Source organism: Melozone crissalis, unplaced genomic scaffold (assembly GCF_028551555.1).
Source record: "Melozone crissalis strain CALT ecotype California unplaced genomic scaffold, PUWL_Pcris_2 ptg000092l_1, whole genome shotgun sequence".
In the NCBI taxonomy this organism is placed as follows: Eukaryota; Metazoa; Chordata; class Aves; order Passeriformes; family Passerellidae; genus Melozone; species Melozone crissalis.
In genome coordinates, this window is record NW_026535869.1 from 373,453 (window position 1) to 443,776 (window position 70,324).

Consider the following 70,324-nt stretch of genomic DNA (forward strand, 5'->3'; position numbering starts at 1 on the left):
TTCATTGAGGCAAACTTGCTCTGCTCCCTGGCGAGCCGCATGGGCAGGCAGCAGCACAGGCAGCGCGCTGGGGATGCTCCCTGCCCACGGGGACACTGACGTTCCAGGGAGACCCCCGGCCCACTGGGGTTGGTTTAGGGATAGGACCTCCTCAATTTCCCCCTCAGAGCAGGCACCCCCAAACTCACCACTGTGGGCACCCCCATGGCTCACCCCAAGCTGGTGGGATGCATCTTTCCTCCACCTCCTCCTATTCCTCCTCCTCCTCCTCCTCCTCTTGATGGGCACAGGAATGGGAGACAGCAGGCTGAGACAACAGAATTAACTTTATTGGTTGTTCTTTTGTTTTCTAACTGCAGATTCAAGGTATACAACTGAACATTGCTATTTTCCTTATGAGACTTATAAATAAAAATACAAAAAATGTTCACTACAAAAAAATCTACCGTTAGTAGGATGTAAAAAATATTCTCTTTGCTATAGAAGGCACGAACTTCACTTAGTGACACATGGAGAGAAAAAAACCTGCAGCAGTATATTCTTCTTTTTTTTTTTGTCTTTTTTTTTTCCTCTGTCAGAAACACTGAAGTCTTACAAAGAAATGCATCTGAATCTACACAGGACGAAGGCAGATGCGGAGAGCTGCAACTAGGAGACACCACAACTGTTTTTTTTTTTTTTTTTTCTTTTTCTTTATTTTTCAGGAAACTTTTAGCTAACGGCATCTGTGGCTAGAGGACAGAAAGAGGACTTGCAAGCAGAACCGCAGGGGAGCAAACGGTGAGACAGGAAAAGTCGTACAAAAAATAGGAGCCAATAGATACTCTGAGAAAACCAAAGGGGAACTTGGGCACCTTCTGCGCCCGGGCTCAGAGAGGTGCTGAGGTAGACGGAACGAGGACAGCGACGGACCCGAACCACGAGCGAAAACACAGAGCAACGGGACGGGCAGGCGGGCGCTCACGACACTGACACCAAGCCAGGGGAGAGGGAGCCCGGGACCACGGGGCCCCGTGCGGCGCTTGGTCCTCACTGCTATGATACACATATATATACTTACATATATATATATGGAGGGGTGGCAGGGGCTGCGCCACAGCCAACGGTGCGGGGACGTGCGCCCGGGATACAGCAGCATCACTCCAATGCTGACCCCAACACTGTTGCAGTGGGGGCTGTGTCTCTGAGGGAGAGGGATGGTGGGATGGAAGGGGAGTTAAAGCAAAAAAAAAGCCACATGAGCTTGGCCACGTGCTCCATGGCACCATGGCACCCGTGTCTGGCAGCGCCAGGACACCACGGGGACCTGCCATGCACACGCCAGAAATTGCAGCAACTTTCTGTGTGAAAGAACTGTTTTCTTTTTTTTTTTAAATATTTTTCCTGTTTTTTTCTTAGGCACAACAATGAAACGAGCCGTTCTCCACAGTCACATCCCGGATTGTACAGCAGCGGTGCCCTCCCTGCGCAGAGCAGCGGCTGTCCCACGCGCAGGGGCACGCGCACGTGCAAAGCCGGACTGGGGCGCCAGGCAGGACGCTGCTCCCACAGCCCTGTCCCTGCTTGGCACCAGGAGAGGTGGGAAGGGCACCCCAAACACAGAGGGGCCATCAGTGTCCCTCCAAACTATCCAGACACTGTCCCACCACCCCCACCCACAGCTCCTTTTCCCCCCTTTTCACCCAAACGCAGCAAAATGACAAAAAAAGAACCGTGGGATGGAACCACCAAGCCCGCGGCTGCGCAGGAGAAACACAACAAAAACAAACACAAGAGGTAGCTTCAGAACCAACACCCCCAGCCCCATGGGGCCAGGCAAAAAATACCAGTTTTGGTAAGGATAATGCACAACAGGAGGCTGGCAGGGACACCAGTGCCCCACCACCTCTCCACCACCAATGCTGGGCACGTGGCTGGTGCACCCCAGCCATGCCAACCCCTGTCCCTCCCAAATCAATAAAAGCTCATGAGGTCACAAAAAAATGAGGTAATTTCAAGTAAAATGTGCTAAATGCGGAAATATTCCAAAAGAAAGTTCAAAAAAACCCAAACAAAAAGCAAAAAAAGCGGCGAGCAAAGCCGCCTGCCACGGGGCACCCCTTACTTGTGGGCTCCTGTGGCTGAGGGCTGGGCAAAAAAACCCACACTTGGCACCTTCCAGGTGCCCCAAATCAGCAGAAGAAAAGAGGATCCCTGCATTCGGAGTGACGCCACACACTAACAGCTCCAACACTGGCACTGACTGCATATCACCAAACCAACTGCATCTCCCCATGAGGGGCTTCACCCTTGCCCCGGGAAGGCAGGGAAGGAGGGAGAAATGCATAGAGACGTCTTTGGTCATGGGGAAAGCAGCAGCATCCTGTGCCCCTGAGCCCACCTGGACACCAGGCAACACCTCAAGGCAGCCTGGCTCCAGCTGGCTCCGTGTCCCAAACACCCTCCTCTGGCCAGGATGCCCCCAGGACACTCCTGCCAAAGCACTTGTGGCTCACAGGGCACTGTGCTCTCCTGCCTGCGATGCTGCAGCCTGGGAGCACGAGAACCTGCCAGAATGGGGCCCAAGCCCACATGGGAGCTCAGGGCCTCTGCAGGGCATCCACGGCAGGGCCTATGCAGTGACAGGACACCAGGAATGAAAGCCTTCCCAGAGCACTAGCTGTGCACACGCTTTCAGGGAAGCGCCTCTTTCCTACATGGTCTTCCCAGCAGCACCAGTGGCCAATGCCAAGGGTGACGGCGGGCCTGGCTGGGGGTTCAGAGGGTGAAATCTGCCCTGCAGCAAGGGTGAAAGGGCAGCAGGCGCGTGAGCAGCTGGGACAGCAGTGTGGATGGGGCTGGAGAAGGGGCCGGTGTGTCCCTCGGTCCGGCATGAGCTGCAGGATCCTTCCGGCGAGAAGAAACGAATGAGAACTGAAAACAAACAAGGCCATGGATGCTGCGGGTTTGGTGGGATTTTTTTTTGCCCAGTCATCTGCCACTTGGCCCTGCTGCCCCTCTGCCTCCTCTCTTAGACATAGCAGAGGTAGAGATAGGTCTTCTCTATCCGCCAGTCAGTGGGGATCTCCTCTGGTTTGTGGCCCTTCATGTGCTTCTGCATGGCGGAGAGGCTGGGGCAGTACTCCAGGCAGATGGTGCACTGGTAAGGGGAAGCGCCATTGTGGGTCCGAAGGTGTTTGATCATGGCCGAGTAGTCCCGGGAGCGCTGGTGGCACAGCTTGCACTCGAAGGGCTTCTCACCTGTGGGATACAGGGTGTCAGCGCTAACCAACTGCCCAGCTCAATGCTGCCGCAGCGGGCACAGCCGATAGCCACGGAATGAGCGGCAGAACCGATGTGACTATTGATCCCTGTTTACAATAGTGACGTGCCGGCACATCGCGGGTTTGTTATCCCTGGCTGCCACCCTGGTCCACGTGCCAGCCCTTCCACCAGTCTGTCCCTGCCAGCCTCGCCACAGACACCCCAGCACGTACCTGTGTGGACTCGGTAGTGGGTCTCCAGCTGGTGCTTGAGGCTGAACTTCTTGCCGCAGCCGTTGCACTCGTAGGGCTTCTCCCCGGTGTGGATGCGCTTGTGGCCCTTCAGCGTGCTCTCGTCCCGGAAGCAGCTGCCGCAGAACTCGCACTCGTAGGGGTGGTCACCTGCAAGCACATGCCGGGGTCAGGGCTGCCGTGACTGCTGCGCCACACCAAAACCAGCTCCCCAGCCTTTTTACTCCGGGCAGCCATCCTGGGGACAGAGCGTCCCAGTCTCCCCAGTGCGGTGCGCTGGTCCCTCCGTGCACAGACCCTCCTGTACAGAGGATGCTCGGGTCTGAGGCATGGTAGAGACTGGAGCGTGCTGCAACCCTCCCACCACCAATTTCCAGGTTTTTCACCCAGCAGCACCAGCACAGACCCAGCCCTGGGCATCTCCCACACTCTAGACCAGGCGGCTGATAAATGAACTCTGGTTTGGCACCAAAGGCAGAATGATTTGAAGGAAAGGTGAGGGCTCCAGCTACTTATTTATTACAGCCGCGAAGGCAAGGACAATAAAGATAGATTGATCGTCCGAGACTTTGTTCATGAATATTTAAATATTACTGATTTGTCTTGTCACTGTAATTACAATTTCTCTGTGCCGCATATCCTACAAGCACAGTTTATGGTAAAGAATGGCGAACTGTATTTCACTTGTCCTGCTGCAGATGTGCGGAGCTGCCAAGCGTGTAATGTTCCCCGCATTTCATACATTTTCTTCAGCTGTGAAGGCTTAAGTCATCCACAATGACCTACGTTTTTTCATTATCCCCGTGTCAAACTGCACTCGTGCCTGGGCATAAATTGTCCTTCTCGTTATATACTCACATGCCTGTGCTTTCGCTTCCTCTTTAAAATGATATTTTACTCTCTCCCCATTTGCCGCAGCCCAGCTCTGCGGCCCCTCGCCCCTCCGGCAGCTGCTGCCTGGGCACCTGGGGGGAGGAGGATGCTCGGGATGCAGCTCAGAGCCCCCCTCCAAAGGCAAGGCAGGCGGTGCCTGTGGCCGTTGTTGCCTTTCCCCTCCCGTGCCCAGCTCCAAACTGCCACTTTGGCTTTTGATCCTACAGTCAAAGACAGATTTTTCAGTCAGAGGCAGCCAGCATTTCTATCCGCCCATTTTTCAGGGGAGCCTGAGCCCCTGGAGCACCCTGGCCCTGGGACAAGAGGGAGCATCCTGCAGCTGCGCAGGACGGCACCACACGGCACGATTGAACGCTCCTAAAGCGCCGGTGATCCCAGTGTTTTTTCACAGCCGGGAGCTACTAAAGCGACAGAGGTTGGGGTGGGACACGCGCAGCCCGACCCGCAGCCCAGGTCACCGGATTACTGGCTATAAATAGCTCCAGCACTCAGCATTAACATGCTTATCATCGACACAGGATTCCCATTTCCACATCGGGACCCCTAGCCCACGTGTGGGTCTGGCAGCTGCCAGCCACAGGCTGCACAGAGCGACCCTCCGTGACACCACCCGCACAACCCCCAGCAGCCACCTTTACGTCCCTCTTGGAGATTGTGTGCATGGCCCCTGCCTGACAAGAGAAAGAAAAGGAGCATCCCTCCTCAGGATACATTTTGTTCCCTGTCAGCACCAACAGTGGTGTCAAGGAGGGCACATGAGCCTCGCACTTGTGTGGGCAAAGGATGGGTGAGTAGTGCTTCACCCAGGCAGCTGTGAAGATCCGTGGCACTGGCTGCGATCCTGCACGGTCCTGCTCGTCCCCCAGGAGCCAGCTCTTTCAGGGGTGTTTTGTGACTGGCGCCGAGTGACGGCGCTGACGATGTGGCCAGGACCACGGAGCTGCCCGGGGATGCTGTCGGAGGAGCTGAGGACACGGCGCGGGCGCTTTGAGGACACGGCGTAAGGCGGCCAAGCCGGACTCTCCCGCTCGGCAATCCTGCAGCCCGGCCCTGCCCCAGCGGGGCCACGGCAGCACCAGCTACACGTAGCGCAGGTCGCCCTAATCCCATTAGGACTGAGCACCAGCTGATTATGTGCATCTACCGCCGTAAGCTGATGAGGCGGATATGATCGCACACCCCCTAAGAAGGTCACGTGCCACCTCAGACCAGATCAACTTATTACACACAGCTTTTTTTTTTTTCTGTTTTGTTTTTCAAATCCAAGCCACTTCAGGCACCTCCACGCTTTTTAAACACAAACCACCTCTCTTCCCCCTATTTCCTTTCCAGGCGTGGGGAAGGAGCGCGTCCCGGCTGCCCCAGCCCGCGTCCCCTGCCGTACCTGTGTGGGAGCGCAGGTGCCTCTTGAGCGCGGTGTGGCTGGGGAAGGTGCGGTTGCACTCGCTGCAGATGTAGCTGCGCACCCCGGCGTGCACCTCCATGTGCTGCTGCAGGGCGCTCTGCGTCTGGAACCGCTTGCCGCACAGCAGGCAGAAAACGGCCATGTCTGTACCTGTGCGAGAGGAGAGACCCTGCTTAGGCACTGCCTGGCGCCCCCGGCCCACCGCCCCGCTGTGGGGGGGTCCCACTCCCCCACAGGGGCAGCAGGAATGCTCGGGCAGCAGAAGGGACCCCAAGAGCTGCAGGGCTTTGGCTGCCGTTGGGAGTCCCTGGCCACCCCGACCCTGCTGACACTGGCACAATGAGGGAAAGAGCTGAAGAGGAGAAGTTCTCGCATTGCACTGGGGGCAGCTGGGAGCCCTGGCGATGCCGAGGGACGCCCAAACACAAGGCAGCTGTTGGGTGATCGCTGCATCCCCACACACCTCTGAGAGCTGCTGAGCTCAGACCTTGTGGTGCCCAAGGGAAAGGGGACCCCAAGAAGCGCCCCACGAAGCTGCCCTGGGGAGCAGGCAGGATGTGAGAGGGGGACGTGCCCACCCCTTGTGCTGCATGCGGCCCCGAGCCCCAAGGCAGATCCAAGCTCCATACCATCACTCTTGGGTACAAACCTGGCTGCAGCAACACAACAGGGACAAAACCCCAACCCAGGTGCTTGTACCCCGTCCATAAACACCTCAGACCTCTAGCCTTAAACAGTTTGTTTTTGCTTATGCATAGCTGATTGTTCAGAACTGTGAGTCACTGCAAATTGTATTACACAGGGAGATTAAGCAAATAAATGCTCGCTTTTTGGAGACATTAAAATGTGAGGACTATGGAAATAAAATTAACTAGAAAATTGTATTAGCAATTCATTAGCAGCACAAGATGTTCAAGGTAACCAACAAATCCGTGCAGCCTTCAGGAACAGCAGGGGCAGAGGGCTGCTTGCCACGCTACCAAAACCAACCCCAGGGACACCACCAGGACCACAGCACCACGGGGCAGGGACACGATGGGCAGCGGCACTGTCAGTGGCACGCAGGCAGGGGACAGGGAAGGATGCTCCTGGGCAGACCCACACCTCCAGCTTGGGAGCCACGGGCAACGGGCATCCCGGAGGGCATCCTGGTTCACACATCACCTGCTCTGGCATCGTGCCATCACCCACCCAGGTGTGGTGGTACCTCGTGGTCAGCTCTGTCCTGCTGGGGACACAGAGGCCGCCTGGGGAGATGCTCAATCTCAGCCTTGCACTGGGCTACCCTAAAATGCTCTGAAATCTGAAAAAATCCCCAGTGAAATGGGAATAAAAGCAGCAAGAGAGGTGGCCCCGCATGGGAGCTGCCTTTCTCCCTCAGCAGGGATTTATCCCGGGGGGTTGTGGGCTCATGTGCCCCCCACGCAGCTGCGGACAAAACGCTCCCAAGACAAAAAAAAAAAAAATTAAAAAAAAAAAAAAAAAAAAAAAAAAAAAGCAGGCAGCCCCGAACGGGCAGCGCGCAGCAAATCCCAAGAGGTATGCGGCCCCGCGGCCCTCGGCGGCCCCGGCGGTGACAGCAGGACGGGTCAAAGGTCCCCGGGGCTGAGCCCCCAGCGCCGCGGCCAGCTGCGGAGCGGAGGCCCCGGCCCGCGGGACGCCGGCCCCGATAAATCTGCCGCCAGCAGCCCCCGCTGGGGCCGCGGACAATGGGCTCCCGTGGGGGCGGAGGGCAGCACAATGCCGCCGGGCCGGCGCGCGGGGCCGTAACAAATCCTCCCTGGCACCGTAGGGCCCTCATTTGTGAAACTAATTGGCCCCCGCTTGAAAAAAAATAAAAATGGGCTGACTCCGGCAGCCACAGCGATGGGGACGAGCTGCCTCGTGCGCGCATGGGGCCGGGGCTGGAGCTGGGGCCGGGCATCCCCAGGTGCTGCTTCCTGAGACCTGCAAAAGGCCAGGGTGATTTCTCCTCTTCTTTTTCTTCTTCAAGTAACGTATCAGTAAATAAACACCCCGGACTGGGAGGTCAGCGTGTACTGGCATGGCCTGCGAAGGCGCTAGTTCCCAGCTGAGCTCTGCGAGCAGAGCATCTGCGTGGCACAAAGGCCGACACCGGCCGGGCGCAGAGGTGGAGCACTGGGAGGTGGCCCCGCATCCCAGCACCGGGCCCCGCGGCGGGACACGGGGCCCAGGCAGCGCTCGTTCCCTGCCCTGAGGCTCCGCAGGTGCCTTTCTCCAGCGGCCAAGGGGCGCGGCAGGCACCGCTGCCGGGTACCGTCCCGCTGCCGGCCTCCAAGGCGCTTGGTTTTCTTTAGGCTACATGCCAACTATGTCACACCTCCGGAGGAAGGATGGGAAGCGGGGAAAAACGGCAAAACTCTTGAGAGGGTGCCACACTGGGTGCCACAGGACTCAGCCCTGTGTCCTGTCGTGAGTGCGTGCCTGGGCTCCAGCCACAGAAGCCCCGAGCCAGCTCTCAGCCATTGGAAGAAAAATCACCCCTGATAAAGAAATGCTGCCACCCCAAATCAGTGAGAGACGGATTTATTCATTTCCCTGACATTTTAATGGTTTCTCCCCTTTTTGCAGGAAGATGATTACAAATTAAGCAGCATTTAAACGCTTTTTACTGTCAACAATTAAAAGGGGTGAAGGCGGGCGAGCAATTCATTCCCCGGGAAACGCGCTGGCTCTCGGCGGGCGCCGAGGGCCCGTCCCTCTACTGTACACAGCACAATGGCCCCGAGCGCGCCATTAATTTTGCAGGACGTTCAAAAGCAAATTAAAATATAAAAAGCCCCTGGGCACAAAGATAGATACCGAGGGAGGGGGCGGCGTAGGTCAAGCTCGCAGAATTGAAGTCTTAGCAACTGGGAAGGTTCAGGCACAGCCCCGCACGCTGCGTTCAGCTGCCACCTTTGCCCACCATCCCCAGTTTCTGCGTCCCTGCCAGAGCCAGTGCTGTGCCAGCAGCTGAAAGCCACCGGTGGGGCAGCTGTTAGCACTGCCACAGGGTTCCGAGGTGGAGGCTGGAGTGATTTGGGCGTTAGACACTCTCTTGGTTAGTGTGCTGGCCACATCTCGCAGGGTCTTTTTCAATACAAGGTAGTCCCGAAACTGATTTTTAGTGGGGGATGCTCGATGGAGGGAGGGAAAACCCTACGGCTGCAAGGCCGGAGATGCGCATCCCTGCTCTCCAGCAGCTCGGTCCCAAAGCAGCGCAGCCGGCAGGGACGCGGTGACGAGCAGGACGCGCCCCGTCCGTCCGAGCGCAGCGAGGGAGGGATGCTGCAGCGCCGCCCCCACCGCCGCCTCTGCGGAGCAGGGATCCGGCTGAAAACCGGCGTGGCACGGCTCAGGGAGGCACGGCGGGGCGGGTCTGCCTCGCACTGGGCCCTGGCGGAGTTTATGGATGCGGGAGGTGCACTGCAGGAGAAAGGCGACACGTCCCCTTTAAAAGGAAATATAATTTACAGTGTGCAGCCAGGCGGGCCATAGTTTCAATCTCGTTTACTATAGAGAAAACTCTGCTAGCTGTTCTCTATCCCACAAATCCGATTTAATCAGACAAGCCAGCCAGCGTGGCTTGAAGTAAAAACGGATAATTAGTAAACAGAGAGCTACTTCAGTGCTTCATTGGCATTCGAGCCGGGCTAGTGTGTCGCATTTAAAATGCAGTCTGATGAAGTTTACAAAATCAAACCATTTGTTACTCCTATTGAAGAGGCTTCAGGCCACTTGCAATTAAATTGGAATTAGTGCTTAGAATGAGATACAGCAAATTCATACTAAAAAGGGATCTGACTTTCAGACATTTGACTTCAAGTTTTTCCCCCCATGCTGGAGCACGCGTGCGTGTGCTGGCCCCCCAGAGCCCCTGGCAGCCCTGCCAAGCCCAGACCTGCTGTGTGCCTGGGAATGGGGTGACTCGGGGATGCTGTGGCAGCAGGGCAGGGGGGACAAAGGGAGTGGTGCCACCATGCTGGTGAAGCCATCATCCCCACCGAGCCCCAGCAGGGTGGCAGCACGGGCTGGCAGTCCCCAGGCTCGTGGCACCAACATTGAGATGTGCAAACCGAACTGCCCCTCCCCGAGTCCTCTTCATAACGCTGCCATCTTTCCCTGCCTGCCCTCAGACCCATGTTATCAGACTTGAAAAATGAGCAGATCCATCCACTGCTGAAATAATCAGGAGCACGGAACGAAAGGCTGTGGAGGGGCACACTGGGAAGGCTCCAGCATTATCACGGGCACGAGCATGCTCATGTCTAAGGATGCTGACAGAGCATGTTGCTGCCTCATGCACCCTGAAACCTCCAAACCCTCACCTCAGGTCCTGATAATTCAGGGTCTTCCACAAGGCTCCCTCCTTCACAGCTCACGTTTAACATCATGCCTCACACGGTTCATGTGCCAGAGGTGACCCGATACTGCTGCTGTCCTGACAACAAAGGCGAGCAGCTCCGAAACATCCTGGCCATGCAAAGCAGGAGCCCAAAGGCTGCTGGCACTGCTGAGATGAGATTTCAGGGACATCTGAGGGTTTTTGTCAGCATGTCAAAGGCTCTCTACCAGCCTCCACCTCCCAGCCAACACTGCTGGCTGCTGCTGCAGGGGAGCTGCAGGAACAGCAGCACTGGGGAGGAGGGTGCCACTGGCAGTGTCGGCCAGAGAGTGGCACAGAACCCTCCCTTGAGGGGGCCAGAGAGTGGCACAGAACCCTCCCTTTCAGCCCTGCCCACAGGAAGGCTGGCAGAGGCAGCAGGGCTGGCAAGGGACCCACTGCCTGGAGCATCCTCTCACAGCTCCAGCACTCAAGCTCAGGCAGAGCTGGCCTGAAGGACAGCCTGAAGGTGCCCAGCTCAGCTTTCCACAAGGGACCCTGGGAACACGGTGCACATCCTGCTGTCACTGAGTTGAAAACCAGGTGCCAGCACAGGCCTGGGTAGCACCAGCACTGAGGCTGCAGGACTCAAAGGACTTTGCCCCAGGATGATGGTGGATGCATGTGCAGGGTAAGAAAATCAGCCCAGTTTCGGATTCTGTTTTCAGGATGATTATGAGACCCAAAGTGGTGTTTTTGGTGGCAGCACTGAAGTGCACCCACAGGCAGGTGCAAAGGAGCCCTCCCTGAATGCTGCTGTTGGGACACAGCACCTGCAGATGCCAGCCTGGATGTAGGGGTGTTGTGCAGAGCCGTGTTGTGTGGTGCCACCCACTCCAGTGCTACTGAGAGGTGATGGCATTCATTACTGTGCTGAGTCAAACAGCCCCTACAACCTTCATGGTTCACTGGAGAAAGGGGGGAAAACCCCCATAAGATAAACACAGGAAATGTGTGCATTTTGTACCAGAGTCACCAAATCATCCCAGTTTCAAAGCCTGCCTCTGGACTCCACAGCTCAGCTTCTGTGCTAATTAACATCTTTATGGAAGGCAACTTCTCCCAAGGGGGCATTTATTTGATTATTATTATTTACTTAGAGATAGCACAGCTTTCTTCCCAACTTTAACCGACTACGGAAAATTAATTCTTAAAAAGCAGTTGACGCTGCCTGCTCTCCTGCCCCTGCTGGTTTTCCTCCTGGGCTGGATGTGGACACTCCACTGCAACAGGAGGCCAGGCCAAGCTTCTGGCACTGCCTGCTGCCTCCATGCCAGCTCACCCTTTTACAAACACTGAGGAAAACTGGCGTTTCAGAGCAGTCGTACAACATTGACCTTGCAAGCACAGGGGATTAACAAACCCCCCAAAAGAAATGCCTCACTTTTTGCTCCTGCAGCGATGCACAGGGCCGCTTCCCACCCAGCCACACTCCTGCTCTCCCCACAGCCCAGGCAGATGCACATGGAGGATGTATGGGGTGCTGGTACCCGCAGCAGCCTGGGCAATGCGTGCCAGGCCCTGAGCTGCAGCTCTGGCACGGGCAGCCCGTGCCTGCTGGGGGTGCTTTATTACAGGGGCCATCTGGACCTGGGGGACAATGTGGTCCCGTATCCTCGTGAACTGGCTCATTAGTCACACCCTCGTAGCTTGACCTCTCTCTTCCTTTGAGTATGGTGGGACAAGAGCATCCCCCTCTCACCTCCCTTTTGGTGGCCCGTTGCTCCCCCATGCCCAGTTGTGCCCTCCCCAGCACCCTTCATCTCCATCACTGTCCCCATTGCCATCATCACCACCTTCCCTCACCGTGTTTGCTGCCATTGCTCAGGCACAGTGGTTATGGGGGCACGTGCGGGGAGGGAAGGAGCCCGGCGACGATTAGCGGCGGTGGCTTTATGGCAACAGGCACACAACTCATTCGTTTCATGTTTCGCAGAATATAAAAGCGCCGAAACATCTTAATTTTAAATTCTTATCATTGAATTTACTGCTTTTCTCTCGCAATGATTTGTGTTGCTTTTTAATTTTTACAGTCTCTACAGAAGCCAGATGCTACTGCCTAGGGCCAAAATAATAAAAACCCGCTGCAGTCGCGAGTTACAGAACAAAAAGGAAACGCGCGGCTGACAGAAGTTAATATCTCAATTTAACAGTGCTGCTCCGCTAATGATCCTTTGATATGTGTTTATTTAGAAAGGTCTGATCTTGACCTTGAAAGCAAACTAAACCGCAAAGTCTTTATGAGAGGAGAGAAAGACTTTATTTATAGACTGGCTTTGCGTCAATCACGGCGGCAGCCGGACCCGCGCGGGCGCAGCTCCGCGCTGCCTGCGGGCCCAAACGGGGCCTTCAGCGGGAAAGGTGCTTCTGGGAGGGTGCGGGATCAGCTGCCCTGGGGGACAGCAGCGCGTCCCCATCGCCAGGGCAGGGTGCTGGGCGCACCATGGAGGGGCAGCCCAAGGGATTCGGACAGCCCCAGGCCTGTGCGGGATGCTCCTGGGGGACAGCACTGGCCCTGACACACCCCTGTCCCCAGAACAAGCCACCCGGGAGTGCTGCATGCCTAACCCCTTCTTCCAGAACTGGAAAGTGCTGCCTCTGCTCCCTGGTCTGCTCCCTGAATGGGGTCCCCAGGCTTGGAAGGAAGGGATGTGCTCAGCACCACCCAGCCCACACTGACAGAGCCTTAGCAATGTTTCCTCTTCTTCCTGAAGAAACTGAGCGCTATGCAAGCCTGGCAGAGGGAGCTTTTAAGGCCAATCCTTTTTATTGCATTTCCACCTCCTGGCTGGGGGAGGTGGGAAGTTCCTGAGCTTTTAATGCTTCTAGCCTGGGATTGCACTGTGGACACTTCACACCTATGGTGCGCTGTGCTCTCCAGCCCAATTTCCATTTTCTCAGGCCAAACAGTTGTTTGAAGCCATTTGCAGTCCCTAAAGCCTTCTGGCCGAAGCTGGAGGCACATCCTCCCAGCAAAGGGGTAACCCCAAAGCCTTTTTATTGTACTGAATATCTATCAAAATATATCAATACATATTAAACCCATTCAGGTAGACTCATGATCATCCTTGGCAAAAACCATCACTCAGTTGTTCCAGCCCTAAAGGTACTGCCATAAAACTGCCCCCTTTCCTGGCCAAGCACATCCCCTGGCCAAATGCAGTAACCTGGTATCTGAACACCTATGTGCAACACCTCCCTTTTGTGCTGCTTTCCCCTAAGCTCACACCATTCTGGAGAATGCCAGATTCAACCTTGCTATTCCCAAGGAAGCTGTGCATTGGGACACCTCTGCCCTTCCTGAGAACCAGTTTCTCTGGGGCAAATCCCGGTGGCATTTCTGGCCACTGCGTCAGATGGGAAGCTGTCACACATACTCGTCATCACTGCACCAGCTTCACAGATTTCCTCTTCCCAGTTGGAAATTGGACTGAAATCAGCTGACAAAACAATCGGACTTTCTGCTGAAAACCCTGAGTATCTCCCCCACTACTTCAGAACTGTTGTTTAACTGATGTGCTAGAAACTGCTCCATCTCCCAAAAAAGAGTTTTGGTGAGGAGACTGAGGGGTCTTTCCTTGGGGACCACTATCACCATCACCACTGCCATCGTCCCACCTGGCAGAGGGCACCACCTGCCCATTGCCAATCCGTTCCACTCGTGCATCTCTCCTGCTCAAGGTGGCACCATGCTGGCACCCTGCAGCCCCACGGAGCCCTGCCTCACACCCCAACAACAAAATGACCTTTCTGGTGCTGAGGCGGCTGCCTGGCAGAGCCTGGCCACCGGAGCGACCGGCTGCCGCGAGGCACAAAGCCGGGACTCGCAGCATCTGCTTATTATTCCTGCACCCCCATCATTAAAAAAAGAGAAAAGATGAAAAGGCCCCCTCGGCAAAGCCGGGGAGATGTGGAGCGGCACCGAGCGCGGCCTGGCCCCCAGTTGTTGGGGGTTTTTGTACAGCGGGGAGACGCGAATCCTGGGGGACAAAAGTAACTGCTAAGGTAAGTTAAACCTTGTCGAGATGAACTTTCCTGCTACTTTTAATTAAAAGTTCTTTGGAATTAAAAAGGACACTATTCAGGAAAGCCTGAAAAAAAAAATTCATTGACACCAGCCCGCCCCCCTCCCCTTTTTCCCAAGGAAAAGAAAAAGCTGTTTTTGTGTGTCTGCTCACCCAGCCCGCACTGTACAAAAGGAAGCGGATTTGCAGCAAGACACATGAGATGACCCCCTGACCCCGAGCCGCTGAAAAGTCCTCAATGGCATAAATACCAGATAATCAATCACATACCAGGAGGGCCGGTCCCCCTGCCCTCGCCCCCGCCGCCGGGTTTATGAGAGATGCACTGTAAACGGACACCGGCTCCTGACGGGAGGCCCCTCTCGGCATTCCTCTGCTGGACCAGGAGACCCCGGCCGCCTCTCAGACCGTGCTTCATCCCTCTTTTATAAAGCCCAGCATGGAAATGCCGAGCATCCTCAAGCTCACCATAGCTGATCCCTTGTGCTCCAGAGCAAAGGGGGACAGAGACCCCTCTCTGTGCTCTGGAGAGATGGCCAAGCATCCTCTGTGCCGCCACAGGCCAGCACATGGCCAGCACTGAGTTGGGCATGCAGAAACCAGCCCCATTTACAGAAGGCTTTTCTTTTTGGGAGGCTGGCTTTGTGAAGCCTTCGTGGGTTCTAGCAGTGAGTGCCATGTCATGCTGTGCTCCCCTATGGGGCTCTGACCAGCACCCTGAATGCCAGCAAAGGAAGGCAGCCAAGGCCCTCCGGTGCTCCAGGGCAACAATAGATGTTAAAGCTTTCAAGGGAGGGAGGGAAAAATCTTGCAGTGATACCGCATTGGTTTGGTTAAATGGGGAGCCACTTGGCAACTAAATTTGATAATGCTTTTGTCCATGGGTCAGAGGTTAAATATGTTCACACTAATCCCCTTCATCTAGAATTAAAGGACAAGAAAGATTTCTCCGTAGCTTAGTGAGAGGGCTTTTCTCATCGCGCTTTAAATAGTATTTGCACAGGAAAATTAAAGGCAGACCATTGGCCCCGATGCCATCGTGGCTGCACGGCTCCGCCACGCTCCCACCTCCTCGCTGCTTTTGGTGACTCCACCAGCTTGCACGATGCCTGGCCTCATCACATTTCCCCATGTGTGCACCAAGGAGCACAGGGAACTCTTGCTGCCATTTGCTGTCAAAGTGGCAAGGGCAGCCGTGGTTTGGGAGGCAGGGAGATTCCCGGCCGCAGGAATGCGCGCCAGGACTCAGATTTCAAGTGCTGTCACAGGACATTACTGTCAGACAAAGGGGGTCTGTGCTGCGCCCCTAGGACCCACTGCCCGCAGACTCTCTGCGAGCTGGGGCCGGCACCTCAGCGTCCAGAATCCGCTCTTGCACCAAGAGAAAATGCGCGAAGCATCGACTGTCCACCGCACACGGCATCGCCAGCACATCCTCCCCCGCCGGGGCTGCGCAGCCCAGGCGAGCATGGGAGGGATAATTACCTCTAAGCATACTTAATGCTACAGTGCATTATCTCTAGCTATGGAGAAAAGCACGATCCAGAGGTATTTCCCCCCAAAGCCTCATTGGGTTGCTCTCAGAAAACCCTCCTGAGTCCTGTGAAGCAGTAACAGAAAGTCACGGGCAGCCCAGGAAGATGTCAGGCTGGTTTTGGTAAGGAAGCGTGCCAGTTGCTTGTGCTGGCTGCTTGTGCCATTGCTTTGATCAAACTGTGGAAGAGGATGCAGCAGGACAAGCCACAAACAGTATCTCCCAAATCTGCTGGGGAGCAGGGACATTGTCGATGGCTGTTGGTGGCCAGTGGCACCACTGGGACAAGCCCCAGCCACTGGCAGAGTCATGCCAGCATCCCAGTGAAGCGCTGGCCTGGCTATTAATCATGGTGCCACACCGAGTGTGAGGCAAACAGAATTTGTTTTTCAGTGTGATTTATAGCTGACATCACCAAACTCACGTGTTATGTTCCACTTGCTCAAAATCTGTCATTTCCACACTGGAAGTAGCAGTGTGCCATACATCTGCAGCATCACTGCAAGGTTTTGGGCTGGAACCATTTTGAGACAGAGAAAGCAAAGCAAATGTGAGGAGATAAGACAAATATGTAATAAATTTGACTCGATGTACATTTGCCAAGAACAGGGGTGGTGCGTGCCCGTGTGACAGAGCAGCTCCGGCGCAATGCCCCCTCCACCTCCTCCGGGCTCCCACGCATTCCTTGGCAAACCCAAGACAGTTATGGGGTTGCTGGGATGCTCTTCTACGGAAAAACACTGAGAGCACTGGCATAAAACGCAAAAATAATTTAAAAATTTTTAAAAATCCCCGTGCGGTCGTTGAGCCACACTTGCCATGGGAGACAGCGCGGGGGCATCCTGCCACCTCTGCTCCCGGGTCCCTGCTCTCACGCGCCAGATCTTTCTCCCTTTGTACCTCCGCTTATACTGCACGACTGTTTTGAATCTCTAAAATAATGTGACAAGTTAATGATGGCACAATTATCTAAATGTTTAACAGACATGTTATCTAAGTGAATCGGATTGAGATTCCATCCCGCTGACAATAAACATCAATGGGAGAGCAGAAAGTGATAGGCAAATTATCGCCAACCCTGCAATTTCAATGCTATTAAATTTGGAGGAATAACAGCCCTGAGGCCTGTAAACTCTGAATAAAATAGACCCTTGTGTTTGGCCAACTATTAAATCAAAACGCTACCAACATCCCAGCAAAAGAAAAAACCAGGGGGGGAAGAAAAGGGGGAGAGATATAGAGCTTTTCAATTTTCAGTTACATGTTGGTTTTATTAATTCTTTTCTGCTACCGGTGTCTCAGGACAGAGGATACGAGGGATATGAGGATGAGAGTATGGGATGTAGGAAGGGAATGCACCCAGGGGATGTGGGCAAGGGAGAGTGAAGGGTCCTGCTCATCCTTAGTGGCGCGGCCGGGGGCACGCCAACCCCACAAATCAAAAATCCAACTACTTGCTGAGGCAAACGTGCTCTATAGCGGGTGCCGCTCATGCCCACGTGAAACTGGGTCAGGAGTAAATCTGTGCTGTCCTGCTGACTGACACCGGCTGCCGTGCGCTAACTGCCTTGGCACACGGGAGGAAACTCGAGACGAGTCACCTCTGATATTTATAAACGTCGGCACGAGCCCAAAGCCGTTAGCACCAGCACCGCTCGTGTGCACATCCCGACTCCCAGCGGTGCTGCCTGGGGCTACTCAGGCTGCCATCCCAATGCATTCTGTTTTTTCCTCTACATTTGAGGAGAAGGGTAAGGAATTTTCCATGCTCTCTTCCCCAGCACCAAGCCTGTGCTTCTGGAAGATGAGCCAAAACAGTTGCTGCTTTTCCTATTGCAGCGGGACGGGGGCCAAGGACAGTGCACACCCGGAGAGGGCGTCTCGGCCCCGTGTCTGTGGGGCTGCACACAGCCCTGCCAGCGCCGTGCTTACAAGCAGGAACTGTTTTTTAAATTTATTCTTGTTTTTTGCCTTGCCTCAGGAAGTGGGGTGTTAGTTTTCTGCTGTGGAGACGAGCAGTGCTCGATGCAGCACATGCACAACAGCCTGGCTTTGTGTTACCATCATTCAAAGCAGCTGGAGGCAATAATGACAAGCTCCCCTTGGGTCACTGTGTCCCCCTGCTGTGGTTGCCCATTGCTCTTTGAGCTTTGGCACAATCCAGCCCCAAGGATTCACCAGCCAAAGCAGGTTCAATCCCTACAGGAATGTCAGGGTTGTTAGCCAAACTGCTCTGCATCTGCAGGATGGTTTGGGGTGCAGCATCATTCAGCTCCATGGCTGGGCTCCCACTTGTCAGCCCATGATGCTCCATGGGTCTGGGAAATAGAAGGGAAGGGGGAGCTAGCTGCAATTTGCTTTTTACTTGGCCACTTTGACCCCCCTGCCTGGGCTTGGGATGCTCAGCCCTGTGCAGCCAGTCCCTCACTGTGCTGGCTGCCCCTTCACAGCCCTTCTCCTCAGCCTACGCATGGAGGGCTTCAAAACAGACCTGGAATGGCCAAAGCCAGCCTCCAGCTGTAAGGGCATGGACAGGGAGGGCAAGTACTTTAAGATTTATGGAGTGGAGTTTGGCCAGCACAGCTCCATGACCGGGTGACAGCCGGTGACACAGCACTTTGCATCCGTCCTCACACCCCCAGCGTGAAGTCGGGCGGGTTCTCTGTGCCAGCCGCGAGCACAAACTCACTGCCAGTGGCATTTCTATCAGGGCTTTCAGCACTGAAAGATGAGCCTGTGCTCAGCTAAACAGCTCCCAGTATAGCACAGGAGGAGCAGGCGCTCTGTCCTGCTCCAGCCTGGATTTGGAGGGTGAAGGGCTCCACCTGGGTCTGCCCGGCTGTGAATTCCCCCAGGCAAACCTTTCCCAAGCACGGCAGCTTTTGCAAGAGGCTGAAGAGATCCTTGTGTTCCTGATGGGGGCATCACTGAAGGGTTGGGAAGTGCCAGAGCAGAAACATGGCAGAAACCAACTTCTGGGAGGTGTTTGGACAGGGACAAGCTTTGCATGCAAAGGGGACAAACGACCTCACATGTGTTCTGTCATTGTTTCCCATGTCAATGCTGAGCAGTGCTGTAACAGCACTGCACCAACTGGTGCCTTAGCCTGTGCTTTAGTGTAAGAGGAGCTGGGGCTGCCTGGGCAGCGCAGAGGCAGGAACTGCAGAAGGTCCAGCTCTCTGTTGGGCAAAGGGTGACAAAGGCAGCCCAAATGTTGGAGCCTGCACCTAAGTGAAGGTGGAAGGGGAGGCCACGTACCGGTGTGCGTCTGCCGGTGCGTCTCCAGGGCGTCTTCCTTCGAGAACTGGGCGCCACACTGATCGCAGACCAGGGCCTTGGCACCCGCTGGGGAGAGAGAGGGACAGCAGCGTTACTCCAGGGACAAAGGACGCACACCTGAGCATGCACCTGCACGCTGCTGCTGCCATTAACACTCCCGTGTACGGAGGGGTTTCATGTTCAATGGCCCCTGTGCAGCCAGCTAAAGCAGTGCCTCATTCAGCCCTGTGCTCCTGTTCCTTGCACATCACAGCAAAATACAGAGCTGCTTGCCAGGAAAAGATTATTATTATTTTTTAAAATCATTACAATATCAATGCATTTCATTAGCACTGCAACTTATCCAATTGCAATTGGTTTCCTGTTCCTTCCCATCGTGGCTGGTGCTGCTGGTACCCAAAGATGCACTTGATGAGGGATGTGGCTGGAATGCAACAACTGAGCAAGAAGCTCAGAGGCATCTCTGACTATTGGAAAGAGATGTGGGATTTGGGGCAATTCTTAGAAAATTACTATCAATGTGCTGCTAGTTTGGGCAAGGAAAAACCCAGGACACCCAGCATCTGATAAGTAACTTCTAGATGAAACCAGATTAATGACACACCATATCCAACAGCATTGTGGGACAAAGCCACTGCCCCATTTCAAGGTTTGATTCATCTGTTGTGAGGAGCTAAATGTTCCAGAGCAGGACTCAAGGTGGGGGCACTGCCTCGCAGAATGCTGTGCTGCCCATTTTCAGGGGTCCACATTGCCTCTGCCCACTCCTTCCTAGCCCACCGAGCCCTCCATCCCACAGTCAGGGTGGGGTCTGGGGAAAGGTGGGCAGAGAAGGCGACAGGGAGAGAGGTATCACAAGACGCATGGAAAAGAGAATTCCTTTGCCTTTAAATTGTCTCGGTAACGGCTGGCTCGCAGGCAGAAATATTTGGCAGCGGTGAAATTAAAAGTGATAAATTTTCTCGCCAAGAGCTGATCGATAATAGAGGTCTCATCTGTTAATCAATATGACAGTCTGCCTGTTTACTGTGCATATGTTGTTCCCCGCCGCCCTCGCTGCGATGTCAAGTTTGCATTCAAAACAACCCGAGTGCACCTGGGCCGCTGGCGGCTCCCAAGGGGCAAACACACCCAAACTTTGGGGTGCTCCGGGGCGGCTCCCTTGCACCGGCCAGGGGACCACGCCAGCAGGGATGTGGGGCACTGGGATGCGGCGCTGCCGGGGGTGCCCTCTCCAGGCACAGCGGGGAGAGGAGGAGTGCGGAGCGTGTCCCTGAAGGTGCGGGATGGGGTGAAGCGAGGGGCCGGATCGATAGGGCAGCACACGGCCGGCACCCGGCGCGGGCAGCGCGCAGCCCGCAGTTGCCAAGGCGATGGCTCTCCATGGCTCTCCATGGCCACTCGAAGCTCCGCCGGCCCCAGCGCCGCGATCCACGAGGATGTGGCGACCCGCGATCCGTGAGGATGCAACAACCGCGGCAGCAACAGGTTCTGCCCGGGCAGGGCGGCTGCTGGTGCGCGCCCCTCCGAGCGGCCGTGCCCCTCCGGGTCGTGCCCTGCGGGCCGTGCCCTTCCCGGGCTGTGCCCCTCCGAGCTGTGCCCCTCCCGGGCCGTGCCCTTCCCGGGCTGTGCCCCTCCGGGCTGTGCCCCTCCGAGCTGTGCCCCTCCCGGGCCGTGCCCCTCCCGGGCTGTGCCCCTCCGAGCTGTGCCCCTCCCGGGCTGTGCCCCTGCGGGCACTCCGGGCACTCCGCGCTTCGAGGGGCTCGCTGCGCCCGCGGGCTGAGACCGAGCATGGTCCTGCTCAGCACGGGGCTTGCTTTGCCTGCCCCCATTTCCACACGGGATTAGCGGGAGCAGGGACGTGCCGGTGCCCTCCGCAAGCCGTGACCGGAGGGGCCGGGGGAGGCACAGGCAGCCAGCATCTGGCTGGGGGGCGGGCGGACGGGGGGAGGAAAAATTCCTGGCGAGGCGAAAATAAACAGGGCGAACGCAGGGAGGAGCCGGGCGCACTGGCTTACATAAGGAAGCACAGTGTGTACCAAAACAGCGGACCCAAAAAAAGCCGGAGCTGTCAGAACAATGAGTACAGACGCGGGGCATTTACAGCAGGCGCTGCCGTACAGTTTTATTTACAGTACCTCTTATCAGCGCGGGAACAGCACGCCGCCTGCCAATTTCCAAAGGCCAGGACTGCGTGTTCTTTCCCTCAAGTAGATGTGTACTCCAGGCGGGGGGAGGTTGTTTTTTTTTTCTCTTTTTTTTCTTTTTTTTTTTTCCTTTTCTCATCAGCAAAACAAAAAACTGATACGGAGCCAGAATTCCTGTAATGTACACACGCCGGCGGGGAGGGGGAGGAGGAGGAGGGCGGCGATTGAATATGTAAATAGTTCAAGGTTAATTTTACTATGTGAGTCACTGGGAAAATGTCATCCAACATCTGAGCTTATTATAACAGGGCTCAGAAAAAAAACCACCACGGCTTGCTGTTTGTTATGAAAGGAGCAGGACACGTTGGAAAGCGGAGCTCATGGCAGGGCTCTCTTCCCCCCCCCTTGCCTTTCTCCCTGCTTTGAACAGAAACCATCGGCGCAGGTTTGGGCAGGGTATATTTAGCCAGCGCCTTGTATCGCCTACAACGCACAGATATCTGCAGATGATCTTATCGATGGGCTGGGACAGAACTCTGCGTGCTGCCAAGTATCGGCCGCGTTTCGGCGCGAGCCTTGCTGCTGGCACCAGCCCCCTGCCGCACATTTATATCCGCACAAGCAAATTTACAGCCCCTGCCTCACAAAGGTCGCTGGTGCAAAGGGGCAGGAGCCGCTGCTGCTCCATCCTGCATGGTCACTGCCGCCCCAAGCAAGGCTGGAGCTGCCCGGGTCTGCAGGCCCCAAAGCCACAAGGAGGGGCAGAACTCAGGCGGGACTTCATCATCTTGGAGCTCTTTTTGAGCCTCTATTATTTAATTTCCCCTCCAGGAAATGTGAGGGAGCAGGCTGCCGGGCTGCACGGTGGCTCTTGGGAGTGGGATGCCCCATGGACCAGGACACGGGCAGGGGCTGCTGCTCCCTCCCAGCCAGCCAGGCTCAGCTCGCTGGGCTGGATGGCAGAGCTCATCTTGTTATCCACCATCACCCCAACAGCCCCTCCCAATGCCCATCATTTAATGACTTTCCTGGGGAGGAGAAACTTCCGTGGGGCTATGGAAGAGGCATGCTGAGCTCCAGCTCAGGAAAAGAGAAGGAAGAAAGCAAAAGAGGGACTGCCAGCATCCTCTGGAGGAGGAGGAAGATGGCCAAGGGAGGAGGAAGATGGGAAATTGGTGAGGAGAGGGGTGGGGGAGGATCCAGCCTTCCCCACTGCTGGCTTGGCACAATGGCCCCATCAGTAGAATGTGACATCCCCTCCCTCAGCAGAAGCAATTAATAAAAATTCGGGATTGTATATTATTAACAGGCTGTAATTGGTGAGAAGATGGAGATGTGAGGGGGGAAATATGGATTAAAAAAATCGGCAAGAAAATTTATGCACTGCCGTTGCTTTACTACCTAATTAATTCAGTAATTTCAAAAACAATTTTATTTATGTTCCGTTTACCACATCAGAAGTGCAAAGAAAAAAGCACCAAACCACAGTGATGCTAAAATAATACCTCAAGGCATCTATTTTTAATCAGTGAAAAAAAAAGGGAAAAAAAGAGGAGAGCCAGCCCGGCTTCTATACAATCTCTGCTGGGCAGACCACCAACTCGGGGAGCGCAGCAGCCGAGCCCTCTGCGAGTGCCTTCCTGGCTGCCGAAAACAGAGCTTGTCAAAAAAAAAAAAACAAATCCATAATGGCCTGAGGCTCCTCTCCAATCTATTTTCTGCTCAGCTGGTTTTAAATGAAGTTATTATGAGTCATTAAAACACCCGCAAGCCTGTGGAAGTCAGCCAATTACAATTTTAAATTTAGCCTGTTCTCTATCCCATTCTCTTGTTTTCTTCTTTTGCCCACATCAAGCCGCTTTCGGATCTTTATTATTGCCATTATTATTATTATTATTATCATTATTGTTATTTCCCTTCTCCCCTGTTTCACCCAAGTGGAAGAGACAAGTCATGAAAATCTCTGTGCTAAAAAAATACTGTAGAGAAACCCAAGAAGGGCTTAAAAAAGACAGAGCTGCAGAGCAGGCCTGGAAAGTCAGCCTCAGCTCCTGCTTCCCAAAGTGCCACGGAAAGGTGATAACTAATATCAGAAAAAGTGAGGTGTGGGCAGCACAGAGTGGGGAGGGACCTTGAGCTGGAGTGCCAGAATCTGAGAAGGATGCTGTGGCATGGGCTGCCCTGGGGAGCCTTGGGAAAGCAGCCGGAGGGATGGAGCAGGGGCTTGGGGCTGGCTGAGGAGGTGGTCAGCAGCAACACCATCACCAGCCTTGGCCAGGCAGCGCCACCAACCCCTGCACCTCACAGGGACTGCTGGAGCAGGGAGCATTTGCATTAAAAAAATAATAATAAAAATTATGAATGATGATAACTGACTTGGGATCCCAAACCGGCAGGTTTTTACACAACCCCCTTTCCCGCTGCCCCTGCCATTGCCACTCTCTCCAGCAGCATCCTCTCCACAGGGAAAAAATGACAGACCCCATCCCTGGCAGCCCCGCACGGCGAGCGAGCACGGCGCGCACTGCACAGCCCATAAAACTCCAAACAGCCTCCAGACACTCCTGCAATCGTCCTCCATCAAAACACTTTGTCTTGCATACAGAAATGCGGCGGGGCGCCGCGCGGAATACCAAATCAGCCCGTGACGGTGCGGGGAGGCGGCTCCTTGGCAACCGGGGGGGCTCCGCCGCCGCCGCCGCTCGACAGGAAACAAAATCTGTCAGGCCTGTTGGGCAAATGATAAACATTAGCGGTATTAAAAACAACACAAAAGCGGCGTAAATGGCTGGCGAGCGAGCGGGGAGGGGTGGGCAGGGACGGGGGGGCTCCTGCCCCTTTCGCCTCCCGGCCCAAGTGAGGAGGGGGTCTCCAGCACCACCGCCTGGGGGGAAGTTTGGGAAGTTTCCCCCCTCCAGCAGAAAGCAGGTGGGCAGTGATGGCCACGGACATCGTGAGGGATGGATGGACACGGGATGCGTTGGGTGGGCGCGAGGGGTCCCGGCACCCCGCTCTGCACCCCACCTCCAATAACATCAATAGCGTCAATAACGTCAATAATGTCAATAACAAGGGGCAGCCAAACCAAGGGAGCGGTGAGAGACGGTGGGTGAAAAATAAACGTATTTCATCAGGTGAGGGCGGGGAGAAGCAAGAAGCTGGCTTCAACCCAGCGGCCAGGTCCAGGAACCCGGCCAAAACAGGAGCTAAAAAGCAAACCATAATTTTCCGGTCTCAGTTCAGGCTCTTGAGGCAGAGAGGATGGGGAGGGGAGGGGTGGGGGCTAAGAGAAATGTATTTTTCATCAGCCAGTGTATAATTTATAAACAGCATTAAACAGTTTTTGTTTTCTTTCTTCCTCTCCCCCGTGTGCGCGGCTTGGCCGGCAGTCAAGCCTGCATTAATTTCTGCTGTGGGTACAGTGTGTTCTTGGATGCACATCTGCGGATGATCATAAACGCGGGAACGCTGGCAGAACATCCAGACCTGCCGGCAGGCCGCTGACATCACCCGGGACCGAGCGCGGGACGCCGGCCAGCCGGGCCGGGGGGGCGGAGGCGTCCCCGGGGAGCGCCGCGGGACCGGCCGGGGCGCGGGGACCGGAGCGCGCTCGGCCCGCACAGCCCCGCACAGACGGCATAGCCCCGCACAGCCCCGCACAGCCCCGCACACCCAGAGAGCCCCGCACAGCCCGCACAGCCCCGCACAGCCCCACAGAGCCCCGCACAGCCCGCACAGCCCCGCACAGCCCGCACAGCCCCGCAGAGCCCCGCACAGCCCCACAGAGCCCCGCACAGCCCCACAGACGGCATAGCCATAGAGCCCCGCACAGCCCGCACAGCCCGCACAGCCATAGAGCCCCGCACAGCCCCGCACAGCCCCGCACACCCAGAGAGCCCCGCACAGCCCGCACAGCCCCGCACAGCCCCACAGAGCCCCGCACAGCCCGCACAGCCCCGCACAGCCCGCACAGCCCCGCAGAGCCCCACACAGCCCCACAGAGCCCCACACAGCCCCACAGACGGCATAGCCCCGCACAGCCCGCACAGCCTGCACAGCTCACCCACCGGGGCGAGGGGACTGGAGCGCGCTCGGCCCGCACAGCCCCGCAAAGACGGCATAGCCCGCACAGCCCGCAGAGCCCCGCACACCCACAGAGCCCCGCACAGCCCCGCACAGCCCGCTCGGCCCCACAGAGCCCCGCACAGCCCCGCACAGCCCCGCACAGCCCGCACAGCCCTGCACAGCCCCACAGAGCCCCACACAGCCCCGCACAGCCCACCCAGCAGGGGACAGGGCGATGCTCGCTGGGGGTGGATGGGCCGGGATGAGCCCCCTCTCCTTCCACTGGCAGACAGAGGCAAGGGTGGGATGTGGACGTGCCGTCCCCTTCTGTCTGAGGTGCCATCCCCACCGGCGTGTTGGACCCCACTCCCCTGGTAGTCCCTGCTCCCTGGACAGCTCGTCCATCCCCCAACAGGACCTCGGGGCTTTCTTCTGCCTCTCCTGATGATGGAGGAGCGTATTTGGGTGGGGAGGGAGGGTGTGAAGCAACAGGGCAGGGGTCTGCAGGGCTGCTGCCTGTATGTTCCCCATGCTGCCCATGAGCATCCCTGTGTGCTATCAGCTGTTCCCACCGTTCCCAGCCCAGAGTGGAGAAGGGCAGCACAGCCATCTCCACGGCAGCCATTTCTGCTGGTGGGGACAGACAGAAACCCCCTCTCCTCCCTGTCCTGGGGAACAAACCCAGCTCACAGCAGGTGCTGAGCAACCAGCACCCCAGGCTGACAATGAGCATCACTGAGCATCAGCTCTGGTGACGATGCAACTGAGGGAGCAGCAGTGCTGGGATCAGCCTCCCTTGTCAAACCAGTGGTGCTCTGAACCACAGAACCAACAAACTGGGTCTCCCACCTCACCTTTGCTGACAATTTGCTTTTCTGGGAGAAGGGCAACTCTCCACGTCAGCCTTAGAGATCTCTGAGAGTCTGTCTGCCAGCAGTGCAGGCAGCAGGTAGGGAAAGACTCTGCATGGCATTAAAGGCTTTACATTTACCCTTTATACTGAGAGTCAACATGGGGCCAAGTATTTACCCCGCACCTGCAAGGCTGCGGCACAACAGCACTGTGTGCTCAGCCCAGGCTGCCACAGAGCACCACAGCCCCCAGGGCTGCTCCCCAACCAGGTCCTCAGTAGGAACCTTTGCGATAGCCCATCAACACCTGGATGGGGAAGCTGCAGATGTTAGCCCCCTTAAGCCCTTTGGCACTGGGGCTGGAGAAGGGTGCCAGGGGACACAAGCCATCCCACTGCAAACTCCCAGTAAAACACAGGCTCCACTGGTGTGCAGGCAAAGCTGCCTTCAGAGCTGAACACGAGCCCTGCACCACTGCTCCAGCATAACCTCCCCGTGTCCAGGGCTGGCGGCGGGGGGAGGCGAGGCAAGAGGTGCAAAGGTCTCCTGCTTTAATAAATAACAGCGCTGGAATTCGCAGCGGCTGTTTGCGAGCTCGAGGCAGAGCTCTCCCCGCCCCCCCAGTCCTCACCGGATTTACAAAAAAAAAAAAAAAAAAAAATTAATCCTGTGTGATGACAAGCTTGGCTCAGCGTTCACTGTACATACTGTACCCACAAAGCTGGCTGCCTGCCAGGGACAGGCTGCGAGCCAGCGCGACCATAACAAACACAAGCCGTGCGTGCCACTGCTGGGGGAGCAGCATCCTCAGCCCCGGGCCTGGGGGGAACAGCATCTGAGCTCCAGCACTCGGGGGCAACAGCATCCCAGGGACCACCCCAGGCACCTGCTGCTGTCTGCAGCCACCCTGAGGAGCAGGTCCTGGCCCAAAAAACAGTGGGATGGGAATGCGGTCAGGATTATTGACCAAACATCAGAAAGCAGCAACTGGCCAGACAAAGTGCCCCCCTACCCCCAGGAAAAAGAGGAAGTGGGGAAAAAGAAATGAAAACAGGTAAAATATAAAATAATATACAGATAAAAGTGTATGACAGCATTTAAAATGGAATACAGCTTCACTGCCAAGCTACGTGCAAGCAGATCTGTGGCTACAGTACCTGCCACCCCCAGATCTGTTCTTGGAGCAGGAGGACAAGGACTGCTGATGGTGTCGGGGTCCAGGGGTCCCCTGGCTGTCTCCAGGTCCCCACATCAGACCCCCAGCTCTGCCAGGACTGCACCCCAAGGGGAACATCAGCTGACACGGACTTGCAGAGCACAAGTCTTCCCTCCAGTGCAGCGCTCCAGCCCTCCCCTATCTATTTAATTAAAGGCCCTGCAGCCTGTGAACCTGCTACTTGCATTCATTAGTCAGAGAACGCCTAATTTTGCAGTTTTGCTAACGAACCTGCGGTGGGGGCCCGAGGTGGAAACAATGCTCACGCTACAAGCAAGAGCTGACCATGAGTAGCTGCGTGGCATGTAGAGTTTGTTATTCCAAGCTGCTTAGTCTGGAAAATATTTCCACAATTAAGGAACTGAAAACAAACTCCAAAAAAGAAAATTTAAATAAATCAAATTACTGGGCACTGGAGAACAAGTTTGCAACGTGCTGCCCGGGGAAGGACGCAGCCGGCGCTGCACGTGTCTGCTGTAGAGGAGACGTGTGAGCTGGGCAGCCCCAGCATCCCGGGTGGACAGACAGAGCAACCCCGTGCCCAGCCCGGCAGCCCCTCCCAACCCACCTGAGTGAGCCAGTAAGTGCATTCGCAGCCGCAAGCTGTCCAGGAACCGCTTCCCGCACAGCTCGCATCCGTACGTCTTCATCCCACTGTGCAGCTTCCTAGGGGAGAACAGAGAGGGGTGAGACCCAAAACAACACCCAGAAACTGCCTGGTGCTTCCTGCAGCCCCCGCATCGCCCAGAGCCAGAGCTGGCTTGAGAGGGAGGGCACGGATGGGGGTCCCACGTGACTCCCCAGGACTGAGGAGACAACCCTCTCCCCACCAGTGTTTGCCATTGTTGCTATTGTTGGAGTCTTTTAATAAACTTGATAATTCTGAAATCTGGAGTTAAGGCAAAATCTGTGTTGGCAAACTCCTTCCCCATGCTCTGAGTGCTTTTGAAAAAGGCACTGTACTCCAAAAAAAACCCCAACCACTTTAAGAGGTTGTTTGTGTGTATTTCTAACCAAATCCCAATTTCCATCCAAATTCAGCATGACACAAATCACAAGCAACAAACAGAGCCACCAGCTCGCAAACAGGAAACATGCCACTCACCGTTTCCTGGCAGCCCCAGGTACACAGCGAGCTACGCCCCGGCAGCATTGCACAACTGCGAGTGTGCCTCCCACCCCACCACGGGGGCTCAGCATCCCCCACATCCTGCCCGGAGGGGCCTTTCTGCCCAGGGCACTGCCCACAGGCTCTGGTCACAGCAAGGGGGGCCAGGCTCGGCCACGGCGGCCAGACTCTGCATTATTGCCCGTTCCTTGCTCTGAAGGCATCGATGCTCCACCTCTGGGTGACCAAGCTCTGGACCAAGTGGAATGATCTTTAGAGGAGGCAGCATTAAAGGAGCACTGTCCAAGCCTGAAAATACCAACCCAATCCCATCTCCTTCCCAAGACATTGCTGCTGCCCCTGGCATCCCCCCCAGACCCATTTCCCCTCCCCTTTGGGACCAACCATTGCTCAGCCGCCACCACCCACCGGGGAGCACCCTGAGGCTCGGTGCCCACAGCAGCCTGTGCTGCCAAGGGGGCGCGGAGGGACACAATGCCCAGAACATGTGGAATGGGGGCTCGGTGCTTTATTTCCCCACCTCCACTGGTGACACCCAGACTCTGCAAAGCCACCTGGCTCTGTGCTGCACAGCCAGCTGATCAATGCTCCTGAGCCCCAAACGCACGGGCTGCTGCTCTCGGTCACCCTGAGCTGCTCAGACCTGTGGCCGTGGCTGGGAGGACTCGGGGCAGCAGCACGTGCAAAGTTTCAACATCGGATGCTGTAAACAGAGAAGTATTTGTGTGTGCTGAGGAGTGACACAGCCCATAGCTGCGTGCTGACCTCTGCTCGCAGCCACCATCTATCATCGCGCCGCAGCAGGACGAGAGCATTTCTATTGCCTTGCTGCCAAAGACAGAACAGGAGTGGTGCTGTCCAGGGCTGGATGTGGCCCCTCTCTGGGAGGGCTCAGCCCCAGCTGTGCAGGCTTGCGAGGCCCATGTGCCCGCGAGCTCCTGCTGCACCTCCCCGGAGGTGTGAGTGTTATTGGAGCAAAGCAGCTGCTGCTCTGACTCCAACAGGATCACCCCTCACTGCTGCACAGAGCCAGAGCCCCGAACCAGCCCTGCCCCACGGGGCTCGGGGGCTTTTCCCTGGCTGCCAGCCCTGCAGGACACTGAACACCAGCTTGGGAAGAGCTGAACATCACCCCTGATGTTCAGCAGTGAGTGAATGCTGCAGAGCAGAGGGGAGAGAGAAGGAGCAGGAGCTGTTTCAACCCTCAACTTTGCTGTATAATGTAATTATTAATCAGGCTTGTCCTGAATTCACTGTGTCATAGCAGAGGATTAGGAGTCATGCACGAATTCAGGCCAAGAAGGTTTACAATCGAAAGGATTTATCCGCCTTGCAAAAATAAATAAAACACCAGCCTCCTGACAGGGCTCCGCTGCCAACGAGCAGCTCAATAAGTGACAACCTTCTCATTTTGCATTTTTAATTTGGGACATGCCTGTCACACTCCCTGGCTTGGGCTGTGCTCGCTCCTGCACTTAACACCGCCCTAAAACCACTTTGTTGGGAAGACCCACATCATGCTATGGGTCCACACTGCCCCTTCTGAGGCCAGAACACCTTTCCCTGAATTACAGTCTAACTGGTTAATTAGTTCAAGTAAAACATGGAGGGTTGGGGTTGTTTTAAGCAAGTCTCAAGAAACAGAGAAACAGAAGGACAAGCTTCCTTCCTCTGCATCTCCCAAACCTACAGCTGGCTCAACCTCTTCTCCCATTTTCCCAGCACAGAGTGGGGAAATAAGGAAATGAGGAGACCCCCAACCCCACTGGTGTCACAGTGCCCTGGAAATCCACCTGCCACTGCCCAGGGCACTACCACGTCCCCAGATTGCATCCTCTCTGCATTGTTTCAACGGGGCACAGGGGTGCTCAAAGAGTAATTTAGTTGCAATATCTCTATCAACAAATTTCAGCAGCAACAAAAGTTTTCCGCTCGGCGCCTGCTTCTAGGACGTTCTTATCACTCGCCATCTTGCACGGTCCCTTTCAACAAGGTCTTAAAGAGCTTTATCTGCTCCATTTCCCGGTAGCGAAATATGATTGAAACGTTCTATTTCTGCTCGCTGGATTAAGGAGATGTTGCAAAACTGCACAAAAACCTGGCAGATGTAAGCAAGGTATTACGGCTGCTCGGGCTGTTAAGATCTGAGGGGAAAGATCAATATGTGCTTCTGAAGTTGTGCCTCCAGAAAGAGGGGGCGGGGGAGTGAAGGGCGTTAAAATACATGCCAGCGCTGCCCAAATGCCGTGCCAAAAGATAAACCATGTTTTATTATTCTGACATGAGGCTGCAACTGTGCTTCTTTCTCCTGCAAGGTCCCTACAAGCACATCAGCCAAGAAGGCGCCCATGGCATGGAGAGCAGAGGCGAGTGGGAAAAGTGCCTTTTTTGTAAAAAGAAGGTTTTCCTCTCCTTCCTACACAACGTCCCACTTGAAGTGCACGGAAACAAAGTCAGCCAAAGCCTCCAGGTGATGAGATATCACCCGAGGATGCTCGGGCACAGAGGGTGCCCCAGGGCGATGAGGATGCCCAGGGCAACAGGGAAGCCCGTGGCACAGAGTCCCAGGCCTGGATCCAGCCCAGGGCTTTGGCGAGGGGCTCTCCAGGCGGAATGCAAGCCCAGCGATCCCCCTCCCCGCCCAGCCCGGCAAACAAAAGCCGGGCGAGAGGCTGGCCCCTCGCAAGCTGCCGGTAATTAAAAAGGCCTGTAAATGCCCCACAAAAAGCACTTCAAAGGCACGGCGACTCCAGCGAGACTGCGTGGTGTAAAAATTATGAGTTTTCCCCACAGGGTGCTCTGTGTGAAAAGGCCGGGCTCGGTGGCAAACGCCGCTGACCAGCGCTCGGGGATGCAGGGGCTTGGCGGGGCCCGGCAGGGTGCAGCAGTTTGGAGGAGCATTCTGGGCATGGGCACGGGTGCAGGTCTGGCACCTAAAGACCACTGCGAGTGTCCCACTGCCACCACAAGCGAATCTCTGCTCTGCCTGCCTAAAACCCTGCCCAAAACGGCCTTCTGCTCTCTTTACTTGAGGAACTCTTGCATCCCAGCCCCTCCCCAACCCCTTTTGGGAAGCAGGGGAGACCCCCTCCCCTCCCTCTGTGCTGAAAAAGACACATGGCTCTTGGCTGTTTGATTACTTTCAAGTGTGTATTTTTCCCCTCAAACAGAGTGAATACAATGGTTAGGAAATTTGACAGAAAACTATTCCAAGCCATTTATTGCCTTAATGCGCACCTTTGTCCAACAGGCAGTTTTGACAGGAGCGATAAATTCCAAATTTATGTCAACAGAGCATATGTTGAACACCTCATTTCTGAGCTAAAGCGGCATGCTGCCCCATAAATCACCCTTCTGTTTGAAATGAAAGTAGATTACGGGCCCATGTTATTGAGCAGTTAGAGCCATAGTCATATAAATCAGAACTTTTAACTCCAGGCGATCCGTTCTGCAATTAACTAAAGGGCACTTTGTCATCTCCGGGCCAGGGCACAGCTTGGCAGGGTGGCCGGCTACCGAGGGAAGGCAAGAGCCCCTCGCTGCCCAGGAAAGGCACCGGCGCAGCCGAGGCTCACTCGGGACCTGTTGGGGCAGCGAGCCCCAAGACAAAGCCTGGAGCGGCGTGGGGCTGGAACAGCCTGGCACGGGAGACCCACGGCCGCAGGGCTTGCACATCCCTGCCCACGGATCCTGCCTGATCCATGTTCTGCACACGAAACGCAGTGGGGGAACTGGGAGGCTGCATGACACAAGAGAAACAGCAGAGTCCTGACAAGTCCAAAGCCAGGCAGAAACACGAGAGAGTGTGGTGCCCAGAGTCCTGTCCCTACAGAAATCCGTACTTGGGACTCCACAGTGGTTTTGCTGCGACTCCCAATGCCCAAGCATCAGATCAAGATCCTCAGCCCACTGATCTCCCCCATCCATGCTGCTGCATTTCCCTGGTTTGTTCCCCTGCATCTCCCAGGATCGCCATGCCACGGGACAGGGCTCCTGTGGGCAGTGGGACCAGAGGATGCTGTGGGGCTGGGGGACACTGCAGGGCTCAGCCCCATCGGTGCTGGCAAAGGGTGTGGGTGCGAGGGGCAACTCACACCCATGGGAGTGTCAGAGCTATAAAAAGATTCAGACACTAAGTATTTCCTTTCCCATAAAATATTCATTGCTGCACACCAGTGCCAGGGAGCACAAACCTCCAGTGGTTCTAACTTTGTGCCGCAGCAATAAGGGAGTTTTATGGGAGCCTTCTGATTTTATTTACACTGGGCCATCACGGCGGTGCCCTGCCCGAGGGGCACCCACCAGCCAGACGTGATGCACTGAACACTGGGCAGCCAAAATGGGACCAGCGCCACTTTGCATTCCCCAAAAACCCTCCCTGCCACCCCCTTCCCCCGGTGTCTCCCTTGCCCAGGTAAATCGATATGAAATTGATTCATCCCTGATCTATTTTATCAAGATCAAGGCAGTGGTGCCACATCTCATTTCCAGTGGGGACAGAGCAGGAAGCCAAGGTCAGCGGGCACCAAGCGGCTGCAAACCCCACATTCTCCACCCTCCGACACCAGCACCACACCTGAGCTGCCAGGAGGGCGATGTTGCCCCTGATGTGGCTATTTACAACACTTGGTGATGATACCGGATCGGGCCCCGGTCCTGGTGGCTCCTGCAGTCACCGCTCTGCCCTCAGCTCCCAGCCCAGAGGATTAAAATAGCAGGGAGAGCTATTAAGGGCACAGGGAAGGGGGAAGGGAGCTGAGACCTTCCTTTCACTTTAATAAATTAAGAAGAAGGAAAAAAAAACCAACCAAAAACCTGCCCTCAAACCACCACTGCAGCTAAATATAAACAAACAAATAAATAAATCTTCCAGAAGCTGGAAATAAAGATTTTACTATTTCTGAATGATTTAATATAAAAAACCCCAAACAACCAACCAGAGGGAGGGGACAGCTATCAATAGAGAGCACTGAAATTCCCTGCCTGTACAATATTTATACTTACCATGAGCTAATTTATGAGTTCAAACCAGATGCTGCGGAGTGACATCATTCCACATGATGCCAACACTTCCCCTTTGAAAAAAGCCAAGGAAAGGATCCTGCTGTCCTGCCTTACCTGACAAGAACCAGCCACAAACACCCAACATACAATTCCAATCTTTTTTAGAGCCTGTCCACAACAAATGTGAGCAAATGCTGCCAAAGGGCAACGACTCTCAAAATTTGCTGCTGGCCTGGGCCAAGCACGTGCAGCAGCATCTCCCACCCGCTGCTCCAGCATCCCACTGGAACGATGCTGTCAGCTCCAGGGGTTGGGAAAAGACAAGACAAACTGCCCACAGCAAAAAGGGCAGCATACAGATTTTTTTTTAATGTATTCCAAGGTCCTGGTTTCAGATCTGTGTTCAATATTCGTTACTGAATGGAACTCCCCAGGAGAGAGCTTTATCCATGTGAACATCCCCTTTGTGTGTCCCAGACCCCCAGGCAAGAGGGCCCACGGGTTTGCCAGAGGTGGGACAGCATGGATGGGAAACCATCAGCTGCATCTCGTGGATGCAGCCGCAGTGGAAGCTTCCCCTGTCCATCACAGCAGGACAGGGGGGCACAGATGCTGCCGCAGGTCCAGAGGTCTGAGATCTGCAGCTTTCAGAAGGGGATTCAGAATGCAGCCACTGCACAATTCACTCAAAGCGCACTGAGGGATGGCACCGGGTGCCAGCAGCTTCTGCCAGCCCCGGGATCGGCCCTGCATCTCTGCTGCACCCCGGGACGCTGGAGACTGATGTGAACAGTTCCACGATCCCCCGCCGTCACCGAGGGGTTAACGCGTGGCGATGCACCGGCCCTGCTGGGAATAACCGGCGCTGATGGCCCCCCAAAATCACTGTCCCCATTCTTGGGGCATCTGGTGACAGTGACGCGCTGAGCTCTGCGAGAGGAGCTGCGCTGGGCAGCCTCGGCCCCGGGCTGCGCTGGGCACGGCGCTGAGCCGACCTGACACGGTGTCAGAGGAGAGCAGGGGAACTGCTGCTCTGGAATCATCCAGATCTGTGACACGGTGTCAGAGGAGAGCAGGGGAAGCTGCTGCTCTGGAATCACATGAGATCTGTGACACGGGTGTCAGAGGCATCAGTGGAGCTGCTGCTCTCAAGTCACACGAGATCTCCACAAAACAGCAAAGTGACCTTCTCGCTGAGTACATCTGCCGCAGCAGCGGCGTGATTATGCAGATGTTTTGATTCCTAATTCAGAAATAATAAGCGGTTCACAGATTCCAAGTTTAAAAATATATTCATCATCTGGTTTCCGTAGCAGCACGTGTGCCATTGGAGCACCAGCAAAGTGCTGGCCTCGGCCACTCCTTCCTGCCGACCTTCAGCAGGGTTGGGACACCTGGCTCTGAGCAGCCTGGGCTGGTGGAAGATGTCCCTGTCCATGGCAGGGGGCTGGAGCTGGATGAGCTTTAAGGGCCCTGCCAACCCAAACCAGTTTGGGATTCTGTGACACAGGAAAAGGAGTCAGCATCATGCATCGGATGCTTTCCAGAGACAACAGTTCTGGGATGGTCCAGGCAGCATCGTCCTGCTGCTCCCCAGGGAAGGGGGTGCCTGCAGCTCCTGAAGCCCCAAGGAAATGGCAAAAGTCCCCACAGCCAAAAGCAGGGAGACAGGGGAAGGTGGATATGCTATTGGGGTGCTGGAGCACAGAGAAATTTAAATGAGGGGGAGAATTTTAGGGTAGAGGGAATTTTGTTTTGATTTCCACTCTCTTTGATGACCTGACCACAGGGCTAAGGCTGGACATGCATCAGGAGCAGGGTGGTACCCCAGAGCTGCCTCAGGGATGAGCTGGGATGGGCCAGGAGCTGCCTCCCTGCACTGAGCTCCTCCTCAGGGAGCAGGAACAGCCCCCAGGTGCCAGATGGAATCCATCCACAGCTTGGCTGCTCTGTTCCATGAGGGGCACATGTGCCTCCCACCCCTCACCTCCCCGTGGAGATGCTGACGATGCTGCTGCCCCCTCCCTGGTGCCTCCCTGGCTCCTGCGCCGGCTCCCCCGCCTGGGAACTGCCCAGGGAACGGGCACAAACCACAGGGAAACGCTGCTGCTGCTCCCATGAGCAGCCTAGATCCTGAGGAGTTTTATAAGGTAATCAAATATGCAAGAGATTCAACAAACTAATTTCAAGCACACACCTGGGGTCCTCTGATAATGTCGGCCGTGCCTATACAGCGCAAGGATTAAAATTTCATAGAGTCATGATTTCATCAGTCGCTAAACTACAAAGGATTAATTAACAGCCAGGGAAGAGCTCATGGCTTGGAAATACAGTCTTAAGGAAAATATCTATCTTGGCTCTCCAGATGTCAGCACACAGACGAATAAAGCTTTGATGAAAACACTTTCTTATTATTAGCAACTCCAAAACATTGTGTTTTTGTAGCTGGAATTAAGGATGCCCAATTCCAACCCGCCACCGCCTGGATCTGTGCATTGTCACGTGCCTTTCTGGAGGGCTGGTTTGGGCTCCTGGCATGTGACTGTCTGGCACACACCGGGGTTTATGTCTGTATTTTGGGGATGGGCAGAGACACCTGCCTTGGAGAGGGGATGGGAGAGCCCCAAGCATGCAGGAGCCCAGCCACGGGTCTCGCCTTTGCTCTGAGCGCACTGCCTGCCCTGTGCTCGCTGGCTCCCAGAGAGTCTCCCAAAGTATTCCTCAAGCTGGGCTGGCTGGGCCTCAGAAGTTTGGGAGGGAGAACGGGCGATGGCCTCAGCAGTGGCAGTGCGAGTGGGAGCAGCAGCATCTTCTCTCCCCTTCCCTGAGAAGATGAATTAGGGAGCTGTCAGCGAGGGACAGGCGCAGCAGCCGCGTTGCTGTACGGGGGCACTGGAAGTGTCTTTGATTAATGAAACTGTAACGCTGGGCTGTTACACAGCCCTCCTCCGGCAGCAGAGATGCCCTGGGACAGGCTGGAAATGCCGGGCTCCTCGTGGATTCCCCAGATGCTTCCCCAGCCCCAGACTGGGCTCCTCCCGTCCTCTGCCAGGGCTGCTGCCTTTGCCCAGGTCTGTGCCGCCTCCTCAGGAGTTCCCAGGGAGGACAAAGAACTAATTATTTCCAATTACAAGTTGGGAAGTGAACATTAAGGCGGCAAGTGAACTTGTCAAGGCGGCAAATTAACAAATCTGCACTGCACCGGGTTTTGGGGAGCCCCAAGGAAGAGGAGGCGGCAGCAAGGGAAGCAGCTCGGCAGCTCGGGGAGTGGGGCCACTGCTGCCCATCCAACTGCACAATCCCCCTTGGAGAACACGCATTTTTGGGAGAGACTGTGCAAATGGGACGTGTCAAAGGAGCTCGCACAGCCGGAGCAGGGCTGTCAGCACCGCACGGTGCAGCACGTGGGGCTGCTGCGCTGCATCCACCGTGTCCGGGCTGGCTCTGCTCCCAAAGCCACGCCAACATCTGCGCCCAGGGACGAGCTGGAGCTGTCACCCATGGCAGAGCTGCGTGGGCAGACGCTGCTGGCTCTGCAGGGCCCTGCACCGGGGACTGCAGCAGGGGCACGGCACGGGCAGCCTTCCCTGCAGTTTCACCCTCCTGCAAAGGGTCCAGCGCCGGCGCACCGACAGGAAGACGCTGCCTCAGCTCTCCATAATTAGTTTTGCTCAGCGTACAACATGTTTTGATGAAAAATAAATAAATACCTTCCCGGCGAGCCAAGCTGCGAGCGGGACGCCAGCACTGACAACACGCTCCACTCCCCCCGGCCCCGGCCAAAAGTACGCGGCGTCCCGAGGCCGGGCGTTGCTGAGCCATCCTGGCACCGTGGGACCTCCCCGAGGAGCCTTGCTCACCATTAATTCATTTATGAGCAGCCTCACCCCCTCCCCAACATGCACAACAGGTTCCATGCAAATTCGGGAGCTTTTAAATTATACCGTTAATGAAAGCAAATAAAGGCAGTTAAAAGGCAATTTGCTCAATTGGTGTTAATATTTAAGCACAGCATGTGCAAAAACGAGATCGCAGAATTTGGTTTTTCCATGAGAAAACTTTTGGTCCCGACTTTTCTGAAGAAAGGATGGCTCACGCCAGTGAATGCTGTGCCCAGGATCAGGTCTGGAGCCCCCCTGGCAGCAGCCAGCCAGTCCCCCGTGTGCCCCAGCAGCTCCACAATATCCACGACATCGGCAATTCCTCCTCTGTCAAGGGGCGCAACTCCCACCCCCTTGTGTGCCAGCATCCCCACAGCTCCAGTGCCCTCCTGCAAACCTTTCCTGAAGGCAAAAACAAGGGACAGTGGGAGCCCTGAGCATCCCCTGTGGGACCTGAAACACGGGCGGCGACTGGGGCGTGGGCAGGCAGGGGTGTCACGGGTGTCACTGCCAGCACGGCAGCCCCAGGGCATCCCCAGCCCGCACACCATTGTCACCACACATAAACCCTCCATGTGCTGGGAACGTGGTGGCCGCTGTGCCAGCAAACAGCGAGGACACAGCACAGGCAGCACGAGCTGCCCTGCATCCCTGAGGCACAGCATCCCTGCCAGGCACGCTCTGGCCACTGCCTCCCGCACCCAGAGCGTGATGTTGGTGCCGTAACAGTAATACATTCCTAAATAAAGCTGGAAACGGTGACCTGGCACCAAATTACCACAGGCAAAAGCAGCTGATGATGCCCCTCAGAGCAGCCCCACTCCTGGCCATGCTCTGGCTCAGGGGTTACGATGCTCTTGCATAAATTCCCTTTCAAAACAGGAGCTGCCAGTGAATGAGACCTCGATTTCTAATGGTTGGAAATATTTTGTACACTCTGCTGCTCCCTCTGTACCCCTTTGTCGGGGCTGAGGGCTGACGGCTAAAGCGGGTACCAAAAGACCATCTGTAGCTCCCGTCTTTACAGAGAACTTTAAATAGGGGGATGAATGAGCACAGGAATTAATGAATGATAAAGCCGTATGGTCCCAGTCAGCCTCCTACGCCGGGATGTGGCATTCAAACCCTCCCAGCCTTCTGCCACAAAGAGAGGTTTCTAAGCTACAAAAAAAAAGGCAGGAAAAAAAGGGGGGGATGGTGCATGCAAGTTTTTAACAACAAATGCAGCGCCTTGCCTGCAGGTTCCCACCCGATTTCCCTGCGCCAGGCTGGGGGAAGGCACGTGGGAGGGAAAATTGGGGTTTCCCCAGAGCCTCCTGCAGCTCCCCTTGATGGAGCAGCGAGAGGGTGGGCTCTGGGGCCCAGCCATGTGCTGGGGGGGGGCTGCAGACAGACAGGGCACCCTGGGGGCTCACACCAGCAAGGGTGGGCAGATTTTGGATGGGCTGCCTGGACTGACCATGCTGCATCCACTTGGCCAGCCTCTGCAGCATCTGCAGCACCCCCCACCTCATCCATTTAAATATGCCTGGTAAAAACTAAAGAACCTGGAAAGGCTGAAGGGTGTTTCAGGTGAGGGGTCAAAAGCGAGGGTGTGCACAGAAGCACATCCATTAGAAACCAGCTCTACCAAAAAAAGGTAAAAAAGATAAACCATGGCTTAAGGAACATAAATGAAGCCTGCTCACCAGTGCCAGAGAAAAGACGCTCCAGCTCACAATACAGCTGGCTGGAGATTAACAGGTGACAGCCAGGGAAAGACAAGGACATGGAGGGAAGAGCTGCTGCTGCTTATGGAGGCTCCTGCCAGCCCAGGCACACCGACAAGGCAAAGCCAGGATCAAACACCCCAAATCAGCTCAAATCCTGTTCAAGAATCAGGGTCTGCTGGGAGGGAATGTCTGTCTCCAACACAACCCAGAAGAGGCAGAGGGAGTGTGGCGCAGGACTGGAACGCTACTTGTGTTTTAAAAGCTGTCATGTGTAAAGCATTAGTGGTTTTGAAATTGCATTCTCGAGTTAATTAAATGGACAATCTCTTGTACATAAAAAGTGAAAGCACACAATCAAAAGCTAGGGAAGAGGACGTGTCTCTCTGGAGCAGGGTGCTGCCTCTCCTTGCCCACCCTGCTGACCCAGGTGTCCCACAGGAGCCAGCACAGTGCCAGGGGGGCTGTGTGCTCTGTCCTGAGGCATGCAGCATCCCCAGGCCCCTGCCTGGGCACTGCACTGACCCATCCCACGGCTCTGCTTTCCCACAGGCTCCACTCGGGGGTTCCCTCTGTACAGGGAGGTTTTGCTGGCTGATGGCAGTGTGAACACCCGTGGCAGTTATCTCTGCTGCAGTAAAACACCGACCTTCAGTTTTAGGCAGGAGGTAATGTTCACCATCGACTGGATCCACCGTAAACTGTTGATAATTACTATTATCTCTGAGTTAATCTTGTGAGAGGTCAACAGTTTTATAAAAAACTTGCAAGCTGTACCTTTTACCTTCCAACTTCATATCTGGGTCAAAAGGTCAATTACTGCATCTTGCTGAGTTGGGATTTCAGAAAAAATGCCTGCTCCCACCCCAGAGCCCCACTGGTGCACGTGAGCAGGCACCCACCCTTGCCCAGGCAAGCACCCAAACTCTTGGGCTGAGAAGGGGAAGAGTTTTCCCCTTTGTTCATGAGCGGAGCTGGGCTGGCTGCTGGCAGACCGAGGGGCTGGGGCACATCCCGAGCCCTGGGACGCAGCCAACGCGTCCCGTGTGCCACTCTGGGGAACGCACAGCCCCTGCCTCGTGGCACGGAGCTCGGGAGATGCCAACCCCACCCGCAAGGCTCCGTGTGTGGGCAGCTGCCTCCCTGCGCCGGGTGCACAAAATGAGCGTGCGAACGCCTGGGCTCTGCTCCCACACCTACCCATGCAGGTGGCACATGGAACCAGAGCAGAAACCTTTGCAGGGGCTGGCAGAAGCCCCAAAAATGGATGAAGCTGTGACCTCCACTCTGATCCTACCGCCTCCCCGTGCTCTGCATCACCAAAGATCATCGCTGCTGTCATTTCACCCCACGGCAGGATGCTGCCAGGCAGCTCTGGGCAGTATCTCTCACTTGGGAAGCAAAAAAATGCTTTGGTGCTGCTGCAGCCCCTCCCGTGAGCGCAGCCCGGGCCCGTGGAGCATTGCTCAACTGCTCGGCAGGCAGGTGTCATAAACAAGCAGGCACATGGCAAACATATCGATTTCCCCGAGCTTATCGCGCAGCAACCGGTGCTCAGTTACCAGGCTACTTTAATATGTAATTTACTGAGAGAAGGGAGAGCGGGGCTGAGGCTGGCTGGAATATTTACTGTGGGATGGACGGGGAGGTGGAAGGTGTGAGCAGAAGGGAAGCACGGTGTCTCCTGCCTCCAGCCATCCTTAGTATTTTCTAACTATTAAAAAAACCCAGCCCCTTGCTGCTGCGATGGAGTGTTTACACAGATGCCATTATTCTTCTTCTGCAACTGCTTATACTGTGAAAATATAGTCTTAGCTGCCTGGGCTCTCCATCTCCTTCATTTAAATTCAGATGCTTAATTTCTGTCAAAACAGAGCCCACCAAAATTACCTTCATCCCTTTCTGGTGCTCAACTTGCCTCACCATCGGAGAGCTGCCTGTCAGAGCGGGGAGGGACCCCAGGTGGGAGCCTGGAAAAATGGGAGAGGGGTGGCATTTCAAAGGCTTCTCCTCTCCAGCCTAGATAGGACCAGATGTGACAGCCAAAACCAAAGCCCAGCCTGAGACAATGCTCCCACCCTGCATCCAGTCACCCACCGGGAGGGGGGATCCTGATCCTTGCCCTGACTCAGCACCTCCACCTGCCTGGGGAGGTGTTTTGCCTGTCTCCCCAGCCCACCAGCAGCGTTTTGGTGGGGACAGAACCATCCTGTCTCCCTCCTTGCCCTGTTCTGCATCCCAAGGTATTTTGCAGATGTGACCCTCAGGAGAATCCTGGGATCCACGGGAGGTTGGTGTTTTCAGGGCACAATATTTTAAAAATCCTTCTTGTACAGTACCTCTCAGCAGAACTTTTGGAATTTACAAGATAAATACTGGTAATTTGATTCTTATCTTCTTCAAATCCAATTCTAAGGCAATTTTGTGTAAAGGACACTAATTATAGCCCAAGGGGAAAGAAAAGGTAACCCATCAGCGAGAACACACTGGAAACGTTTAAAGGGGAAACGTTTAAGGGGGTACAGGGCACTGAAAAGTTAAATAGATTTCAAATCTGCTCTGGCAAGAGCAATAACATGTCGGGTGGAAATGATGCTCAGCACCATTCCTGCTCCCCAGCTGGTCCTCCCGTGGGCAGCTCAGTGCTGTGCTGGAAGTGTCAGCAGCTGGGGCTGCATCCAGGATGCTCTGCACGTCCTTTTGGGAATGCCTGGCCACTCCAGAGCTGGGCTGGGACAGGCAGCAGGGCAGGGACAGCCCCATCTCCGTGCCCACACAGTCATAATGCTTCTCATCCTCATTTCCCTGGCATTATTTACTAAGGAAAAGGCAAAGTTTATACACACAGGGAAATGTAACCAGCAACAGACACTGAAAATGACAAAACCATTACTTGCTAATACAAATATTATGGATTTTCCAACAAACACCCCCTAAACATGGGATATTCTGGCTGCAAAACACATCTGGAGGCAGAAGCCCCCACATGCTCAGCAACCAAATAGTTCTCTGTTCACTGCTGAAGAGCACCCTGAGAAGGAGGAGGAGGGTGGTGAGGAGAGCGCACTGACCACTGCCACATGGCACAGCCTGAACATTACAGCTCCTATAAAATAATAAAACCCCAATGCCGGGATGCAGAGCCAGGATGAGGCAGAAGATAACGCAGGAAGAATCAAAGGGATCTGGCAATCCAAACAGAGTCTTGTTTAATGAGTGCTGCCACAGGCTGTCGTTCCACAGGCATTAACATCCATCGTTACCATCCCTTCCAAGGCGACACGGTCATTCCCTTTAACACGGCGACACTTGCAGCTAACTCATGTCTGACCCAGACAGCCAGGGCAGACTCTGTGTGAGAGGTGACCAGAGGTAATTGAAAATACACTCGCCGCAGACCGGAGCAGAAGGGCTGCCTCAGCAGCAGCCCTCGGTGCAACAGGTGACAGCGGTGGCACCTGGAGGATGACCGGCACGGGCACACGGTAAATCAGCACTTTGCCGGCGCAGAGCTGGGCTGCCCGGGGCACAGGGAGCGGCAGAGCCACGGTCCCTGGGTCCCTGGAGCACATGGGCAGCAGAGCCACAGTCCCTGGAGCACAGGGTCACCAGGGCACACGGTCACCAGAACACGCAGTACCTGGGTCCCTGGGTCCCTGGAGCACAGGGTCCCCGAGTCCCCCGAGCACACAGTCCCCAGAGCAGGAGGACCACGAGCAGCACAGCTCTGGCACCTCGCTGTCTGTGGCTGCGTGCCGCAGCGCCGCATGCGGTGCCGGTGCCGGTGCCGATGGAAGGGCCCTTCCCCGACACACACACACGGATTGCTGGCAGGAAGCTCGCCGTGCACTGCCGCTTTGTTCACTTGGCAACAAAGGTGCTAACGAGGCAGCGAGCTGCTCTCCACCTCCGGCCAGAGGAGGATGTGGCACAGCTGCCAGCGGTGCCGCTGGCCCAGCCTTTGGTGCCCCACCATGCGGCACTGGCACCATGGCAGAAGGTGAGAAGCATCCTGTCATCCTCAGGAGATGCCCATCTCCGTGACCCCTCAGTCAGCCCCCCAGCGCCATGGTCCCCTCTTCTGCCATTCCCTTCCCATCTTCTGGCCAGGCAGAGCTGGACTGGTCTCCCTGCCAGTGCAAGGTCCAGTGTAAGCTCTCCTCGCAGCGATGCCTGCACCCTAAACACACAACCCACGAGAGGCCCCAGCACCCATGTGCTGCCTGGTCATGGCCCCTGCTCCAGGGCAGCCTGCCACAGAGCCCACCCTGCTAAATAATGCATTGACAGTGCTCACTGCTGCAAGGGAAGGATGATAAACATTTCTGCACTGCTCTAAGTTACATTTGGTTCAACGGTGAGGGAAGAGCTGCCTCCAGCTAAAGGGTCAGAGAAGCCAGAAATCAATAGAGGCGCTTGCCTCAGCATCCTGAGATGCCAGTGTCCCTCCCCAGACCCTGGGCAGGGTTGGGCTGGGGGAATCCCACAGGCGGGTCTGGGGGCATCCCCCGGCAGCCCGGGTGCTGCCCCACTCTCAGGTACTGCTGACTCAGCGCCCTGCAGGCTGGGAGCTGCCAGTGGCCCAGTTCCCACCACAACACCCGTTTCCTACAGCCCTGCCCTACATGCAATCTTCCCCACAGCCTCAGAAATGCAAATCCCAAATTCCCCCCAAAAAACCCCAACCAAATGCTGCCCTTCAGCCAGGGTGATGATGAACTGAAAGGCTAGGGGAGGCATGGCAAAGTCAGGATAGCATTTCCCCATCCCTCACCCAAGGAGCAGACAGGAAACTGGGAAGTAAAATCAATTACTTTTCACTTTTCTTCCACTGGGAAGGTTTTCACCCAAGTTAAAATGTTCCTAAGATGATTCCTGCTGCAGGGAAGCAGGTTTTCTGCCAGTTTCATTGCACATGCTGGTTCTCACCAACACAACTCTGTAAGAGAAGGCAAGGGCAGTGTGGGCAGAGCTGCCCAAAGAGGCTTCACGTGTGACAAGCGCCTCTGGTCACTGCTCTAACTCGCAGGAGTGCCCTGCCCTGCACTCGGCACTTGGCATCTTTTCTACGAACAGGGGGAAGGAAGAAAGAGAAGAGGAAATCACCTCGTTCCTGGTACAAACAGCAGAGCACCCCGTAGGGGGGAGGTGGGCGGGAGATGTGGAGGGTTTCGGTTCTGAGCACGGGGCCGTTTCGCAGAAAGGGGCCCCGGTGCGAGGGGTGGTGGCTCCGTGCCGTGCCCCGACCACCCGGGACACTCCCTGGTGTGTGGGGCCGGCAGCACTGCAGCGGGGCTGAGCAGTGGGCGCTGCCAGGGGCTCGGTGCTGTGGCTGCAGGGCCAGCGAGGCGCTGCCAGGGGCACAGTGCCACGCAATGCTGTGGGTGCAGGGCCAGCGAGGCGCTGCCAGGGGCTCGGTGCTGTGGGTGCAGGGCCAGGCAGGCACGCACGCTCTCCCTTATCTCTCCCACGCACGGGCCGCTCGCGTGCGCCGAGCAGCCGGCCGTGACCGCAGCCGTGCCCGGCCCTGATAAGATCCGTCACCGCGCTGCCCGTGCCGCGCGCTGGCAGCCCGACTCACACAGCCTGGGAGCCGCTGGCAGGGTCTCTCTGCACCGAGCACCCCTGCACATCCTCTCTGTGCCTCCCCCCAACAGGGAGCCTTCTCTGCTACTATTTCCACATCCTATTCCAGACCTGTGGCAACAGAACGGCTCAGATTGGGAGGGACATTAAAGCTCATCCCATTTCAACCCTCTGCCATGGGCACGGACACCTTCCACTATCCCAGGCTGCTCCAACCCCTGTCCAGCCTGGCCTCGGACACTTCCAGGGATGAGGCAGCCACAGCTTCTCTGGGAAGCTGTGCCAGAGCCTTATCACCCTCACAGGTAAAGGTGATGCCTGAGTTCACAGCCATCTCTGTTCCTGCGGGACAGCAAAGCCCTGAGAAACCAACAGAACAGCCAAAGACACTTCCAGTGAAATCTGGAAGGCAACGAGCTGCCCCAAAAGCCTTGTGCTGCCATGCACATGCACTTTCAAAAAGGCCGCTTGGGTTTTGGTTGAGTTTTTTGAAAACACAGCCTGTGCTGTGGTGAAACTGGATTTCTTGGAGTCGTAGCCTTCGTGGGTTTACTCTGTGCACGCCAAAATTAGTACAACCTGTCCCTAAATACCATAATAAAAAACATGTAGTAAGCGCTTTGCCTTTATTTATGTCAGTGGTGGTTTCAAGCAGGATGAATCATGCTTCCTCCTTAGCACTCCTTTCTAATATGATTTACTATAAATACTCCATGGAGACGAGAATGAGGGAAGGTGACCAAGGGCAAAGCATGTGGAGTCCAGCACCATCCCCAGACTCAGTGGCAAAAGCATAAAAGCACATTCAGTAGTTATGATGGAGTGGAAAACCACACGTGGGTTGTAACGGTGCAGTACCTGGTGGGGAAATCATAGAATCACAGAATAGCCTGAACTCAAAAGGATCATCAACATCCAACTACCGGCACAGCACAGGACATTCCCAAAATCCCACCGTGTGCCTGAGAGCATTGTCCAAATGCTCCTGGAACTCTGGCAGGGTCGGTGTTCGGGAATCACAGAGGTTGGGAAAGATGTCTGACAGCACCGAAACCAACCATTCCCTGGCACTGCCAAACCCACACGAAACACGTCCCCAAGTCTGGCGATGGACAAGGCCTGGTGCTTGGGGCTGGCGGTTTCTTGAGTTTCTCTTTGTTTTTATGCTGTTTCCCTTCTCCATAGGTCACCGAGGTGACAGCAAGGCCCTTGCTGCGGCCCAAGCTGCAGCAGGGTGGAGGCGCATGTTCTGCAGCGGGGCGCACCGCGGTGCCGCGCAGCCCGGCAGCGGCGCGGGCACACAGCGCTCCGCCGAGCGAGCGCGGGGTTATCAGCGCGGCTGATACACGCCGATAAGAGCCCATCTCTGCGCTGACACCCGAACAAAGCGCGGCGTTTAACGCTGATTTATGGCGGCCGGCCGGCTCTAGCCGGGCTCTGCGCTATGTGCCTACGTGGAGAGGCTTTTCCTCAATCGCACATCGCCCGCTTGTTTGCTAAACAACGCGCCAATAAAACAGCAATGAGACAACCGAGGCCGATGGAAACCTGAACCAGCACAGCAGGGCGCGTATCCAACCATAATCTACTTAAAATCAGTTAAGAACACTACAGCGAAAATGATCCGGGCGGCCCTGGCCCCTGGCCAGCGCGCAAGCCTGGGCCACAAAAGCTCGCTCCCGCAACCCCGATCCTAGGGCAACGCTCCCTCCTTCAGATGCACAGTGACCTCTTGCCAAAAACTGGAATCGACCTCTTGCGAGTGACGTGGTCCAACAGCACTGGTGCTCTTCCAGAGGTACCTGCTGCTCTGCTGTCCGCACAGAAGTTACCCAGAGCGCTGCCACCGCGAACCAGCGCGTTCCACACCGAAACCAAGGGCTTCAGGCACGCCCCAGCCTGGATAAAGATTGTCCAGAACAGACCCAGAGGTGATGCTCCTGAACACCCCACAGCAGCTCTGAGCAACTGGGAACAAAAGTAGATGTCACGACTGCACTGGAAACTCATCGGCCGATGTGACAAAGGTGTCTGGCCACACGCAGACTCCCCTGCCATGTCTGCATTCATTCCAAACGACGCAAGAACCTTTCCCTGTTGCTCATATGATATCCTGTCTGAAATTCCCTTTGTGCCACCCTCCCTGTTTTCGCTGGTACCTGTCACACCACCAAACTCTGCCAGGGCCAAGCTCTGTGCCGGTCACTAGCTGCAGAGCCCTTGCAGCAAAGGAGGGAGCGATGCCCTGCAAAGGACTGATCCCACCATAAAGTGCTGAGCCAGGCCGGGGAGAAGAACCCCTCACCGGCAGAGTGACACAAGACAGGACTGCCGGGTGAGGAGGAATGAATGGAATAGGCTAATTTACACAGGAAGTGAGCACTTACCAGACCCTTCATCCCAACACACAAAACCCTCTGCCATATCTGGAAGCAATTACACCCAGTTAACATGATCTGCCTGCCACTAAAATTAACTGCAAACAGAAATATTTTTCACTTTTGCAACAGGAGATGCCATGGCCCCGTGTTTGGCTGCCGGGAAATATTTAGTAATTACTCATTTAAAGCCTCTCTTGAAGCTGTCAAGGGGGGCAGGGGGGAAATAAAAGAAAAATCTTGCTAATTGCAAGCAAAAAGGAAAATGCAGATCATTTTACTCTATCCAAGGAAAACAGATTTACAGACTGGTGTAACTAAAGAGCCAACATCCCACAGAAGCAGGGAAGGCTGCAGGAATGCTCCGTCACCAACAGCCCGGGCTGCTCCGCACCACTCCTATGGCCCACAGGGAAAGGAAGAAAGGGTGGGCAGAGTCACCCCTGAGCCAGCACAGGCTCTCTGAGGGGCCCTCTGTACAATGCTGCAAAGGCATTGTAACCAACAGCACTGCACGAGGTGTAACGAGGACTGAGGATGCTCTGCAAATCTCATCGAGCTGTGCAGCAACAGCCAGCTCTGGGGAAAAGCCCCCCAAGTGTCCCCAGTGTGGCAGGTTCAAGCACTGGGGTCCCAGCCCTGCAGCCAGTGGGGTCCTGGTCCCTGGGAACTGAGGGGTGCTGGGGAAGGGGCTGCATTCCAGGCAGAGAGCAGGCAATGACCCCATCACACCCCTGCATGTCCCTCTGCAAGGTGTCAGAAGCACCAGGCATCATGGCCAGGAGAAACCAGAGTTTCACTGGGCATGGGGAAACAAACAAACAAAAAATACACAGAAATGGGTGTTTTCTGATGGGAACCTCAGAGCTTCGCTTTCAAATGCAGTGCATGCATTACTAAATTGATGCAGAATAATGGATGGAATTATGTGGAAGCCAAAGGGGGCTTTCCTCCCTCCACACTCGGAGCTGAGTATGGAAATGGTTAAGTCACCCACTGAATAAATCAAAAGTTCAAGGCTGCAACATACCACGTTGTATTCCCGCTCTGCCCATGACAAGAACCAGAGAGCCCCCGAAATCCCAAGCATCCTGTGCGGGGTCTCGGCCGGCGCTCACAGGTTACACGCTCGGGGTCAGCGCCGTGGACCTTAGCTGCAGCATTCATTTCCTGAGCGGGGCACGTCCCCCTGCCCATAAAGCTAATCAGAGCTTCCTCGCCCGGCCGCCCTGCGCCGCGGCCCGGCCCGGCCACGCTGGTTTCCATTAGCCCCTTATGATGCCAGGTGCCGCTAATAAGGCCCATCAGCGAGAAACAAGAGCTGCCAGGTCATCCTCCAACTCTGGAAGTAATCATGGGCAGAGTTTGGGGGGCTGCTGCCCCGGCTTCTCCTTCCCTCCCCCGCTTGCTTTCCATTTTTCCTCCTTTTTCTGAAAGTTAAATTGCAGTGGAACATAAATTGACAAATGCTTAAAATGAAATAAAAAACAACTACTGTATTCGGCTACTGAAATTAACACTAATAACATCTCACAAAGCACTTGGGATCCGATTTATCACGTTTATTGCTTTAATGGTACACTGCATCTGTTTCTCACTGTGACATGCCGAGCAGTGCCAACGTGCCTAATGGCATTAGCAGTACAACGCTCAGCTAATCCAGGTGGAGAGAGGGGAGGTGAGGCTGCCAGAGGAAGAGCCAAAGGCTGGATCCCCATGGGAAGCTGCAGTTTTCCCAAGCGGGAGCATTTCAGACTATGGGAGCATCGATCCCTGCCCTGAACACTGGTGCTGCTGGTAGCAGACAGGCAGACCCACTGCTTTTCTGTCCTTCGATGGGAAAAGAGGGCACAAATGTGGAGTTTGAGGTACAGTGGCTGGCCAGCAGCCACTGGGGTACAGCGAGCCTCCTCACCCTTGCCCTTAAACCCCCCATTGGCGCACACACTTCTTTAGCTGACAGCTCAGCCATGGAACCTCACAATGCAGAACAGACCTGGCAGCTGGAATGGAAGCCTTCCCCAAGGTACAGGCTCCCCACATGACATGAGAACAAGCACCTTCCACCCAACGTCAGCCCACGAGGAGCACTGCCCCACCATCCCCATCATCACTTTTTCTCTCCAGCCCAGCATCTCCCTCTCGCAGTGACACACGCGCTGCCCGCAGCCGCATCGCCGTGCTGGGCAACTCCTGGGCAGAATCGTTGGCTTGGGGTCCTGGCTGTGCCATAAATGAAGCTACGGGATCACATCCCCACTGGCAGCCTTCCCCGTCGCTATCACTTTATAAAAGACACGGTTTCATTTTTTTGAAGTTTTAAGGTGTTTACCTTCCCGGTGACAAATTATGCCAGGCTCAGCTGGCAGCTCGGCACAGCTCTCACCTTACAGCTTGGAGGTATTCCGACACAAAACAGCCCCCAAAAGGGCCACTGAACTATGGCTTTTTTGTCTGCAATTAGAAGTGACGATCAATACTAACATTAGATTAAGTTTGAACTTTGCTGAACCCAGAAGGAAATCTTTTATAAAAAAAATTAAAGACTCAACGACTCAATCTACACTCAATTAGTCAAAATCATAAGCTCGGTAAGGGAGAAAGAAAATGGATCATGCAGCAGCCGGTGGGTTCAGGGACCTGAAAACCCTGATCAGAGGCAGTGCCCAGGCTTGTGGCCACTTGGCCCCCCAAAGGTCACAGCTCAGTGCTCCTGGGTATGACAGGGCACAGGCAACGCTGCCACGAGGCCAAGGATTTGTGTTACCACACTGGGCCGGGGCAGATGACTGTCCCTCGGGCACTGTCTGTCACCCAGAGCCAGTGGCCCCCTGTGCTCGCCGAGGCCAACCCAACCCTCTGCTCTCCTTTTTCCTGCACGTGCTTCCCATACTAATGAAGACAGGAACAACGCTCAGAAGGCTCCAAGACTATAAACATATATGTTTACACTTCTATAGGCATGTGTGTGTGTAAACAAACAGCCCTGCCATATGCATGGGCTGCCTGTGCTCTGCAAACAGGCTCGGCACGCAGAATGAGCGGTGCTGGGTGGCTTCGGGCTGTGTCACCTGCTGGGGCTTGGCACGTGGGAGCTGTCACACTGGCAGCCAAACGCCCATGGAACAGAGAGGCACCCCCGCCCCTGCCCCCTGTCCTGGCCCCCGGCTCGGCACGGCTGGGAACGGCTCCGATCGGGCACCTCCGCCTCGCATCGGGGTCGGAAAGCAAAACCACAGCAGCGAGAGCGCGGCAGAAGGAGGTCAGCGAGAGTCAGCGAGCGACAGCGCGCTGCCCCCGGCACATCCTGCCCCTCCAGCTGGGGAGGCGCTGCCCAGACCCCTGCACAGGGCACAGACCCCCGGCCCCCTCAGCACCAGGCAGGGAGAGAAGAGGAGCGCGCAGCCAGCACGGTGCAGCTGCCACCAGAGCTGCTCCGGCAGAGCTGCAGATCCCAGCCCAGCGCAGATGCTGTTTAACAGCTCCATGAATACAATAGGATCCCACAAATCCTCCCCAAATGGTAATTCTCACAACGTATTAGAAAGCAAACACTATAAAAAAGCCACATGAGACCCTGTCTACACACAAACCGCCTGGGATTTCGACTTTGGGGGCCGGGGAGTGAGTTCATTGGACTGTTACCCAATGCCTTTCAACACGGACGGTCTTACAGATCAGTTTAAACACGGCTCAAAGGATTTGGCTAACCCTGCAAAGTTTGCCAGTGCCAGGTAATCGGTCAGAAAGCAAGAACAGACAGAGTTTGGTGCTGGCTTCAGCAACTGCCTTTAAGGCTCCACTGGCAGGGGCCAGCGCTGAGCTGCATGCTCCAGGCAGACCCCGAGCATGGCGTGCGCTCAGGCTCACGTTAAGACCATGAACAAGTGAGAAATAAGCTACGGCTGCAGCCGCGGCTGTCAGAGCAGGCTGAGCCCGGGAAGGCGCTGTGAAATAGGGGCTGCCGTGCTGGACAGCTGGGCCACGCTCCCTCGTCTCTCGGCCCCGGGGGAAGGACCTGACCGCGCAGCTCTCCCTCCCTCAGGACAGATGCACGGCTGGCCGCAGGAGCCTCCGGACAGCCCCAGCATCGCCCCCGCCGCGGCCACAGCAATCGCTGCTCTGGGCTCGGAGGGGGAAAGGGAGAGCCTAGAGACCGTGGCAGAAAGGCACGTTAAAATTCTCCCTGAGCCCTCACTGCAGCTCTCCCGGTGACGTTCGGTCTGCATCACCGCACGGCGAGGCGGCTTCGGGGACGTAACCAGCGCCAGCCCGGCTCTGCCGCTCGCCGGAGGGGGAACAAAGCCGAGAGCGGCCGTGCCCCCGCACGGAGCCGAGCGGCCCCGAGGGGTCCCTGCGGCAGAGCGAGGGGCGATGCCGGCGGGGCCGCGCAGGGCGGAGGATCCCGGCCCCGCAGCTCGGCTCCGCGCCCGGAGCGCGCCGGGCGGAGCGCACCGGGAGCCGCCGCTCCGGCAGCCGCTATCCCGCCCCGCAGGCGGGCGGCGAGCGGCACCGGCTGCCCCGCCGGAGGCACGTGCCGGCACGGACACCGGCCCCGAGCCCTGTGCGCATCAGGACTAATTAACCTGTTGATTCATTAAAATCTGACAGGCTGCGCGGCCAGGGGAGGCAGGGAGATGCTACGGCAGCGCGCCGGTGATGCCTTCCCTAGGCGGGACGCTGCTGTCCTGTCGCGGGGCTGCAGCCACAGCGGTGGCCAGAGCAGCACGTTCAGAGCCATGGGATCATGGTGACGCCGATTTTGGTGCGGCAATTAACGTGGCTCCCTTCCCCAGCCAAATGAGGGAACAAGCCCCGGTCCCTGTACCGCGAGCAGGAGGCAATAAACAGCGGAGCGCTGAGCTCACGCGTCAGGAACCACCACCCGCTCCCGGCCCGCAGCAAGCCCCGGGTGCGGGGCTGGGAGCGAGCGCGGACCCCCACCCCGGGCAGGGCAGCCCGAAGCCGCTTCCGCAGCCATTGGAGGTTCAGCCCCTCACCTTCCCCGCAGGGACAGACCCGCGGCTCTGCGGCAGCCCAAGCCCTCTGCGCTCGCCCCGGCGTTACCCAGCCTGACCCCCGCGCCCCTCTCTGCGAAGTGTAAATGTTTCATAAACCGGAAAGCTGAGCGGCACAAACCCCCCGGGCTGGCAAATCACCACATGTTGCCACCACTGCCCGCGCTGGCGTGCCCCGGCACTGGCACAGGGGGGACAGCTCTCAGCAGAGTGGGTGAGCGCTGCCGGTCCCCACTGCTTCTCTCCACACGCAGATCCCTAAACTCAAAGGGCAGCAACTGTGAGCTGCTTGGTTGATGCCAGCCAGGGAAACTGGTGGTGTTTATGCTCGCAGGAAACACCGACGGCCTCAGCTCATCCGGGCCGTCCCCAGCCAGCATTCACTGGAAGGAACCTTCTGGCATGGTAACAGACCTGGGGGAGCTGCAACAGCCATCCCTCTGAGAACGCTACTCCACAAACTGGTTTTGGGGTACGCGATGGAAACTTTGCACCAGCACGTTTGACACTCAGCCAGAAACCAAAACCCTCTGGCAGATCCCGGCTGCCCGGCGCAGCACGCCACGGCACGGCCTCGCACTCACCTGTGCTGCTCGAGGGTCTCGTTGTCCGGCAGCTCTGCCCCACACACGCTGCACTGCTCACCCAGGGCTCTGCTCTCTGTCTTCATGCCGGCTGCCAGCTCCCCCAGCTTGCTGAACAGCTCCCGCTGGATGAAGCCCTGGGGCAGCAGCCCGCCGTAGGCGCTGAAGTCCATGGAGACAGCCAGGGCCGGCTGCACGTGCAGGGCGGACGCCGCAGAGGGCGGCACGCCGAGCACCGGCTCAGTCTTGTGGTTCGGCAGCAGCGAGTAGATGCCCAAGGGCTTCTCTCCCGGGGCAGCGGCGCACGGCTCCGGCCCCAGCGGCAGCCCCTGGCCGGGCTCGGGGGGTGGCTCGGCGCCCTCCTCGCGGGCGTAGTGCAGTTCACGGGCACTGGTGATGACACTGCTGCGGGTCGGGGTGCCAGGCCCTTCCTTGCCCTTCTCGTCAGGCTTCTCCCCACTGGAGGCACCGGGCTCGGCGGTCCGGGGGCTGTTGTGGCTGGAGGCCTCATCCACCTGCATCGCTTCAGTCTTGACTTCGGCGAGGCCGGCGGGGCGGCGGGCGGTGGCAGAGCGCGGGTCCTCGGGGGCACTGGGTGGCAGGGCGCTCTGCAGCAGCGACTGCCCGATGGTCATCAAGCTGTCCACCGCCGCCTTGGTGGGGCTCATGGAAGAGAGGGAGCAGTAGGATGCGGAGGCAGAGGGGCTCTGCTCCACTGTGGCTGCCAGCAGACTCTGGCTGGCCATGCCAGCATAGCCACCCTCCTCACCAGCGGGCTTGGAGATGAAGAGGCCCTTGATGTACCTCGACTTCTTCTCCTCCTCCTCCTCAGTGGTGGCGGCGGCGCCTCCATCAGCCATGGCGACCTCGGTGTCATTGTCCTCGGAGGCCTGTATAGTCTCCAGGATCTTCAGGCACTGCTCCTCCAGGTACTCAATTTCCAGGATCTCGGCAGCATAGAGCAGGTCATCCAGGTCCTCGACCTTGGCTTGTAGGGTGGCAGTGTACGCATACTCCAGGATCTGCTGGAACGTCTTTGGCGAGAGGAAGTCCAGGGTGTAGTGCTGGCTGTTGCGGTGGAAGAGGATCTCGAACATCTTGCTGGTGCAGGCCAGCACGGTCCGGTGCGCGTGGAACTCCTGGCTGTCCACCATGATGACCACGTCGCACAGCGTCCCCGCCAGGCGCATCTGGTTGGCTTTGTGCAGCAGCCCGGTGGGGTGGCAGGGGTTCTGCAGCTGGATCAGCCCCATCTTAGTCAGATCCATGGCGCGCCCCAGGCTCACACATCAGGGTGTCTCGCCGTCGCTCAAATCTGGGACCAGCTTTGTGTGCCGACTATCTGCGAAAACAAAAGGCGGAGGGGGAGAGGAGCAGAGTGGAGCGGGAAAGGGGGAGCGGGGAGGGAAGAGACGAAAGAGAGAGAAAAGGGGAAAAAAGAGAAAAAAGGAGGGGGAGAGGGGAAAGCCGGGGGGAGAAAGGAGAGGAGAAGGGAGCAGGGAGTAGAAGGGAGTGGGGAGAAGGGAGCGGGGAGGGAGAGGGAAGTTAGCCCGCAGCCCGGCAGCGACTCGCCCAAAAGTTTCCGCGCTGCTCGGCGGATCCGCAGCCGCCGGAGCCCCGTTCCCGCTACCGCCGGCCGGGGAAGGCGAGGGAGGGAAGGGAGAGGAAGGTGCGCATCCCCCGCCGCCGCCCGGCTCCAGCCCCGGCCGCCCCGTCCCGCCGGCAGCGCGGCCCCATCAGGTGCGCGGCGAAGCGGCGGAGCCGGGGCGGGGGGCGCGGGGGTCCCGGTGCCGCCCCCCCCCGCCCGCACTCACGGCGGCCGGCGGCTGCTCCGGCAGTTCGCACTGCCCGCTCTCATCGCCGCCGCCGCCGCTCGCCGCGCCGCGCAGCAAATCACGGCGGCGCCGGCCCACGGGCCGCCCCGCGCCCGCGTCAGGCCGCCCCCACCCACCGCCCCCCGCCCTCCGCCCGCGCCCCCCGCCCGCGCCGAGCTGAGTGCGGGCGCCCCCGCCCGGGCCCGCCCCGCCCCGCGCGGCCCCGCACCTTGCGGGCGGCGAGCGGCTGGACAGCGCTGCCGACAACAAACATGGAGGAGCCGGAGGCGGCGGCACCGGGGAGCCCGGCACCCGGAAGCCCGGCGGCACCGGGGAGCGGCACCGGGGAGCGGCACCGGGCCCGCGGCGAGCGGGGCTGCGCGCCCCGACGGGCTGCGCCCACCGCCCCGACGGCCGCGCCGCCGCCGCGCCCGCGCCAGACAAAGCCGCCCCCCGGCCGCGCCTGGGCGGACCCCCGGCCCCGGGGGTGGGGACGGCAAAAACCGACCTCGGAGCCCGCTTTGGGGTCCGGCGGCGGGTTCCGACCGGGAGCTGCGGTGCTCGTGACATGATGTGACGCCCGGCACGTTGTCGCCCCGACGAACCTGGTTTCTTTTCCCCCCCACCCCCCCGCGATAAAATAGCGACGCCGTGACGGCACCGCTCGTATGTGGGGATGTGGCGGGTGCCCGCACCCCAGGACGGGCCGTGGGGCTCTGCCTCTGCAAGGACCCTTTGCAAGGGTCGCCTTCGGGAAGGGAGCGGAACCCGCGGGGAGCCGCCGGCCGCTCCGTGACACCGGCAGCAGCGCCGGGCAGCGGCACGGGCAGCGGGCCGCGCACCGAGCGAGCTCTGCGTGCCCTGAGCATCCTCGAGCGAGGCCGTGCTCAGCTCCTCGGCGGTGCCCACGCTCAGCGCGCCCAGAGACCGCTGTAATCCTCGGGGCAGGGTGGCGGCCGCACCGCGCTCCCTCCTTCCCTCCCTGCCGCACCCGCGGCACAACGCAGCCAGCGCAGGGCCCGGTGTCTTCAGCTAAAACAACAAACGCGGACGGCATTAGTACAAAGATACCCTTGGGGTAAAGCAGCGCAAATGTAATCTAAGGAGAACGTTATGGGGAAGTGTGTTTATAATTATAATGGGATTTAATGTACTTTGGGACCAGATGATAGCAGTCATTTAACGAGAACAGCCTAATAACGGAGGCCTCGCGATGCACGGCGGCGCTGCGCGGGTTATTAGACGCGTGTGATAACGCCGTGCTCGCCGTACTATAGTTAAGGGTAAGGCATCAGCTTACTCCTATTTTTTCGGGGGTTATAACTCTGCTGCTGTAATTGGCAGAGAGCAGGGATGCACCGCACAGGCAGCCAGCGTGCCTGCAGGATGGGGGTTTTTAATTGTCTCAAACTGCTTGAGTTCCTCCCTCTTCCAGACTTTAAAATCCAAACAGCTGAAAGGGGGAAATAGTGAGACACTGTGGTTTCAGGTGTTTGTTTACCCTTCTCTAACTTTTAAAAGGCTTGATTTCAAGACTGAAATTTTGCAGGCAGTTAGAGGTATGTTTTTAGTGTAGCTCACATGAAATTAAGCTGCATGAGTCCCATTAGCAATAATGGAAATCCCACGGCTAAATTCCCAGGCAGCATCCTGAAAATTAACCCCCCAGTCCTTCCTGTCAACTGGTGCGTTGCACTTTTTGTTGCTCCTCTAATACATATAGTAAAAGCTACCGAATTGTTTAAGATATCAACTTCCCACAGCCACCGTTTGCTGAAGGCAGGGACCAGCTTGGTGGCCCTGAGCAGGGACACCCCACACACCCCGGCCGTGGGGCTGCCCAGCACCTGCAGGCCACAGGTGAGGCCCACAGAGATGCTGGAAAGCTACAGCCATGGCCTTCAGGGTCATTTCCCCATGTCCTGGCATGGGAGTCAATCCCTTGTCACTCCTCCCGGTACCTTCCATTTCCCTCCCATCTCTCCCCATCAGTTTCCAATTTATTTACTTTTCTGATCTTAATCCCCACCTTGTAGTGTAACGTGTTTATTAGAAAGGCACCAGCAGCTAAATGAAGCCAAGCTGGGCTCCGTGTTAAGTAGCAGTCACGCCCAAGTGCCTCTCCATGTGCCATTACTCCGAGTGATTGAGGCAATTTCTTCCTCCGCCACGAGTTTCACTTGTAAATCTCTCAACCAGATACGGTGCAATGATGTGCTGCCTGGTGTGATTATTATTAACCTCCAGCATTAAACCCCTGAGCCGGTGGTTCCTCAGGAAGGGCTTTCTGTGTGAGGAGGACCAGGTGAAGCATGGACATCCTCCCCAGGAAAATGAGGGATCCATTCAGATCCACTTCTAGCCCTCGGCCTTATCAGGAACTTGGACAGGGAGATGTGAATGTTTGCTTCCCCAGTGGGAATATCCTGGCCAGCAGTGCCAGCTCTGTGGGAAGACAAGGCCTTCAGCAGCCTGCATTTCGAGGGATGATGGCAAGGACAGCCTTGGGATGCTTCTCCAAGAGGCAGCTAGTGCATGAGAGTAAAACCAAACAGTGTCTGCAATTACAGTAAGAAAGGAAATTCCTTTTTCAGGATGCTTAGTCCACAAAAAACATCCTGGAAGACAACTTCAGCCAGAAGGTGCCCCAGCATCACCCACCCTGTATGAATGGGAAGGGAAGAGGAGCAGCAACTCTCCATCATGCCCAAACCAGCAGCTTCTTCCACTCTCTGCAGACAAATGCTCTTTTCCATCACACACACTCCTCCAGTGCTGTTAGACACATAATCTCCCCATTCCACCCCAGACAGGCACGCAAGGACACAGCTCCGACTTCTCTGGCTTTCTAGGCCCTGACTTCAGCTGTGCCCACCCCCTGTTGCCCCTGCTCCTGCAGAGAACCTACAGGGTGGGGGACAGGCACATTCCCATGTTTTCCTAGGACTAGCTGTGTTCTGCTTTTGATGTATTTGGAGTTTTCCACTATACTGAGTTTTCCAGCACTGCTGATGCAGAGCTGAATTATGAAACACTGGAGCAAAGATGCTGTGCAAAATAAGATCTGTTTCAGATTCAGTGAAAAATCCATAACTTGCAAAGACTGATTTTTGATCTCACCCCAGACCCAGAGGAGAGTTCACAGCTCCTGGGCCCCAGTGTGCACGCTCCCAGGAGCAGGATTTCTCCAGGCATATTTGCTTTGCTGGAAGCCGGGGCAGAGCGCGCTGCTCTGCTTTGGTGCGTGGCAAGCTGACAGCTTATGAAAAGATGATTAAACGTGTTAGACTTTATTTAAAAAAAAAAAGCCTAAATGCAGAAAGCTGTTTGCAAGGGGGAGCCCCGGGAAAGCTGCTCAGAGTGCAGCCACGGTGCATCAAGCTTCCTCTGAACCCCACTGATGAGCACCAGGCGCCGTCCGAGCGCGGACACCGCACCCGCGCGCGTTGTGGCAGCCCGGGGCAGCGGAGGGGCCAGGAACAGGCCCCTCATTGTGCCCTGCTGCTGCACAAGGGGAACCTGAGAGTCACTCTGAGGACGCAACTGGATGGGGGGCTGCGGCCTGGGGTGGTGGGACAGGGGCTCTCCACACTGAGTTGATCCCAAAGTAAGTGATTTTGGAGTCAGCTGTAGCCAGCCCAATGGAGCTGCACAGGAGCTGCCTGCTCGTGTGGGAAAGGAGAACTGCACAGCCTGAGAGGTCAGACAGAGCTGGCTGGACATGTGTGGGCTGTCACAGTGCAGAAACCCTGTCTGCCCTTCCCCACACGCCTGTCAGCCACCCAGCCACGCTCGAGCATGCGACAGAGACACGGCAGCAGCGACGAGGATCAGCGTGTCACTGCCACGTGAGCGGGCAGCCAGTGTGACACTGCACCCAGCCACAGCATCCACAGCTCCCAGTGTGACACTGCACACGTGCACAGCTCCCAGTGTGACACTGCACACAGCCACAGCATCCACAGCTCCCAGTGTGGCACTGCACACAGCCACAGCTCCCAGTGTGACACTGCTCACATGCACAGCTCCCAGTGTGGCACTGCACACAGCCACAGCTCCCAGTGTGACACTGCACCCAGCCACAGCTCCCAGTGTGGCACTGCACACAGCCACGGCTCCCAGTGTGACACTGCACACAGCCACAGCTCCCAGTGTGACACTGCTCACATGCACAGCTCCCAGTGTGACACTGCACACAGCCACAGCTCCCAGTGTGACACTGCACCCAGCCATGGCTCCCAGTGTGACACTGCACACAGCCACAGCATCCACAGCTCCCAGTGTGGCACTGCACACAGCCACAGCTCCCAGTGTGACACTGCACACGTGCACAGCTCCCAGTGTGACACTGCTCACAGCCACAGCTCCCAGTGTGACACTGCTCACATGCACAGCTCCCAGTGTGGCACTGCACCCAGCCACAGCTCCCAGTGTGACACTGCACCCAGCCACAGCATCCACAGCTCCCAGTGTGGCACTGCACACAGCCACAGCTCCCAGTGTGACACTGCACACAGCCACAGCTCCCAGTGTGACACTGCTCACAGCCACAGCTCCCAGTGTGACACTGCTCACATGCACAGCTCCCAGTGTGACACTGCACACATGCACAGCTCCCAGTGTGGCACTGCACACAGCCACGGCTCCCAGTGTGACACTGCACACAGCCACAGCTCCCAGTGTGACACTGCTCACATGCACAGCTCCCAGTGTGACACTGCACACAGCCACAGCTCCCAGTGTGACACTGCACCCAGCCATGGCTCCCAGTGTGACACTGCACACAGCCACAGCATCCACAGCTCCCAGTGTGGCACTGCACACAGCCACAGCTCCCAGTGTGACACTGCACACGTGCACAGCTCCCAGTGTGACACTGCTCACAGCCACAGCTCCCAGTGTGACACTGCTCACATGCACAGCTCCCAGTGTGGCACTGCACCCAGCCACAGCTCCCAGTGTGACACTGCACACAGCCACAGCTCCCAGTGTGACACTGCTCACATGCACAGCTCCCAGTGTGACACTGCACACAGCCACAGCTCCCAGTGTGACACTGCTCACATGCACAGCTCCCAGTGTGACACTGCTCACAGCCACAGCTCCCAGTGTGACACTGCTCACATGCACAGCTCCCAGTGTGACACTGCTCACAGCCACAGCTCCCAGTGTGACACTGCACACAGCCACGGCTCCCAGTGTGACACTGCTCACAGCCACGGCTCCCAGTGTGACACTGCACACGTGCACAGCTCCCAGTGTGACACTGCACACAGCCACAGCTCCCAGTGTGACACTGCACACAGCCACAGCATCCACAGCTCCCAGTGTGGCACTGCACACAGCCACAGCTCCCAGTGTGGCACTGCTCACAGCCACAGCTCCCAGTGTGACACTGCTCACAGCCACAGCTCCCAGTGTGACACTGCACATGTGCACAGCTCCCAGTGTGACACTGCTCACATGCACAGCTCCCAGTGTGGCACTGCACACAGCCACAGCTCCCAGTGTGACACTGCTCACAGCCACAGCTCCCAGTGTGACACTGCACATGTGCACAGCTCCCAGTGTGGCACTGCACACAGCCACAGCTCCCAGTGTGACACTGCACACAGCCACAGCATCCACAGCTCCCAGTGTGGCACTGCACACAGCCACAGCTCCCAGTGTGGCACTGCTCACAGCCACAGCTCCCAGTGTGACACTGCACACAGCCACAGCATCCACAGCTCCCAGTGTGGCACTGCACACAGCCACAGCTCCCAGTGTGACACTGCTCACATGCACAGCTCCCAGCAAGGCTGCTGCACCCCATGCTCTGTGCACAAACCCCTTCCTGCTCACGAGCACTGCTCCAAGTCACAGCTTCACTGGCACACAGGCATCACGGAATCAATGCCATCCCACGGAAGGAGTGGATCAGTATCCCTCCGGGGCTGTTGAGAGGCGGGTTGTGACGCACAGAACGCAAGTGCCAGGAGATGCAGCTCACGGAGCTTTGTCCCTCCGTCCTCCCCCCTCCCCGTGCTAGGTTACGGATGCTGCAGCCCTAAGACAATGAGGCTAATTAGTGGCTTAGGGCCCTGAGCCTGCCAGGGCTGCAGGATGAGCTGAGCAGTGACTCAGGAGGGCGGCAGCCTGGGCCAGCCTTCCCACATTCCTCCCCTAAATCCCCCACACAAAGGGGAATTTAGCCACAGTGACTCAGCGAAGGAGCACAAACTTTACAGCCGGGCTTCGAGGGCTGTGTTTATGTATTCCCCCCCAGCAACGCGCTGCTGGGCTTGTAATTAAATAAAAATGTCTCCCTCTAGCAGGCTGTGACCCAGCCGTCAGCACAGGACCTATTTTTAGTGTTACCCTCGGTACGTATTTATTCGAGAGAGCTCCAGCCAGAGGTAGCAGCTTATGAAGCCCTAATAAGTGGGAGGGGGGTGGCCTTGTTTAATTTACTGTGTAATTATTTTTCCTCTTTTTCTCTTCTCTTATCCTGACATACTTGATGTCTTGCACGGGACAAGGAAAGAAATGTGCCGAGGCATTAAATGTCAGCCCTGACTTTATGGTGCTGTGGAGGTTGCGTGTGTGTTCAGTAAAGTTCATCCCAGAAAAAAGTCCTTTAAATAGAGCAGAATCTACACCAGGACCTCAGCAAAGCACTTCTGGGGGCTTGTTCTGCCTCTCAAAACAGGGGATACTCTAGTGAGGGATTGCGTTCCAGTTTGATCCTGCTTTTCCTGTCTCCCTTTGGTTTTGACTCTCCCCAGGAAGGATGCAGCACTGGGGAAGGAGATGCTCTTAGTCTGTCCAGACACCCTTCATGCTGGTTAGTCCCCTGAGGAGTGGGGTACAGGGCTGCACCTCCACCCAGTTCCTTCTCCAGTAGGGTCACATCCAAGTTTAGACACTAATAAGAATTCCAGGTGAGCTAAACACTCATTGCATGCTTTTCCGAGCATAAGAGCAACACTTAGAACTCCCTTCCTTTAACAGGATGGTTTCCAGGAGCCCCTGAATGGCTTTAGAGTTCAGGACCAAAAGGTGATCCGGGACCACAAGCAGCACCCCCAGTCTCGCTGGAAGCAGGCAGTTTCTGTGCCCTCATGATGCTCAAGTTCATTTGGGGAGGGAGCCAGCCACATCCCGAATCCCAGAGGCTCAGTGAACACCTCCAGCCCTCATTCCATCTCTCCATCTCCCATTTCCAGCTGCACAATCCTCTGCTCTCCCTTTCCAGGGGAGAGGATATTTATATGTATTTATGTGCTCTGTGTGCGCACAGAGAACACGTTACTGCTTCTGACAGGACAAACAAAAGCCCACACTCATGGAAGACTCCCTCCCTCCTTCCCCTGCTCTTAACATATCTCTGCATTAAATATTCACACAAAATGCCTTCACAGCTGGGGAAACTTCTGCCAAAGGGGCTCCTCCTCCTCCTCCCCTTTCTTGCACCAGGACAAAAAGATCGAGTGGCTGCATCACACACGGCACAGACCTCATTTCTGAGATGCTCGAGCTGCATAATGATGGTATTTTAGGCTCAGATTAAATTCCTGTTCATCTCTTCCATCATTCCTAACAGCCCTCTAAACTGTACAGCTCCTGAATGTACAAGAGAGGCAGAACGAAGTCTGAGGCTAAATGTTTTGGTCTAGGTTCAAGGTTAGATATTAACTGATTTTATTTCCTTAATAATTGCCAGAAGATACAATAAAGCCCTGGTATCTTATCTGGTCACAGATTCCTCAGTGACCAAATCAGATAACATTGGTGCAGCAAGGCAGCTCGCAATCTGCCCTTTGAGGGTGGATATTGATGAATCCTTCCCAAAGGTCATGAGGAATTGGTGCGTTCCAGCCTGGTCACACACACCCCATGGACACAGGATTCCCATTCCCGAGTGGTGGGGCCGGGCTGGCAGCGGGGTCAGGCTCACAGGGCTCCGGTGCCCTTGGCCCTGCAGTGCTCATGCTGGACGGAGCTTGGCAGGTCCCCCTTGGGCCAGGGCACATTCCTAGCTGGAACAGCTCGATCAGCCTCCCAGGAATGAAAGTAAACACTCCTGCAAAGTCATTCCTGGATAAGACCTATCTGCCCAGGGCCAGAGGCTCCACGTGTCCCTGCCAGTGGCAGGGCTGCAGAGGGGGGAGGCAGCAGAGTGTGTGACACGGCTGTCACCGTGTCACGGTTGCTGCCACCAGCCCCTGCTCCTCTCCAGGCAGTGACTGCCTTTGGAACCCAGCCACTCTTCCTCATGGTGTGCCTCTGCTGCCTCACGTGTTGCATCCTTGGGCTGGGAAATGCCAATTCCACCACAAAGGGACCAGAATTCCATTTCTCTCTGCCGTTTGGAAAGCGGTTCTCCATTCCCAAAGAGTTCCCCCTGAAAGGTTCAGCGTTGCTGTGCTACCTACAAAACAGGCTATGGCATCAGCAGATGGCCAAGGGTCCTTGCAGCCGTGCAGAGGGACCAACAGGGCAGGCAGGGAGCAAAACTGCTTGGGGAGGTGGGGTGAGATATTCCAGCCCAGAGGCTTTTGAGGGGGCACGTTTTGGAATATCTCCTCAAGAGAAATGAGAGGGAGAAAACCAAATCACAACTCTCATGAAAAAGCTGAAAGGAGGACATGGAATAGCGAAAACTCAAAGGCACTGGTGGTAGGTAAGGGAGCTGGCAGACTCTGAAGAGAGGCACCGAGGCCAGCAGAAAGGGGATGGGTGTCACAGAGACTGTCTGGGGACCCAGCTCCATCTGTGCCACACTCATCCTCCCAAGGAGCATCTCTGTTCTCAGGACCAGCTCTGACTGTGTCACTGCACTGCGTGCCATCCATCCTTGGGGCTCCCAAGGAAATGCCTGCAATCCCAGGGGGTGCAGCACTGTGTGAGCTGGCAGGTAGAACACTTCAGCCACGCTGCCCGAGAGGCCAGCTGAGGTGATGGGAAATAATCCCAGCTGCCATTAAAGCCCGTGGGTTTCACAGCACCACAGCTTTGGCCACATCCCTCCCTGGGAAGAGCAGCCCCAGCAGGACACAGGCAGCTCTGGAGGGACAGAGCAGGGCACGGCCAGGCTGCTCGCACAGCCAAGCACACCCAGCTGCCACCTGTGCCCAAAGAAAGGGCAGGTGCTCTGCACCAAAGCATGCTGAAGTGATCATCTCCGTGGCACTCATCCAAGAGCAGCAGCTGCTCTGGGCAGGAGGGCACCGAGCCCTGGGGCTGCCCTCACCCACCCGATCGTTGGCTGGGAACTGGGGAGCTGGCCCTGCGCTACCTGTGCACAGAGCCCACGGGCAGGAGCCAGAGCCATTCCTCAGCTCACAGGCTGGAGCAATTGTCTTCCTGCAAATCAGAAACTCACCCAGGAATCAACGAAGAGCAGAACCCAGGAAACAACCTCACCTGGCACCAAGCAAGCACTGCCTAGGAAATTTGGCAGCGGTGCTACCTGTGCCTGAAAGCTGTCTTTCTGACCCATTTCTGGAAATTCAGAGGTTGTCACAGGACACTGTAACAGGATCACAAAGTCTGGTTTAATCCGTGCTTTCAGTACTACTCTGATTTAAGTTGCGCTTTGCCAAAATCGCCCTTTGGATGTGTTGATTCTGGGAGAATCCGCTCCCAGAACAGGAATGGAGAAATACCTTTTCCTTGCTGGCCACACAGAACCCAAGAGGAGACAGTCCAAGTCCCTGTGACCTGAAACGCTGTCCCTGGCTCTTGTAATCCTAATCCTGCTGAAAATAGGAACCGAGTGTGGTGTACCCGGTGCAACGCTCGCAGCCTGGCTGTAACAGGTCCTGATCTCCTCCCAAGAGCACTAAACTAAGTACAACTAGGATTTTCCCCTTTTCAGGGTCAGAACACCCAACTCCATGGACTGTCTTTGGGGTCCCACCGAGCGGTTTCTGCTGGTGAAGCTTTCCCTCCTACACACACAGAAATGCACACATCCCTCCTCTGCAGAGCAGCAATCAATGCACCCCGAGCGCCTCGGTGCAGGGCCCAGTGCTGGAGTTTGGGCAGGGGCAAGGATGGTGCTGGATAATTAATCCTGTCCCCAAGAGCTGCACACAGCAACGAGCCGGAGCCATCAGAGGAAATGAAAGTCAGGAGGCATAAATGCAGCGGGATCAGATGGAGGTGGGTCCTTCCTGCCGGTGCTCGGAGGGAGCGAGGGAAGGAAAGGAGATGAGTGAGCACGCTGCTTGCTGCAAATATTGACAGAACCATTATGGGCATGTATAAAACTCCCATTTGCGTGATGCAAGCGGGATAGTCTTTGAATACTTCTGTCTCGAGGAATTCTTTATTTTGCCATAGAAGAAAAATGTTTTCATATTCTCTCCTGCCGTGCAGACCTGCAGCCCGGCGAGCCCTTTTGCCCTTGAGAGCCATAACATTATTTGTTAACATCTTTATGATGCCAAATGGTCTGTGCTAGAACGGGTGCCATTCTTTAGCTGGGAAACCATATGGCATGCCGAGTAATAAATAAGGTATTGTGATAGTTAATGAACCTAATTGCCAGCAAAGGCTTTAATACAGGGAATGTGCTGCTGAGAATTTAGCACCACATTAGAGATGCAGCAGAGCTCCTCTGACTTCTGAGGCTTAATTTAAGTTCTATATTGCAAACTCCAGAAAATAATTCCAAACCCTCCTGCTGGAAAAGCAACCTGCTGGTAGACTGTGATTATACTGAATTACTAAAATCGCAATCAATTTTATACACTCTGTTAACCCTTGCTGGGGAACTTGGCTCTCCAGGAGCGGAGGGGATGCCACTCCAAAGAGGTACCAGAGCCAAGTGAGTTGGAGCACCATGGTTTTCATCCTCACCATGACTGCTCCTCTCCCCTGGCACACACCCCTTTCCCTGGCCCATCTGCCTGCCAGCTAAGCTGACTGTGGGCAAAGCTGGGAAGAAAAGTCACAACTGTGAAAGGTCACCACTATTCCTCTGTGACCAACCAAGTAACTGCTGTTCCTGCGTCACGGTGACACAGCGTGGCAGAACTGCTGCTGCTGCCACTGCCTCGTGGCTCCCAGGAAATGCTCCTGTGGGCAGAGCAGCATAAACAAACCTAAAAACACAGTTAAACTTGCTTTTACTGCCTCACCTCAGAGCAAGGAGAGCTCTTCTGGCCTAACAGAATCCCTGGCACTTCTACAGACTGGGAATGTGACCACAAGAGCCCTTTCAGTCTAGAACACCCAGGGATCACCTACACAGATGCCAAGATGCCTCCTGTGCATCTGGGCATGGAGAGGCCACTGGTCCCTCATGGGTCTGTTAGAGCAGCAAGCAGGGAAGCCCAACACCAAGCATTCCCTGCTGGGCTGCTGCGCAGCATGCAGAAATCCTCAGAAAGACAAGGAGGGTATACTGGTGTTGGAGGGCTATTTCCAAGGCCTGCAGCAAGCCCAGCTGCAAACACGGACCTGCTGTCCATGGAGGAAGGATGTCGCTTGGCACAGGTCAGAGCCTGCACCTTCTCTGAGGTCTGCTCTGAACGCTCATCAGCATGGAAACCTACGCTCTGACTCTGCACACCATCCCCTGAAACAGCCTTTCTGCAGGAAAAGCTGCCCTTTTTAGGGATTCATCCTTCCCCAGAGCCCCCTGGCTCCGCAGGGAGACACGGATTGCTTGGAGAAGAGCAGCGCTGCCCTCCGGAGCGGGCAGCGGAGGTTATTGGTATCTTCCTCGCTCTGATTGTGCTCGGCTGCCCTGCAGTCACGTCCTGCTGTGGCAGCCCGGCCCTGCCAGTGCCAGGCAGGCACAGCCCGGCTGGAGGCGCCGGGAGGGAGGGAGGGCAGCGGGGGTCCCTGGTGGGGCTGCCCCTCCATCGCTGCCCACTGGGGTCCCTGGTGGGGCTGCCCCTCCATCGCTGCCCACGGCTGCAGCCGGTGCTTGGGCACCTGCAGACCCCTCCTGCCCCGGGCTGCGGGCAGGAGGCACAGGGGGACACAGGAATGGCCGGGGCCAGCACAACGGCAGCACAGAACGGGCAGAGAGGCGAGATAAAGAGCAGCACAGGGCGGATTTAATACTGTACATAAATACGCTTTACAATCTGGAGAAGGCTCAGTGCTAAGAGGAAGCCATTGGAATATTTTATCGTGATGCAGATCGAGTGAAAAGACTGTGAATAAATAAAAGGGAAGATAATTATTTGATGGAGTTCTCTTAGGATATGCCACAGCGGGGAATACTTACAGAGAATACATATTACTAGAGAGACTCAGCTATTCAAGCATCAAACCAACCTATAAATTGTCAGAGGAGAAAATTGGAGGAGAGGAATGGATGGGGGTTTGGGCACCGGTCTCATCAGTAACGCCGGGTTGCGCTTTCCACCTTCCCCACTGCAATTCCCCCTGCCCGAGGAGCCACAGCCCTGAAAAAGGGAAGGCTGCCTCCAATAAATGTCTTTCAGGAATTACGGCCGAGCCACTACAGTACGGAGATGGTGTCGTTCATCTCCTGCCATCTGCACGGGCTCGTCGGGCCGGGGCGCAGCCGCCTGCTCTGGGAACCTCGTCTGTCCGTCCTGCCCCTCTGCTCTGGGAACCTCGTCTGTCTGTCCTGCCCCTCAGCAGAGGGAACCTCGTCTGTCCGTCCTGCCCCTCAGCAGAGGGAACCTCGTCTGTCTGTCCTGCCCCTCAGCAGAGGGAACCTCGTCTGTCTGTCCTGCCCCTCTGCTCTGGGAACCTCGTCTGTCTGTCCTGCCCCTCAGCAGAGGGAACCTCGTCTGTCTGTCCTGCCCCTCTGCAGAGGGAACCTCGTCTGTCTGTCCTGCCCCTCTGCAGAGGGAACCTCGTCTGTCCGTCCTGCCCCTCTGCAGAGGGAACCTCGTCTGTCCGTCCTGCCCCTCTGCAGAGGGAACCTCGTCTGTCCGTCCTGCCCCTCTGCCGGGCCCAGAGCCGTGGTTTGTCCTGAACGGTGCAGCCTCTGCAGGCACCACGCTCCTGTGTCTAAGCACATCCTCCAGGGCTGGCCCTCCCCTCACTCCTATTTCAGAGGGAACCCCTGCACAGGAAGGGGTTCCCAGGTCCGGACCAGGCTGGTGTATCCCCACGGGGCATTTCCCAGAACCTTCTCCCTCGAGCTGACACACAGCTGCCGATCCCGAGCTCTGCCATCCCTCGAGCTCACTTCTCGCCTGCTGCCAAGCCTGGGCTCTCCAGAAAAGGCACTGCGCCCGGCCTGAGGATGCTGCGCGCTCTCGCAGCTCTGCTCGGAGCGCTCCTCCCGGTTTCCCTGAGGTCAGAGTGCTTCCTAGAGGCGAGAGAGAGCCCGGCACAGCTCGCACCAGCCCTGCCGCCCTCCCACCCGGCGCCTGATCGCTGCTCCCGGGTCACAATCCCTTAGGAATTCTGTAAGGATGGCACAGACAAAACCAAAACCGTGCTGATACAGGGTCTGTGGAGGACAGCTTCTTGTACAGCTTGTTTAATACGGTACCACTCGTGATTTTCTCTTTCCCCCCATTATTCTTGGCCCTGTTCCCTAGGAAAGCGCCCCCAGAGCCGTGCCCTCCCTCCTGGAGGCCGGTGGGACAGGGGTGGGCACAGGCAGGGAGCTGGGCACGCCCCGCTCCTGCCAGCCTGGCACCAGCCCCGGCTCTGTGTGGGTGCCAGCAGTTCGCACCCATTCCTCGAGGCCTGATGCCATCAGCTCCGAACACCTCCCAGCCCTCTGGGACTGAAGGGAACCTTGGGCTCCTTTGTGGGATGATGTAAGCAACAGCCTGGGTTCAAAGAGGCAGCCTCAGGTAATTAGCAGAGGTGCTCATTATTTTAAGCGAGACTTGCCGCTGCCTCCAGAGCCCCGAGCAGGAGCAAAGCTGGTCTGGAGCACGGGCTACCTTTAAGGCTGGCTCAGACAACACAATCAAAGGCAGCCTGACAGCGGCAGGTCTCCCTCCCTCCGCCTGCCAGAAGGGAATTGCTCACTCACCTGCGCCCAGAATAGGACTTTGTCCCTGTTCCTGTCATTAATTTATTGCCTGTGAATTAGTGGGGCCCCAGAGACACGCAGAGCCCACCTGTTCCCCTGCCTGGCTCTGACATTTGGAGCAGGTACTGGCAAATGGTCCCATAAAGCATCCGCCAGCGTGTGCCAGCGTGTGCCCGCCCTGCCCTGCTGCAGCCCGGGGCTGGGGGCACCCGGCCTGCCTCTGGGGATGGGCACTGGCAGCCAAGGCTTTTACCAATAGCTCTCCTTCTTCCCTGGAAACGCAGCTTTAGTGCAGTGCTGGTGCTCAAAGGGATGAGACAAAGCACCCCGCTCTGGTGACGGGCAGGGCACACGCAGGAGGGACAAACAGCAGCCCCCAGCCCGTGTCACCCTTTCAGCAGGAGTCGTTCCCACCCCGGTGTCCCTGCATTTACCCCAAATGCACCACGCTGCCGTAATCACTGCCATTCTGGACTCAAACAAACCGGCCCTGAACGCTTTTCTGTTCTGGTAAAGGGATGGGAGGAGGGCGGTTTTAAAGCTGCCATCGCTGTAATGCAAGGAAATTACCATGTAGGGTCTGAAAGCTGCACTCAATATCCCACACCTTTCCCAAGCCTTTGTGTCAGGACAGCCCCAGAATTACAGTGGCTAGCTGGGGGCTGCAGCAGGAGCCCCCACTCCTCCCTTAGGGCCACCAGCACTGCAGGGGTGCCATGTGTCCCCTTCCCTGAGCCCCAGCAGGACCAGCAGCACACAGAGCCCTGCTTGCCAGGTGCCCTGTCCCCTTCCCTGAGCCTTGCAGCACACAGAGCCCTGCGTGCCAGGTGCCCTGTCCCCCTCCCTGAGCCCAGCAGGACCAGCAGCACACAGAGCCCTGCTCTGCCAAAGAACAAAGGCGTTGGTGTCCACAAGCCTGACTGGCTCTGGTCATGGACACCTGAGCCTGTGCCAAGCACAGCACTTCTCCAAAGCGTTCCAGAAAATGGGCAGTAGGGTAAAAGAGCTCCTCAATGTTCCCATGGAAATAAAAGCTATGGGGTGGTTAGAAACAACACAGCCACGTCGGACCTAAACCCACAGGAACCTCAACATCTGACCTCTTTATTTTTTGGCTCTTAGAGAGACTCCATGCAAACCATAGGTAAAGAAAGTTTTTTACAAATACCCTGCAAACAACCCATAGGAGAGGAAACTGCACCCAGGACAGCCTTGGCTCCAAGGCTCCACAATGGCAGTGCCCAAATGCAGTGCCCAAAGCCACCCCAGCTCACCCTGAGCTCTCCACAGCCCCTTCCACATCCCCAGGGCCACAGGGATGTGCAGCTGGGGCTGGAATGCCCTGGCTGAGCGACCTGCTGCTGCCAGGGCTCCTCTACAGAGCTCTGCACCTTCGGGCAGAGGAGACACAGAGGTTTGGGATGAATCATACCACGGTATGCAGGCAAAGTCCCATTAATGGAACCACTCCGAGGCACTGCAGCTCCTAGTCAAGTGCTGGGAGCTGGAAGCCATATTTATGAGTGAGATATATCTGCAGAGGGAGCAATAAACTGCAAAGCAAAGTATGAAGGTTTGCAGCAAACGCTGTAAAGTTTTACACTCCCGAAAACTGGGAATAAAAGATGTACCCATTTAAAACAGAGTGGATGGAAAGGGTTTGCACAGGACTATAAAACAGCCTTATAACAGTTAATTGCTACTTTCTTGTTGCAGCCCAGAGAAAAGAAGGGCTTAAATCCCTGTTGAAGAGTGGGAGCACAGAAAGGAGAGTGAGAAGCAGGGAGAGGGGCGCAGGGAACGGGAACCTTTTGTCTGGGATCCTCTACAGCACGTGGAGAGGAGATGCCTTTGGTTCCTGGCACTGGGCTGCTCCCACTGCCCTCTGTGGGCAGAGCCTCTGGGGAGCCAGGCCTGGGCAGGGGCCACAGCACGGCCAGGTGTTAATTACA

The 70,324-nt window shown here is 56.4% G+C and overlaps 1 protein-coding gene across 3 annotated transcripts; it reads right to left on the reverse strand.

Moving 5' to 3' along the window:
- Positions 1–319: 319 nt before the first annotated feature.
- Positions 320–54,691, reverse strand: ZBTB16 (zinc finger and BTB domain containing 16). Of its 3 annotated transcripts, none has more exons than XM_054291486.1 (7): positions 54,630–54,691; positions 52,587–53,924; positions 27,866–27,963; positions 18,998–19,084; positions 5,773–5,943; positions 3,477–3,644; positions 320–3,240 (listed from the first exon to the last, which is right to left on the reverse strand). In XM_054291486.1, the coding sequence occupies exons 2-7, from the start codon at positions 53,852–53,854 to the stop codon at positions 3,011–3,013; spliced, it is 2,022 nt and encodes a 673-aa protein (XP_054147461.1). In that variant the 5' UTR covers positions 53,855–53,924; positions 54,630–54,691; the 3' UTR covers positions 320–3,010. The 3 variants fall into 3 exon arrangements, with proteins under 3 accessions (XP_054147461.1, XP_054147460.1, XP_054147459.1); XM_054291485.1 differs by lacking the exon at positions 54,630–54,691 and adding an exon at positions 54,401–54,485 and having other exon boundaries at positions 52,587–53,928; XM_054291484.1 differs by lacking the exon at positions 54,630–54,691 and adding an exon at positions 54,401–54,466.
- Positions 54,692–70,324: the final 15,633 nt, after the last annotated feature.

Excerpts from the sequence above, each read along its gene's own strand:
- ZBTB16 (XM_054291486.1), bottom strand. The coding sequence starts at position 53,854 with ATGGATCTGACTAAGATGGGGCTGATCCAGCTGCAGAACCCCTGCCAC. Across the intron at positions 19,085-27,865 it reads GCACTTACTGGCTCACTCAG|CGGGTGCCAAGGCCCTGGTC; the intron begins GTGGGTTGGGAG and ends CTCTCTCCCCAG. Across the intron at positions 3,241-3,476 it reads CCACTACCGAGTCCACACAG|GTGAGAAGCCCTTCGAGTGC; the intron begins GTACGTGCTGGG and ends TGTATCCCACAG.